At 38.2% G+C, this 72089-nt stretch overlaps 1 protein-coding gene across 4 annotated transcripts; it reads left to right on the forward strand.

Annotated features, from left to right (window-relative positions):
- The first annotated feature begins 5052 nt into the window (after positions 1-5052).
- Positions 5053-20330, forward strand: IGSF11 (immunoglobulin superfamily member 11). Of its 4 annotated transcripts, none has more exons than XM_063113416.1 (6): positions 5053-5214; positions 6658-6865; positions 9113-9268; positions 17283-17405; positions 18190-18340; positions 19883-20330. In XM_063113416.1, exons 1-6 carry the CDS (start codon positions 5176-5178, stop codon positions 20328-20330), a joined length of 1125 nt encoding a protein of 374 aa, XP_062969486.1. In that variant the 5' UTR covers positions 5053-5175. The 4 variants fall into 4 exon arrangements, with proteins under 4 accessions (XP_062969486.1, XP_062969495.1, XP_062969490.1 ...); XM_063113425.1 differs by having other exon boundaries at positions 5059-5214; positions 18274-18340; XM_063113420.1 differs by having other exon boundaries at positions 5059-5214; positions 17283-17333.
- The last annotated feature ends 51759 nt before the right edge of the window (positions 20331-72089 follow it).

A 72089-nucleotide genomic window follows, 5' to 3' on the forward strand; every position in this document is an offset into this window, starting at 1 on the left:
GATATGAATAGATGGAGCAAGAGGATTTTTAGGGCAGTGAATCTATTCCATATGATACTGTAATGGTGAATCCATGACATTATCCCTTTGCTGAAACCCATAGAATTGTACAGCACAAAGAGCAAAGAGAGAACTCTAAAGTAAAATTTAATAATAATGTATTAATATTGGTTCATAATTATAACAAATGTACAACACTAATGTAAGATGTTAATAATAGGAGAAACTGGGGGTGGGCATGTGACCTCTGTACTTTCTGCTCAATTTTTCTGTAAATCAAAAACTGCTGTAAAAATAGTCTATTACTTTAAAAAAGGAAAAAATAAAGGTCGCTATTTCTTATATAAAATCTGATAATAAAAAAAGATAATAAAACGTTACATGTGAATTTTTTAAAAAAGATTTATCAGTTATATCTATTTCTCTCCTGTTAATTTGCATATAATAAATGCTGAATAAATATAATCTATAATAATCTAAAAATAAAGTGTATCAGATTTGATAATGGATTGGGTTTGGGAGATAATGAGAAAATAGAAAGATTTAAGAAAGATTTCTGAATTTCTGCCTTGTCCAGCTTGGTCTTGTTTGAGCCATTCACTACCATAGAAGATGTTGGAAAGGAGCCAGATGTACAGGAGAGGAGAACATGGAAAGGGAGCTTGACCTTGGACAAGTTGATTTGAGGTGCTTTGCGATTGCCACATGGAGATGTCTAGGAGGCAGTTGGATATGAAAGAGTTAGATAAATTTGGAAGCCATTAGCGTATGAGAAGTTAATTCCTGATAGTAGATGAGATTCTATAAGGAGAGAATTTAGAATAAGAAGTCAACGCAACCTTTTGAGGAATACCAACATTTAATAGCCATGTGAAGAAGGGTGAAATGATAAAAGAGACTGAGAAGTATACAGAGAGACAGGAAGAAAACCAGAAGTGAATTATATCACTGACGCTAAGGGAAAAGTTTCAAATAGGGAGGGAAGGGTCATCTCTGTTAGATGTTACTGAGAGTCCAAGAATGATTACAAGTTTCGTGCAGCCACAAGGAGTTCTTTGAAAAGCATGTGGAGAAGTATTTTTAAGAAATGTTGGGGACAGGAATGGAGTGAAGACAGAGTGAGAGGAGTCTATGGAGAGAGTGACTATAGACAGTTCTTTCACAAAGATTAATGTGAAGTATCTAAGAGAGTGCAGTCTCCAGAGAGGACTGTGGGCTGTAGGGTGGTGGGAATTTTGTTTTACATTGAAATACAGGAGGATGTTTAAATGCTATCAGAAAGTCTCCATTTGCAGAGGGAGGGGTTGAAAACTGCTGCAAGAAAGGGCGCAGTCTATGAAAAGGTTACTAAGGGGGCCAAGAGGATGGAATTCAAAGCTTACATGAGGGGTTGGCCCTAGATAAACTCCTCTAACCTAACAAGAGAGAGGGAGAAGAGGGTGAGGCAGACTGAAGTTGATTTGTAGGTTTAGAAGCAGGAAGTAGAGGGAGTTACCATCTAATGGATTTATGCAAAAGTCCATTCTAGTTAAAAATTTTGTGATCATAAAATATAGTAGTGAAAATAATAAGCATTTATGGAATGATTTCTATGTGATGAGTTATGTGCAGTATTTAAGTGTATGTTCTCATAGCAAACTGCCTGGGGTTTGAATCCAAACTTTACCACTTCATACCTATGTGACTGTGTGACCTTTAGCTGGTTTTTAATTCTCTCTGGGCCTCAATTTCTTCTGTAAAATAGGTATAATGTCAGTATATATCTTACAGATTAAATGAGTATATATATAGTGCTTAGTATGGGCTGGATATAGTCGGTGTGCCCTAAATGTTAGCCAGCAGTAGTACAGTAGTAGTGGTGGCAGTCATTTTCAGCATGTGATAGTGCCCTCATAATATCCTTTAGGTGATGTGATGATAGTATTTAGCCCTGTTTTACAGATGAAGCAACAGACTTGGAGATTAAGTGATTTGTTTGGGGCCACATAGCTAAGTAGGTCAAAGAGCCAGTTTTCAAACTAGATCTGCCAGCTTCAAACCCATACCGTTACAAGTTCTGAAAGCAGCTCATCTAGAATATTTCTTCTGTAGCTTTCTCAAAACTTGAAATTTCAGGGTTAACTTTGTGCACAAATGTGAAGTAAAGGAAGTTAGTCTTCTGCCCCAGAGGCTAGCTCTCTGCCAGCCCACCTGCTCTATTTCCCCAGCTCCCAGCCCTGTCCTGGGCATCGGCTCACCCTCTGCTTGCACTGTTCTGGTAGTTTTTCTCATCTACATCTTTCTCTTTCATTCTTAGTTTATACTGGTCATTTTTTTTTCTTTTTAAAGTTTGTATCAAAGTGTGAATTCAGCTTGAAATTAGTGACTTGAAGGTGGAGGGTATACGTCCTCATCCCGTGTGTAGTTTAAGGGGGCATATTCTCTTCATTTCTTCCTTGGAGGGTCGTCTGAAGAATGCAGTGATGGAGGTTCTGTCACCAGTTTGGCTTTCAGTTATTCTTAAAAGAATCTCTAGTGGCATTTATCATAGATCTGTCACATCTTTGTAACATATATATATTCCCTCAACCCACCTCTACCCTAGGAGGTAGTTTGTTCTTTTTTTCATTCCCTCTCTGCCTCTAACACCTGAGGTTCTTTCAATTTCCTTTTTAAAACTTAGAGTCTTCCACTAATGTTATTTAACTCAGAGACTTTTCCTGATGCTATCAAGTGCTTTATAATCTATCACAGATGGCTTATTTTATGAAACATTATATTCTGAAAATTTAGTTCCTGAGGAAGTCATCAGGCTATATGTGAAGAACATGAAGTTCTGTAGAAGAAAGGTGTTATGCACTTAAAAAAAAAACTAATCGTAATCAAAATAGTACATTACTGTGTGACTGTTTTGGGAGAACTTACATACTATCACTTAAAAATAAAACAGTTTGAGATACTGTCAACTTGGTATATTTTTCAAGAGAACTTTATGGTTCTCTATTTCATTTAGTTATGCTCTTCTTTTATCTACTAATTTGGGGATTGGACTATTGTCTTTTAAATTATTGAGTTGTAATAGTTCTTTATATATTCTTGATATAAGTCCTTTATCAGATATATGTTTTGTAAAGTTTTCTCCCAGGCTGTATCTTGACTTTTTTTTCCCCTTAAGTCTTTTGAAGCACAAAAGTTTTTTAATTTTAATGAAGTCCAGTTTATTAATTTGTTTTCTTTTATGATCATGATTTTGGTGACATTTTGGAGATCTCCTCAACTAGCCCAAGGTCATTAAAATTTTCTTCTACGTTTATTTGTAGAAGTTTTATAATTCTAGCTTTTTCATTTAGGTCTATGAACAGTTTAAGTTGATTTTTATGTATTCTGTAAGGTGAGGATCTGGATTCTTTTTTTTTTTTTTTTTTTGGCCTATTAATATCAAATTATTCTGGTTCCATTATTCTGGTTCCATTTGTTGAAAAAACTATTCTTTCCCCCATTTAGTTGTATTGTACCATTTTTGAAAAGCGTAATATAATGGTTTATTTTATACTCTCAGCCCTGTGCAATTTATCTGTATGTCTGTTTTTATGCTGGTACTATACAGTAGTCTCTCCTTATCTGCAGTTTTGCTTTCCATAGTTTCAGTTACTCATGGTCAACCATGGTCCAAAAATATTAAATGAAGAATTCCAGAAATAAATAATTTGTAAGTTTTAATTTGCATGCAGTTCTGAATAGTGTGATAAAACCTCCCACCATCCCTCTCTGTCTCACACCCAGGATATGAATCATCCCTTTGTCCAGCATATCCACACTGTCTATACTACCCACCCAGTAGGGACTTACTAGTCATCTCAGGGACTTATTAGTCATCTCAGTTATCAGATTGACTGTGGTAGCATAGCAGAGCTTGTGTTCCCCAAAGTGCAAGAGCAGCGATGCTGGCAATTTGGATATGCCAAAGAGAAGACATAAAATGCTTCCTTTAAGTGAAAAGGTGAAAGTTCTTGACTTAATAAGGAAAGGGGGGAAAAAAATCATATGCCGAGGTTGTTAAAATCTATAGTAAGAAAGAATCCTTTATCTGTGAAATTGTGAAGAAGGAAAAAGAAATTTTTGCTGGTTTTGCTGTCACACCTCAGACTGCAAACGTTGCAGCCACAGAGTGTGATAAGTGCTTAGTTAAAATGGAAAAGAAATTAAATCTGTAGATGGAAGACGTGAACAGAAACGTGTTTCTATCAACTGCGATCAGGTTTGGTACTATCTGAGGTTTCAAGCATCCACTGGGGGTCTTAGAATGTATCCCTTGTGGATAAGGGGAGATTACTATACTGTTTTGGTTACTAGAGTTATATAGCAAATTTCAAAATCAGATAGTGTGAATTCTCCATCTTCATTCCTTTTCAGTATTCTTTTAGCTATTCTAGTTTTTTGCCTTTTTATATGTTTTAGGAATAGTTTGTCAATATCTACAAAAAGCCTACTGGGATTTTCATTGGAGTTGTTCTGAATCTATAGATCAATTTGGGAAGAATTGGCATCTCAACAAGATTGAATCTTCCAATTCATGATCATTGTGTATCTCTCCATTTATTTAGTTTTACTTATTTCTTTCCTCAGTATTGTACAGATTTCAGGATATAAATGCTACACATATTTTGTTAGATTTATATATAAGCATTTAATTTTGCAGTGTGCTATTGTGGTGACATTTTTAAAAATTTGGTTTATTTTTCGTCTTTCATCACCATTGCAAGTTTCACTTAATCATTATCAGTTAATTTTCTCATGTTGTATTTTAATCTGGCCAAATACCAAATAGTGTCTGGCAAAAGAGAGTAAGTAGCCTCTAGCATTTTCAATTGTAGTTTCTAAGAGGTAAAAGGATGAACGATTTTTATTATTTAGACTCAGTTACTGGTCAGCAGCTGCTTAGTAAGACTGTCATGTCAGTCTGCTCTCTTTATCAGTAATAATGTGATAATGTAAAACACAAACCTTTCTGAAGGGGTTTGGACTCTCAGGAAAGGGCAAACACATAACCTTCCTTTTCCTTCTTCTGTAGGTGTTGCAGCATCCCTGGAAGTGTCAGAGAGCCCTGGGAGTATCCAGGTGGCCCGGGGTCAGACAGCAGTCCTGCCTTGCACTTTCACTACCAGTGCTGCCCTCATTAACCTCAATGTCATTTGGATGGTCATTCCTCTCTCCAATGCTAACCAACCTGAACAGGTACATCTCTTCCATACTGTGCTACCTCTAAAATATTAATCTTTTCAGAAGAGGTGGGTGGGGAAGCATCCTGAATATATGTTTGATTTCTAGAATAAGGTAGCATTTTCAGTGTGCCTGTCTAAATCCTACCCTTCTATGTTATTCATCAACTATCAGAAGAGGCTATCTATCCTCTTTTTAAGAGACTGTTTTTTTTTCTAATTAACAAATGTTAAGGGAGATCCTTCTGAGAGTTTTATGTAGGGACCTGGAATTTTACCAGAAACATTGCTGACAGGAAATTACCGAGACAGAAAAAGCAAAGTATATTTTGACAGGAAAGGTCTGGCATTAACACAAGTGGATGAGAGCAGACTTTTTGAAGTTCAGAATAACAGTAAAGAAGTAACATTAGATAGTAGTGCTTGATTTATTTAATTTCACAAGTATTTAAAAATAAACATAACTAGGCATACTAGCTAAATAATCTCATGTAAATTAGAGTGTGTACATGAATGAATGTACCTGAAAAGGGGAGCTACTCCCCAATAAGTCGTACCAATTACAGGAAGAAGACCCATAATTTGTAATACCCACTGCAGATATAATGCTCAGAAAATTAATGAATCGTGATAATGCTACACCTTTATTTATAAAGATAATTTTTTTTTGTATAAAGCTTTTCTGCTTCAATAAACATGTTACTACCTAAAAATATCTGATAATCTAAATTTTCTGATATGAAATTCAATAGAAGCTGCTTTGGTTTCTTCAAACCATGGAATTTTTGTAGTTAGACTGAGCCTTTGAGATCATTTTGTTCAATCTCATCATTTTAGGAGTCGATGGAGTCAAATAGGTAAAGAAAGAACTTGACTACAGTTACTCAAAAATTTGCAGGTAGAGCTGGAATAGAACCAAGTCCCTCATAACTCAGTCCAAAGGGCTTTTTGCTGCACCATTCTGAGTTCTCTCCCATGAATAGTTAACTGTGATAATAGAAATCAATGTACAAACAGCAGTCACGGACTTGTAACTCTTTTCCCTTTTTATGACATTTATTTATATTCAGTCTATAACTATGATCTATCATTTCTGTGACCTACTAAGTATGATAATGGCAAAGATAATATTATTTTATCTTTTTGTTTTGTAATTAATCTTTTGAACTGGTGAAAATATTTATGGGCGAATATATAGGGTAGCATTAAAGACATTTTCTGTACTCTTATGAGTTAGGTAAGGAGAAAAATGCTACTCTGATTTGGTATGTGAGAATTTAGAACCCCAAGACACCTATGACAGGAGCTATAATAAAAAGTTGGTGACAACTCTCAGATTAGAAATAAAATTTTCCAGTATTCAGTGAGGCAATGTTTGGTACCGTCTATCTGATAGTTATTGTTATGCGTGTAGGCGGGGATACTGTAGCCAGTTTATCTATTTTGCTTTCTTTTGCAGGTCATTCTCTATCAAGGTGGACAGATGTTTGATGGTGCCCCCCGGTTCCATGGTAGGGTAGGATTTACAGGCACCATGCCAGCCACGAATGTCTCTATCTTCATTAATAACACGCAGCTATCAGATACAGGCACCTACCAGTGTTTGGTCAACAACCTTCCAGACAGAGGGGGCAGGAACATTGGGGTCACTGGTCTCACAGTGTTAGGTGAGTGACAAAAGTTCCAGGCACCATGGCTTTACTTATGAACCTACCTTCAAGCATATCTACTTTTGCCCTTGCACACTCTCAGTCTGCTTATATTTTTTCCCTGTCTGCATTCTCTCAGTTCTATCTCTATTCTGCTTCTCCATGCTTCTTACACATAGTCTTCCCACTCTTTTTTTCATTTCAGGTGGTCTCTAAAACTTCTTAAATGACTTTTTCTGAAGGTGGAGAAAGGTGGTATAAAATGCCATCGAAATTGACTTCTCACTTTTCTTACGCTTCTGCAGGATAGAACGTACTGTTGGGAGCAAACTAAAGCAGGAATTATTTGTTTTGAGTATGAAGCAGAAGTTTCAGCATGAGTGACAGTAGCACTATTACTTCACATCGATGTGACACTGGGGAGGATCACCACTGTTCTCGGCTTGCCCCTGTTGTCCTGGCATGATTTTAATAGTACCTCCTTTTACTCTCAGAAGTATCCTTGTTTGAGCAGTAAACGATATTATCACCTCAATACCGAGACCAAATAGATTTAGAGCCTTTTGCCAGGTTACACAGACAATGAACAGCAACAAAGTTCAGATGAGAATTGAAGTCTCCTTATTCACACTGTCACTCTTTCCATTATTCCATGCTGTTAGATTATCTCATACTAAATTATATCCATGCTAAACATGCTTTACTTCTCAATTCACCTGTCTCTAAAATAAAACACTGCCTTCTAAATGAATACTTGTTGTAGACATGGCTAAATTCAGTTCATTTGGGGAGATGGAGGAAGGACTTAGAGAAGGCTGATGATCTTGATTCTCCTTCATCCTGCTCAGGTCTCAGAATCTACCCCATAGTGCTCGTAAAACTCTCCCCTCTTTTCTTTTCCTTCTATTGTTGAATCACTTGAGGATACAGATACTTGGGATTCTTGCCATATTCCCTCTTCGAGCAAGAATATGTAACGCTTGGTGACTTTTTCTCCCAGTCTTCAAATGAAATTAGAAAACTAAGGACCAGGTTGGGGATTTCTATTCCCAAAACCTTATTCATTGTAATATATTAAAAATTGTATAGATTTTAAAACACTCTGAGTACTGAGTACAGGGTTCTAATGGAATTAAATATTATTATGATGCTTATACCTGTAAGTAAGATAACTGGCTTCCCAGATTACAAAAGCTATTATTATTTTTAAGGGAACAGAAAAGTGCCTTCATTTTATAGTTAAGGCTGCCCACAAAGAATTATTCTGGGTTTCCCTTTATAGCATCACAGTGGCAATGCCAAAGACAGTAAATTGAAGAGACTCGTTTACCCCATCACAGCAGTTAGGATTCTCTGACATTTTTACTTTTCTTACCTATAACCTCTCATTGTTTCCTCTTCCTCCACCCATTCTCCAGACTTCTCTGTACATTCTGCATTCATTTTCCATTCATTCATTTATACATCCATTCATTCATTCATTTTCGAAAGGGTGAACACAATTATTGAAAAGTCCTCAGCATTAGAGATACATCATCATTTGAACTTACACTCTACTGTGTGCATTCCCCAATATGAGACTTCAAGCCATGGGCTTAGTTTATATTTTTATTTGCTTGCTTTTTATTGTAAATCAGCACTTTCTTCCATTAGTAGTCTTTTTTGGTAGTTTTTTTGGTAATCTTTGTGACCTTATATGTCTTAATGATTGTAAAATCATTGCATATCAATTTCCTTCTTACTTGAACCTTACTCTTACTTTCCCCACCATAAAGCAGAATTTGGTATGAAGTGGGTCAGTCTGGTTTTTGTTTATGAAGTGAGAAAGAACCTTGTTAAGGTGTTCATAGCCAGAGAACAGCTGGCAGGGTGAATGTTGCTATTTTTTGAAATCTTCTCTAATAGTGGACTCTTTCAACGGTGTTTCTAAAGGCAACATGTTGATTTGAAGGATCTTAAGAATTCTTCTTTAAAAGCAGAGTGAAATCAAAACCATAAGATACCTTGAAAATATAATCCAAGGGTGTAGCTCCTTCTTACATGTTTGCTCACTCCCAATTGAAGTTGCATGTCTTGCACCTGTGTCCAAGCCCTGTGAACGAGTACAGGACCGTCCTCTAGCTTTCACCATGAGGTTGTCTCTTTAGCCATGAGGCTGTCTTCCAAAAACAATGTTATCTGAGGTGTACTGAATGTTGATGTCTCCTCCTTCATCACTTGGCTCACTGTAAATGTGTACTTTATTGCTTACTCTTCCTATTATAGTTCCCCCCTCTGCCCCACACTGCCAAATCCAAGGATCCCAGGATATTGGCAGCGATGTCATCCTGCTCTGTAGCTCAGAGGAAGGCATTCCTCGACCAACTTACCTTTGGGAGAAGTTAGACAATACCCTCAAACTACCTCCAACAGCCACTCAGGGTATGTATAGTGCTGCTTTACCCATTTTGTTAGTTATCATGGAAAATTCTGATTCTAAGATTCACAAAGTTATTAACTTAAAGAGATTTTGAAAAAATAACTCTCTGTAGTTGTAACTGCTAAAAAAAACCTTTCTGGATTATTTTGTGTTTTTAACTTTGAGGTGATAATGATGAACATACTGGTAATATTGATTTGATCATCACATACTGTACACAAATATTGATAGTCAGCCCTGTATCCCATAAGTATGCATAATCAAAAAAAAAAAAACTTTAAGGCGAATAAAACATTTTCTTTCTCTTCTCTCTGTTGCCTTTATAAAATGTATCTCATCCATTGGTATGGAAATTCTATTCCATTAGAATGCGATGTAAAATAGCTAAGCGGTGGCTTCTTGAGTTAACTCTAAGACAATTCTTGACATTTATGTCTGAGAATCTACTTCCTACTTGAGGCACAACTGCCTGTTTTAGTATAAGAAACACCAACATAGTCATGAGAGTGTTAATCCTCTTGTTTTCACCCTGAGGTCTAATTAGAGAAGGAAGATAGGAAAAAGAACAGGAAAGGATCCCGGAGATCCAGGAGATCTAGGAAATTACATCAGACAGGTAAAGATGGAGGGGGCACGAGTGTCACAGATGGTTTTTTTCTTGCAAATCCATCTATTTAAATTTGATTTTAAAGGAAACACCCTTGAAAAATTGAGAAAATTTTATTAAATAAAATAAGGAAAAATTATATATACAGATAGAATTATATATAAAAAATCTTCTGTTTGAAGAAAATTAAATTTAACAACCTTGAATGTTGTATCATCTCTAAAATAGAAAGTGTTTTTTTGCAGCATTCTCAGAGTGAATTTACAAATCTTAATTTACATATAAAGAGTTAACAGTTAATAGAGAGGCCCCAAATAACCTTAATTATGTCTAATATGTTTGAATCATATTGATGGTACAAGCCTGTCAGGGGACAGGAAAGTCCTAAGTTGTAAAGTGAAGTTAGACATATTAAAGAACCAGGGCCACAGCCTCTAAAGAGCCTGGGAGACTCCTTTTAGAATCCCAGCAGTAATAGTAATGGGTCTTCCCATCATCTTTTAATCTCGCCCCAAATTCGTTATTTAGAAAAACTTCTTTCAACATAATAACTTTTGGGTTTCCTTAATAATGACTACTGTAATGCTATTGTTTTCTACTGATTTTCATTGCTTAATATTTCTGCTACACTGTAGGTTAAATACTTTTTTTTGTGGACTGATTTGCTAATCTCACCATTGTAAGTGGCATGCTTAAAATAGCTCTTGTCTTGAAATACTGAAAACTGTATTCAAATTCCAGACTTTCCAGTAACTATTTCTGTAACAGTTCACCTCAATGGGCCTGTGTTGCTTTTCTGTAAAAGAAGGGTGTTGACAATATTGTATTAAAGGTCCTCTGTAGCAGGAATAAGATTCCATGATTTATATTTACAATGTTTCTGTGGAATACTGAATGGAGTTTGGAATTCTGAATGAATAAGTGATAGTGTTTGATAGAATTTGGATGTGTTGTCCCTGCCAAAACTCATACAGAAATCTGATCCCCAATATGATAGTGTTAGAATCTGTTTGAGTCATAGGGGCGGATCCCTCATGAATGGATTAATGCTCTCTGTAGGTCGGGTAATTAATAAGTGAAATCTCACTCTGTTAGTTCCTGTGAGAGCTGGTTGTTTAATAGACCCTGGCACCTCCCCTCTTTCTCTCTCTTGCTTCCTCTCTCCATGTGATCTGCTTGTACCCGCCGGCTGCCTGCTACTTTCCACCATGAGCAGAAGCAGCCAGATGCAGCTGTCCCAGAATCGTAAGCCAAATAAACCTCCGTTCCTTATAAATTACCCAGTCTCAGGTATTTGTTATAGCAACACAAATGGACTAATAGAGTGGTTTTTTGTATGTAGACTGAGAAATACCTGAAAAAGAACCTTCTATACCTCTTTATTTCTGGATGGAGTACAAAGATATTTCAGAAAGTTCATGGAAAAATAGAATTAAAAGATAAATGAATCTTTCCATGAACGTTTTGAAGACTCCTCATATACATACATATATATATATATAAATAAAATTATTCTCTAACACTTAAAAGAATATATTGTAATTTATGTTGTTTCCTATTATTGGATATTTAAGTTTCTTTGGAATTGTAACTTCAATTTTAACTCAATATATTTAATTTAACTTAATTAATTTATTTTTGGTGGCTGGTTGGTATGGCCAGTGTATTTTAAGAGATGGTTTTACAGGTTCTATAAATGGTAACAGGTTTTAATTTTTTTTTTTTTAATATTTGGTCTATACTTTTTTTTTTACCCAATGTAATCCATTTTGAAATAATATTTTTTTTGTATAGACGTCACCAGAGTATAATTTGCAGTTACATAGTCTAACATATGCCCTCATTGTGCATTAAAATCACCTAGAGGAGTTTTTAAAATGTCCATTTCCATGCCCCTCCTCCAGACATTCTGATTTAATTTGTCTGGGGTAGAGGCCAGCATTTATATTTTTTTTAAAAAGTATTTCTAATGTGCAGCTAGGGTTGAGAATCAATGGGATAATGTATTAATACACCAAGAAGGATCATGTTAAGCCATGGAGGGTGATTCCCTTCTAGAATAATCCCCGTTGTCCAAATTGTGCAGCCTCTTGGCAACCAAGGATTGAGGTAAGTATAGTCGCTCCTCACAGTGGTTCAGTAAAGCTTGAACTCTGCAAGAAAAGCTGAGTGTTATAATTAGGAAAAAACTTTTTGAGTTAAAGAGGGAGAATAACCCTCATACTTTGAAGAAACACAGAGAACCTTAAAATGGGTTTTTAAAAATTAGTGAAAATAATGGCAATTTATTTTCCATCTTTCCTTTTACCTTGGTAAATATAAAGTATAATATTATACTTGATTTTAGAAAGTTTTTTTGAAAAGATACATTTTTTATTTATATATATATTTTATTGATTTTATATACTCATGGGTCACAGAGCTGACTGTCAGCTCCTGTGCCCAAGGTGTGATGATCAGATCAATACTATCAGCGTGTCCACCCACAAATCGCAGCTACTCCCCGTGTCCCCCCCCAACTTCTCCTCAACACCACATGTCCCCAGCAACCCTAGGTCTGTTCTCTCCCTCTTTATTACTAATAGTTAACAGTTTCTAAAACTAAATTGTACATTTTTCCATCATGCTTTTTAAGAAATCCTCTGTTGTCCTCACCCTTTTGTAATTTAATACGGTGAAGAGAGATGATACTCTCCTGCCTAAGAACTCTGTGCAGAAATCCATCTGGAGATCACAGCTGGAGCAGGAGAGTATTTTAAATACTCTCATGTTCTAAGGGAGAAGGCTGAGGCCCAGAGAGGATACCAGGTGTCCCCAAAGTCTGCAGACAGAAAGAACTGCCATTCTTTTGCCATGCTTGGAAGACGCAGGATTCTTGATTATCCTTCTTGAACTGCCACTGCTGCTTTCCATCCCAGTGAGAGCATTTGCATAATCTTCTAATGGGGAGCAGAAAAGTTTTCACCCATTTAACTTGCTGAATAAATGGTTACTTATATCTGCTTCAAGACGTTATTCTGGCCGAAGACAAGTTTTTTCCCCTACGTTTTTGCCCTCTGACCTAAAGAAGCAAGTCCCATGTGATGTTCAGCACTCCTTTAAAAAATCGAACGCTAGCAATTATCAGAACTATATTCATTTGTTCCTACATTAATTTATTCTTTAAATATATATGTGTTTGTGTATGTATGTGTGAACAACCCTTATTCTGTGCAACTACTTCAAGGTAGACTCTTGAAGGAGATGGAGAAATACAAATATAAAAAGACATATCTCTATCCTAGAGCTCATTTTATAATGGAGGAGACAGATATAAGGAGATAATAATAATACTGCATGCTTAATGCTATAAAAACATATATAGTGCTATGAAATTTAAAAGATAGGAATATTAATTCTCCATGAGCAGTTCAGGAAGAACTTTGTAGGGAAAGAGATTCCTGAGCAGAAAAGGATCTTAAGCAATGAATAGAATTTCACCAGGTGAAAGGAAGTGTTATAAATAGAGGAAACCATGCATGTAAAATCTTGCAAGTGTAAAAGCTTGGCATTTTTTAAGCGAGAGGATCTATGAAGCTGACATAAAGGTTTACGGGGGGTTTGGCCAGAGAGGAGCTTGGTAAGGTCCAGCCTAGATTGTGAAAGGCATTATATAACATGCAAGGAGTTTGGTTGTTATCTTCGAGACTGTGGGTATTTACTGATGTTTATAAAGCATGCGAAGATAGCCAGGTGTGCATTTTAGAATCAGCATCAGCAATCAGGAGGAAAGATTGGCAGTCAGACTGTAAATGGATCTGATGATAAAAGGCTTCAATAATTGCTCCATCAAGAATGAAGAGTTCCTGAACTAAGCCCCTAGTGATGGGGATGGGGAAGAGACAGGTGGAAGTGTAGGATTCAAGAGAGACTGAGGGCAAAGGTCAGGAAGATATGGGGCTTGATTAGATGTTGGGATTCAGAGGAGAGTCAGTTACTGAATGAACAGTGGCCACATTAACTCAGAGAAGGACTTCTTAGGGGGTTTGCTTGAGAAAAGTAGTGAGTAAGTTAGTGGTCCCCTGGGACCTCTACATGGGGATTGAAGTAATGATAATGGTAACGTTTTTTGTGCACTAAGTGCCATTCTCCTTTGAGAATTAAAGCTTAACAATCAACATAGTGACATATTTATTCAGAAGAATCTACTGATGTCAACTTAAAAGCAAGAGCAGAGTCGACATTTCTGGAAACCTGGACAGAAGTGTGTAGAAGAGAAGCAGTCAAGATCTAATCAGTTAGTCTTGCTTTTAGCTGTTGCCATGTTATAAGTGTGTGTTCATTGCCTTGTCTGTTGCTAATGGTGAATCATTCTTGCAAATAAATATTAATGTTTATATACATAGTGTATTTTATACAAATGCCATGAGTGGTATTTCAAGAAATAACAAGTTTTGGAAGGAAAATAAGTCCTTAACTTGGTAACTTTGCTGTGTGATCCTATGTAATGTTTTTACAAAAATTTACTTTTAAAATTTAATTGAAACGTATTGATTGTACATATTTATGATGCACAGAATTATATTTCAATACTATGTAATATTGTTAATACCAGGGGCTGTGAACATTATTCAGATATTTCTCAGTAATGTTCGTTGGTATGTTTCATTGTTTGACTTTGCTGCAGACTTCAGTTCTTTGTGAATACTTTAATGGCAGAAATGCAAAGAGAAGATAGGAATGTTGCTGTGGAATGTACTAGCATGAAATCAGAAATGAACTGGCAAAAGCAATATCTATTTCAATGGCAAAACCAAAATCAGGCAAGCAGACAAAATATTTTCATCACTGAATAAAGGAAATGAGCTAATAATATGAGGCAGCATGTATCCTAACATCCATCTGGAAGGTGCTTTTGGACATTCTCTTAATGGGGACAGATTCTTCCTCTGTCTCTTCTCCATGTCCATCGTAACTCAACCAACATCAACACAAAAATGAAATAAAATTTTCTATGTCTAGAAAATTTGGTGTGAAACAGAGGTCAAGGTTATTGGATAGTCTAATGTTGTATAGTGTTTTAAATTCTGTTTAAGAGTGATGGAGTTTAAATAGTATAGTATAGTATTTGTGGTTATCTTTAAGTCTTTAAATAGGTTTTTATTGGCACTTAATTTGTATGTTTCCTTTTTTACAATTTTTTTATTATCAAATATTTGTTTTAGGTGGAGATCATTTTTACATATTATTGAAATATAAAATTTTGTCAGAACATATTGGTTCAAATAACAATAAACCATGCATTTATTATTATCTTTTTTTACAGAATCCTTGTGAAAATTTTATATAATAAATGATTCACTGTTTATTGTTATAGTCACTCATTTTTAAAATATGTAAATCATGTGAAAAATACAGAATTAATTATGATTTAGGAATTCTCTTCAAATCCTGAAGATTAATATCTATTGGGAATTTGCAGGCACTAGACATTTTCCAAATTTCTTGACTGATTTAGAAAAATATACAAATTTCCCAAGAAATGCCGGGAAGGAATTCCCACAGGGAAACGTTACCAGGGACTGTACTAAGTTCCTTACATGCATTACCTCATTTAGTCTTCACAGTCACCTGCAATGTGTAGGTACTTTGGTAGCTCCATATTGCAGATGAGGAAGCTGAAATATAGCTGATAAAGAACAGGTAACACACTCAAGACCACATAACTAGTAGGAGGTAGAGTAGATTCAAACCCAGGCTGTCTGGCTCTGGAAATGTGCTGTTAGCCAACACACCACCTACTATGTAGCAAGAGGTGGGTTTCTGGAACTAAAGAGAAGGAATGGAACTGAAAATATATGCTTAAATTTGTTTCTCTCTAATTCTGAAGGGCAGTCTAGGCCAGGTGCATAGCTTGTGTGGGATACAAGGTTGCTGTGAACTAAATCAGGAGTGTGGTTTGATCTCCTTTGAACTTTCCAAATTATGTAGTCCCACACAACAATTAAACTTTCCCTATTCTTTAAAAGAAAGAAGATCAAAGGAACATTTATTCTTCAACTTCATTTCAGTAAATTACTTCTCTGCTGGAGCAGGCCAAGTGAAGCCCTGCTAGTTTCAGGAAGGGCTATGTAATGTCCTTTGTGGCTGCAAACAGTCTGGTGTTTGATAAAAAGTTTCTCCCATCTGCACTCTTGCCTTGTCTACATAAACAGCTCTGTTTTTTTTAGGTTAATTCTCTATCAATATGTTTTTCTCATTCCCTGATTACATTCTGAGTTGGCTCTACCATGGTATGTTAACACCATTTAATAATACATTCTAGAAAGTAATAATACTTTCTAATAGCAACATGCTAGTGTCTGTATCTATAGATACAAAGAGAACAACAGTGACTTCATCTTTTAAAAATAACTTTTTAAAGCAATAATCTTTAGTTTACCTCTTTCTATATGCCAGAATGCTGCTTAGAGCAGCTGTTTAAAATTTCCCAAATTGTCTCTTATAGAAATGTCAACAAAATTAGTGGTTTGATGTGAGCTGATAAAATTCCTAGAATTTCAGGGCTTAGAGAAAAAAACAAAAACAAAAACAGCAACATGGTATGTAGAATTGTGGGGTTCATTGCCCAGAGATGATTTTCTTTCGTGATGACAGGAGAACATGTGTTGAAGAGGGAGTTAGGCAGCTGGCTTAGTTTGTACTATAATACTAACAGCATCGGAACATTGCATGATTAGGAAATAATCCTGTAGATGCACCCTATAGAATAATGTGATTTTAAATGCCTTACTGGAAAGCCAAGTGTATGTATGGTGAATTATAAGCTTTGAATTTGGGCAGACCTAATTTTATAGACTGCTGCGGCTCATGTGCTCTGTGATCTTGGACAAATTACATAGCTTCTCTGAACTTTCTCATCTTTGAAAAGTAAGGACTATAGAGCCTAAGCTTGTTAAGAAGACTAAAGAGGCATATTTAAAGCTCTCAGTAGGTATAAGCAGTATACAACAGACACTAAAGAGAAGGCAGCTCTTTTATGCATTTGTTGATCCTCTTTATTTATTGAGCACCTTTCTGCTTGCGGGGTAACCTCTGAGGATGATGATACAGTGATGAACAAGACAGTACCTTAATGAGACAAGCAGGCAAGCAATTACACTAAACGTGGTAAGTGCCAGTGGGGCTAGAGAATACAGAGTGCTGGAGGAGCTTGTAGGAAGGACATCTAATAAGGGCTGGAAAATCACACAGAGCACAGGGAAAGAGAAAGCAATTGCCTTGAGACTGGCCCAAATAACTGAGCGAATTCACTGAAAGCCTCCCTGACCCCACACACATCGATAGCCCTCAAGAGTGTTTTGTTTTTGTTTTGCTAATTTCTCATTCTTTTCACCAAATCCTTACTTGATTATTATTTTTTGTGACAGACCAGGTTCAAGGAACGGTCACCATCCGGAACATCAGCACTCTGTCTTCAGGTTTGTACCAGTGCGTTGCTTCTAATGCCATTGGAACCAGCACCTGTCTTTTGGATCTCCAGGTTACTTCACGTAAGTATATGAAATTCTGATGTCAACTCTGGGTCTGAAACTCTTAAGATCTTTGTTAAATCAGTAAACGAAGGGTTCTGCTTAATTGTTTTGAGGTTATCTGAAGATTAAATAGAAATATTTTTGGTTTTAACCATTATTGGAAATGCTTTGTAAATGTTTTAGTATACTTTTCAGCCTCAGCAGTATGGTAATCTTTATGATAAAATATCTGTTTTCAGGATCATTAGAATGAAACCAATTCTTATTGTATAATGCGATAGACATAAAAATTTGTAATGATTTATGGCTATGGCAAGACCTTCTTGAGTTTTTTCCTAATTCTTTATATCTGCTTAATTGTTGGGTGTCTAGGTTATAAATATGCAGTGTAGAAAATCTCTCTTTAGTTGAGAATTCTAGTTGCAAAAGGGAGTGATCTGGCTGGGATGAGATAATAAGGCATCCTGCTGATTGCCAGGGTTCATTTGGGGCAGATCAGACAAGTTAGATAGGTGCCATCTGTTTCCTGCTGTGCTTTAGGTGTTGCTCTCCTAGAGCTGTTCGAGTTGTCTAATTGTTCATTTATTCAATAGATGTCGAGCCCCTACTATAGGTTAGTCCTAGCCACTGGGGCTATAGACAGTTAATTGACGTTTAACTTTATATGGATGCAATACTTTAGCAGTTTTGTACATTTTAAGCAGATTATTTAGTAAACTTAATTTTTAATACAGTTTCATGGGTATATGTTATCTCTTTCTCTCTCTTTTTTCTTTAAATATATCTTAAATATATTTTGCAGCTCAGCCCAGGAGCATTGGACTAATAGCTGGAACCATTGGCACTGGTGCAGTTATTATCATTTTTTGCATTGCACTAATTTTAGGGGCATTCTTTTACTGGAAAAACAAAAATAAAGAGGAGGAGGAAGAAGAAATTCCTAATGAAATAAGGTTTGTATGTCAGATCACTTGTCTTACATAGCCAATGTGTATTTTATTCATTCTGGCAGTTAAGATTTCTTTGCTCATCTAGTAACTCCTATGGCCAAGACAGCTAAAGTGGCCGAATATGTTCTTATATGTTATGTCACTTTTCCTTGTAGTACTACTTAGCTTTACTGACTGGGCCATGAAAGGGGGACAGATCCAGTGTGTGCCTAACTAGGAGGAGGCAAGCAGCTTCCCGGCTCCTCCATACCTGCAGGGCAGGTGGGGTTAGATGGCTGCCACAATAGAAAAGTCAGTTTAAAACATGTGTTTCACACTGGCATTTATAATAGATGAGGGCATAGATCAAGAAGGAACACCTTAAGCGCATACCAGTTCCTGTACACAGATAGGCCACAGCTCTATGGCCTGGTGTGAAAGACAGTCAAGGCAAAAGAGTATGAACGTTTTAAGAAAATAGTGCCAAAATGATCTTTACAGAAAAGAGACTCAGCATATTGTGGAGATTTGAGGGTTCAGGCTTAGTCTCAGATTTCAGCCTGGCATATCCTTGTTGAAAATGCTTCAATGACTCGTCTCCTTAGCATGACAGACACAGCCTTTCAGGACCTGCCCTCACCTGCTTATCTTACTCACCACTTCCCAGTTCACTCTGGGTTCCGTCTCTTCTGCATTTCCTGTGCTTCAGGGCCTTTATTCCAACCTCTGCTGTCTTCCTGCTCCTCCCCCTTTCGTCCATTCTCTTCACTAAACTCCTTCGTCTGATTCAGGACTACTCCAGACCTCACCTCCTCATATAACTTGTCTTCAGCCCTGTGCTTCCCAGGTGTAGGACCCGTGTCTTTTTTTTTTTTTTTTTTAACTAGAAATGTCTAGTAGAATATACTTAATAAATGTAAAATAGTTAACATTGTAATTAAATTAATGACTTCTCTTAACCTCTTGTAGTTCTTAAGGGTTTGGGCTGTATACAGGGATAGATTCCATCCTAGCATAAGATTACTGAGGAAAACCTTTCATCCGCACATCACAGTGATTTCTCAGACACAGAAGAGCAATAGAATCAGGCCAATTCTAATCACTTGTTGAAGTTCTTCACACCCATATATTGGTTTCCTAGCTATTTTGTGGCAACTAGCTCAGTGGATTTCTTCATGGACTATTTTCCTATTTACAGTAAAGAAAAAAATAAATATTATGTAAATACATATATTTCCATTATATTGGAAGAGACATTCTTTGAGAGATTTGATATTTCCATTTTTCACTCTTGGAGACTAAGAAGCTCGGGAGAGATTTTCTTAACCATTGTCTCTGAGGGAAAGGGTGCCAGAGCCCTGGCTCTCTTTGCAAAAACGAGAAAAGCAAAAACGCTTTTGAGAGCAAAAAACGCTGTGTTTGCTTTCACCATACAGTGGTCTCACCAGAGGATTTGTGTGTCAAACATATTAGCCTTAACATTAAAAGTAAGAAGAGTCCTACGTAGGAGAGTAGGATAAACTTCAAGTAAATCCTAATGACGACTTTATTTTTGTTCCTTTTCAGAGAGGATGATCTTCCACCTAAATGTTCTTTTTCTGCCAAAGCATTTCACACTGAAATATCCTCCTCGGAGAACAACACATTGACCACCTCTTCCAATACTTACAACAGCCGATACTGGAGCAACGATCCAAAAGTTCATAGAAATATGGAGTCATTCAACCACTTCAGTGACCTGCGCCAGTCTTTCTCCCTCCACTCAGGCAATGCCAACATTCCATCCATTTATGCTAACGGGAACCCCCTGGTCTCAGGTCCACATAAGACTGTGGTAGTGACAGCTAATAGAGAGTCATCTCCGCAGGTTGTATCCAGGAGCAATGGCTCAGTCAGCAGGAAGCCTCGGCCTCAGCACATACACTCCTACACTGTCAGCCAAGCAATGCTGGAGCGGATTGGTGCAGTCCCTGTCATGGTGCCTGCTCAGAGTCGGGCTGGGTCCCTGGTATAGGACATGAGGAGATGTTGTGTTCAGAAAAGAATAAATGGAATGCCCCCATACAAGGGGGAGGGTGGGGTGGGCATGTGCTGGGGAAGAAACACTTTCCTTATGATTATATTAGTAAAAAGCACAAAGAAGGCGGCAATGCTGTTACCTGGCCACTAAGATGTGTAAAATGGACTGGAGTGCTCTATCATGAAGACTTGTTTCCCCACCACAGATGTCCTGGGATTCTGTTTAAACAGCTGGATCTTAAAGATGTGCCAAGCTAAGGAAAAAGATATAAGAAAAGAATAGCACTTAAAACCCAAACTGTAGTCCAGATGGGCTTGTACTTTAATTCATGCCTAACGTAATAATTTTTCAAGAGACTGAAGTGCCAGATGGAGTTTAAATATTGAAATTATTTTAAAAAATAGGTTTCTTTAAAAAAATAATGAGCAACCCTGTGGTTATATTCTGCCTGTCCTCATTCCCTCGTTATCTAGAGGGCATAATGGCATAATGATGTAAATGGTTAATATTGGTCCCAACAGGGCTGGCTCTTTTATCATAGAATCAAAACTTTTTACACAAAATTCAGTAAGAAATGGGGGAAAACAAAGGATACTTCTTTGAGAAGCCCCTCCATATTTATTTATTTATCTCTCTCTTCCTGAACCATGAATTTCATATTTGGAATATTGCTATATTGACAGATTCTTGCCTGTCTACATTAATCTAGGATCTGTTACAGATCTATGGCCATAACTGTTCATTATTTCCTGGAAAAAGTATTTTTTTAAAAGAAAACTTGTTATTTTTTTTTTAAATATGTGGGAGGCATCAGGCAGGGAAAGAAATGACTGTTGTTTAACACCTTGTTCAGTGTGTTACCAGCAGGAGGGTTGTCAGCTCATGTCATGAAAGAGCGAGGTTGTGTGGGCAGCACAGAAGCAGGAAGGTGGGTCTCAGGGACTTTAGCCTTGCCGGAAGCCTCTCAGAGCAAGGCTGTCCACGTCTCCATGCTGTCACAGTAGGTCACTCTTAATGAGAACAGCACTTGGTAACTTTTGTGCTGAGGTAGATAACTTTCTCCTTGTTTGACAAGGAGAGGTTACTAGGTTGTTAGAGGACAGGAGTTGTTTTTAGTTTTGTGTTTTTTCAAAATAATTATTTTTACAAAAGTGATGAGACAAAAGGGGTGTCTTCTGATGTGTTCCTGGGAGGGTCGCCCTATAATCTGTGATAGCTCAGGGTTGCAGTTTTGCCCAAATACATTTTACACCACTGTAAAGAGATTTCTTTTGTGATTAATTAGTTGGTTTGGCTGGCCTTGCAGCTCACCAGACTAATTTACAAATTCCCCACTCTATTTTGTGCTATGTAGATCTGGCTGTACTTGTATTGGTGACTATCTCGCCTTAATCACATTTTAAGCGACCCACCAACGATTTCTTCCCAGATTTATTTCATAAATTATTTATGATACTGACCCCATGATTGAATAAGAGCGTCTTTTCTTCCTCCAATGTGTGCTCTCCCTTCCTACTGTGCTTTTTGTCCTCTTTTCCTGCAAGCATAGTCTTCACAGGGAGTGGCTTTCTGACTTTTTTTCAGAGTTATTTGAATGAATAGAAACCAACAGCTGTTGCGTGCACTATTTTTCCAGGAGGGCTATGCTTGGAGCCTAAACATTGCAACCATTTCAGTATTAATGAAAAGCTGAATTTACTTTAGTGTTTACTTATGTTTTCCATTTGTGGTTCTTGACTTTGTAAAAATTTAAATAAATGAATGTCTGTATACTTTTTATAAAGAAAAGTGAAAATACCATGACACAGAAAAGATGATTCTATGAGATGCTGTTTAGAAAGCATTTATCTTGTATTTCTTTATTCTTTCTAATTATCTAAAATTCAATAAAAGTTTATTCATATAAAATAAGTTGTCATTAATTATCATGGTACTGATGAATATATGATTTTTTATTTATTGTTCTCATTAATTTTATAAGCATTTCAATTTTATGAATATTTATAATCATTTTAATGAGTATATAATATTTCCCAAAATTATTTAACCTTTCCCTTGTTAGAAATTCAAGGTGACTCCATTTCTCACACCATATGACTGAAGATGTAATGACCCTCTTCCTACACTGAGCTATTTTCCTATTTCCTACTCTGCAAGTTTGTGAAGACAGGCTACGTCACTGAATCTCCATCATGCCTCGTGGGGCGTTGAGTAGGTAAATGATGATTTCTGACCTGGAATTGCCAAGTCATGAGTGTGATTGTAGCTCCTGGTATATAATGGATCATTCCTTTAACTTGTTGGGATAATTGCCCATTTACATGCAGTTGTGAGAAATAATAAAGATACCATGTTCCCTCCAGCTAATTTCTCTCAGTGGTAACATCTGGCATGACTTTTGTACAGTCTCACAAATTGACGTGGATACAACCTATCAACCTTACGCAGATTTCAGCACTTGCGCATGCGCTCATTTGTGTGTCTCTATGTATTTAGTTATATGCAGTTTTATGACATGTAGATTCATGTGACCGCAGTCAAAATGTAGGATTTCTTGTGCTACCCTCTGACAGTGACAGCCACTTCCCTCCTCCCCACGTCCCTGATCCCTGCCAATCACTAATCTGTTCTTCATCTCGGTGATTCTGTCATTTCACGAATGCTATATAAATGGAATACAGTACGTAACCTTTGAGGACTGGCTTTATTTATTTTTTGATCAGAATAATTTCCTTGTGACCCATCCAAGGTGTTGCATGTGTTTATAATCCATTCCTTTTTATTTCTGAGTAGTATTCCATGGCATGGATGTTTCAGTTTGTTTAACCATATGCCCATGGAAGGATATGAAGGGTATTTGGGTGGTTTCCAGTTTTTGCCTATTATGAATAAAGCTGCTATAAACATTCGTGTATAGGTTTTTGTGTGAGCATAAGTTTTCCTTTCTTGGGGATAAATGCCTAGGAGTGCAGTTGCTGGGTTGCATGTGGTTAGTACATGTTTAGTTTTGAAAGAAAATGATGCACTCTTTTCCAGAGTGGCCATACAACTTTACATTTCTTGCAGCGAAATATGAGTGATTTAGTTTCTCTGTATCCTCAACAGCCCTTGGCATTATCAGTGTTTTTTTTATTTTAGCCATTTGGATAGGTGCGTAGTGATATCTCATTGTGGTTTTAATTTCCCTAAAGGCTAATGATGGTGAATATCTTTTCATGTAATTATTTGTCATCTCTATCCTACCCAGTGAAATGTCTGTTTGTGTCCTTTGACCATTTTCTAGATTGATTGATTGCTTTTACTGTTGAGTTTTGAGAGTTCTTTATATGTTGATATGAGTCCTTTGTTGAATATATGTTGTTTGCAAATATTTTCTCCCCGTTTATCGCTTGCCTTTTCATTCTCTCCACAGAGTCTTTCACAGAGCAAAAATTTAAAATAGTGATAAGGTCAGATTTATCAATTTTTTTCTTTTCTGGATTGTGCTTTTGATGTCGAGTCTAAACTCTTCACCTAGACCTAGGTCCTGAAGATTTTCACCTTCTCCCCAAAGTTTTATAGCTTTAAATTTAATTCTGTGATTCATTTTCAGTTATTTTTTAAGGTAATTAGTGAGGCTTAGGTCAAGGGTCATTTTTTTGCCTATGGATGTCCAGTTGCTCTAGCACCATTTGTTGAAGTTTGTCCTTCCTCCAGTGAATTTCTTTTGCATCTTTGTAAATAATTTAGTCACATTTTTGAGAGTCTCTATCTGAGTACTGTAGCTATTCCATTGATCTTTCTGTGTCTGTCTCTCCAGCAATACCAGGTTGACCACTGTAGCTATTTAATAAGCTTTAACATTTGGTAAAGTGGGTTCTCCCATTTGATTCTTCCTTTTCAAACTTGTGTTAACTATTCTAGGTCCTGTGCCTTTCTCTATAAATTTTAGAAGTAAGGCAGTCTATTTCCACAAAACATCTTGCTGTTTTCTTAGGAGTTACATTGAACCTATAATAACATCAGTTTGGGAAGAATTGACATCTTTACTATGTTGAGTCTTCCAGTCTATGAACATGATATGTCTTTCTATTCATTTAGATCTTCTTTGGTTTATTTCATCAGCATTTCATAATTTTGGGGATACAGAGACTATACATGTTTTATTGGATTTATACCTAAGTATTTCATTTTTTGAAGCAATTGTAAATGTTACTGTTTTTTTAAATTTTAGTTTCTGCATTATTTGTTGTTAGTAAATTTAAATGTCATTGGATTTTGTGTGTTGATTTCATATCCTGCTGAATTCATTCTGAGACTTCTTTTTTCTTTTTTATAGATTTCTTGGGATTTTCTGCATAAATAATCATGTCATCTGCAAATAGTGACAATTTTTTATTTCTTCCTATTCAATCTGTATGCCTTTTATTTCTTTGTCTTGCCTATTGTAATGGCTAGAACATACAGTAGTATTTTAAGAGTCTCATGCTCTACCGACTGAGCTAGCCGGGCGCTACAGTAGTATTTTAAATAAAAGTGGTGAATGTGATATCCATTCCTTGTTCCCAATCTTAGAGGGAAAGCATTCTTTCTTTTACCGTTAAATATGATGTTAGCTGTAGGTTTTTGTAGATGCTGTGTATCAGTTGAGGAAGCTTTATTACTAGTTGGCTGAGAGTTTTTTTTATGAATGGGTGTTAGATTTTTCTAAATGTTTTTTCTGCACTGTTGATACAATCATATGACTTTTCTTCTTTAGCCTGCTGATAATCATGCTGGATTGATTTTCAATGTTGAGGCAGCCTTGCATACCTGGAATAAATCCCAATTGGTCATGGTATATGAGAGTACTTAAAAATTTTTGTGGAAAGATTCATATTATCTTTTAATTCTATTTTTCCACGAACTTTTTGAGTACCCTCTTTTTAAACATCACTAGATTTGTTTCTCTCTCTCTCTCTCTTTTCTTTCTCTCTCTCTTTGGAGGCTGGCCAGTATAGGAGTTTGAGCTCTTGACCTTGGTGTTAACCAAGACCATGCTCTAACCAAGTGAGCTAATCAGCCAGCTCGTAAACATTGCTGGATTTGATTTGCCAGTATTCTGTTGAGGATTTTTGTGTGTTAAGTTCATAGAATTCTCTATTGAAATCATCTGGGCCTGGAGATTTCTCTTTCAGCTTTTCAATTACTAACTCAATTTCTTTAACGGGTATAGGATGATTAAAGTTGGCTGTTTCATCTTGATTTACTTTTGATAGTTTGTGGTTTTCAAGATACTGATCCATTTTTTTCTAGGTTGTCAATGTTATCAGCATGAAAGTTGTTCATATTATTTTATTATTATCCTTCTAATGGGAACAGGATGTATAGTAATATCCCGTTTCACTTCCAATGTTGGTGATTTGTGTCTTTTACTTTTTTTATTTTTGTCAGTCTTACTAGCAGTTTGTTAAATTTTATTGATTTTTTTTCAAAGAAATAGCTTTTTGTTTTCTTAATTTTGTTTGTTTTTAGTTTCATTGATTTCTGTCTTTATTATTTTGTTCCTTCAGATTGCTTCAGGTTTATTTTTCTCTTAGTTTCTTGAGGTGGGAACATAGATTATTGATTTGAGACTTCTCCTCTCTTGTATATAAGCATTTAAGGCTATAATTTCCTTCTCAGCACTGCTTTAGCTGCATCATGTATATTTTGACATGTACCTTCATTTTCATTCAGCTCTATGAATTTTTTTTAGTTTTGTGTATTTTTCAGTTTCATGTGAGACTTCCTTTTCAACCCAAGGATTATTTAGAAATGTGTTGTTTAATGTCCAAGTTATTGGAAGTTTTCTTATTGTCTTTCTGAAGTCTACCTATCTGACATTAGTTTACCCATTTTCAAAATTAATGTGTGCATAGTATGTCTCTTTCATTCTCTTAATTTCAACATTCCTGTGCCATCATATTGGAAGTGAGTTTCTAGCACTCAGCGTTGTGTTGTGTCATATTTCTGTATCCAGTCTGCTAACATCTAGTATATGGTATTTAGACCATTTACATTTACGGTAGCTATTAATATGTTAGGGCTTAAATCTACCATTTTATTTTTTGTTTTCTGTTTTTCCCCATCAGTTTCTCCTTATCTATTTCTCTTTCCTTACTTTCTTTTGGGCTACTTGAACAATTTTTATTCTTCCATCTTGGTTTACTTATAGTGTTTTTCAGTATGTTGCTTTGTATGGTTTTTAATATTTGCTCTAGGTATTAAGATATGCATATGCAAAATATTATAGTCTATTTGTATCAACGTTATACCACTTTGAGTGAAGTGTGGAAACTTAATACCATTTATGTTCCTTTTTGTTCCCCACTTTTAAATATCTTTTTCTTGAGTGTAAGATGTTGTCTAGTTTTTGTTTCAGTCATCAAATATGACTTATAAAACTCATGAGGAGAAGTCCATTGTGTGCGCCCATACTTCTGCTTTTTTGCTATTTCTTCCTTCCTGATGGTCTGAGATTCATTATTTTATTGTTTCCTTTCTGTTTGAAGAACTCCCTTTAGGCAGTCTTTAAGGGTAGATGTGCTAGCAACAAATTCTATTAGTTTTCCTTTGTCTGAGAATGTCTTTGTTTCCCCTTTATCCCTCATTGGATATTATATTTATGGTTGACAATTCTTTTCTTTCAGCAGTTGAAAAATTTGGCAAGTGCTCAGCTGTTATCTTGTAAAACGCTTTTTTAGCCTCACTCTCTTTCTCATACCCTTCTGGGACTCTGATGATGGATATTTTGTTACTGTCCCTGTTCATTTTTAAAGTCTATTTTCTCTCTGTTGTTCAGATTGGTCAAGTTCTATAGATCTGTCCTCAAGTTTACTGCTTCTGTCTTCCGTCATTACTACTCTACTATTGAGCACATCTAGCAAGGTTTTATTTCAGTTACTGTACTTTTTTAGTTTGATAACCCCCTTTTTAAAATAAAATTTAATTATTTAAATTATACTGATAAAATTTGCATACTATGAAGTTCACTCATATAAAGTACACACTTCAATAGTTTTTAGTATGTTTACAGAGTTCCACAAATATCACCATAATCTAATTTTAGAGCATTTTTGTTACACCAAAAAGAAACCTATACCCACTAACAGTTACTCTTCATTCCACACCACCTTTAGTTCCAGGCGAGCACTAATCTACTCTTTGTATAGATTTGGTTATTCTGGACATTTCATATAAATGGCATAATGTGTGTGTGTGTATGTATGGCTTATTTCACTCGGCATAATGTTTTTTAAGCTCATCCATGTAGCATATATTATTACTTCATTTCTACTTCTTTACTAAGATTTTCTATTTTTTCAGTTAAAGAGAATTTGTAATTGCTTGTTGAAGCATTTTTATTATGGCTGCTTTAAAAATCCTGTCAGATAATTCCAATATCTGATTCATCTTGATGTTGGCAAATATTGATTGTCTTTTCTCACTCAGGTTGTGATTTTCTTGGTTCTTGTGGTCATGAGTGACATGTTGAATATTATATGATGAAACTCTGGATCCTTTCTTAGTGTGTGTGTGTGTGTGTGTGTGTGTGTGTGTTTGGCAGCAGGCATTCCCCTTTTGAAGTATAGCACTGGAGCCACATGTATATATGTTTTGTTTCTTGCTGGTCCCCTGACAGCACCCCATCAAAGGTGGAGTTTTTACGTTGCCTCATTGCAGATGAGTGGAGTAGAAGGATGGCTCCCCTTGAGCTCTGTGTACACCTTCAGGGTGAAAGTGGTACACCAACTTGCACCACAGTTTGCCTCTAGGTAGGGGTGTAAGTTGGGTCCTGGTAACACCCAGGATGGAGAAAGAAGAAGACTTATTCACAGAACCTGTTGCTACAAGGTGAGGGTAGAAACTCAATTTCTTGCTGCCCTGTGAAGGGTAAGGAGGGAAATAGAATGCCACCTCATTTGGTCTTGTCGATGGGAGGTGGGGACAGAGGCTCATCTCCCCACTGGCTGAAACCAAGGGAAGGGGGAAGCAGAGCGTCAACCCCCTCTTTCCACCTTGTTGATGCCCAGTATGAGTGGAGGCTGAGCTCTGCACTGGGAGTAAACCAAGTTTCCTAGGAAGTCTGCCTTCTTTCCACTGTTCAGGGTCTTGTTATGTTTATTTGTTGTGTTATGTCTAGTTTTGTTTTTTAATTGTAAAGGGGAAGACTGTCTTACAATAGAGCTTGTAATGGGGCTACACCATCTTGACTTGAATCAAAAATTCTGGATCATTACTTTTTAAAATAATCATCAGTTAAACAAATCTTACAGTATTCTACCATTTGGAAGCTTTATGATTCTCAGTTGTGTGTTAAATAAAATTCTTTCTCTTTGGCTTGACTCAGTTTCTTCCACGGATGGTCTGCTGTCTTTCTATTCTCAGCTTCCCCTACTCCTCTACATGCAAACTTTGCTCCTTGAACTGACACTATTTTTTCTTTTTCTCTTTTTCTTCTGACACCTTGCACCTATCATTTCCACCCGAGTCTTCCTGTACCACAAGTCCAATCCAAATACTCTGTCCTCCTTAAATTCTCTATTTTTCAGTCTAGTGAGAAATGGCTCCTCCCTCTCATGAGCTGTAGTATTTACTGCCTCTGAGTAAATTATCACAGTTTGTATTATATTCCTGTATTTGTATACATGATTGATCTCTAGTACCAGACTGTAAACAGGTATTCCACAGTCTTATTATTTTTTTTTTTGGTATTTTTTTAAATTAAATTTTATTTATATTTGTGGGGTACAGTGTGTTGTTTCAATACATGCATATCATGCACAATGATTTGGTGAGGGTGGATAGCATAGTTTTGTTCCCCATTAGTTCACCCCCACCCCTCCCAGCCTCTGCTAATCATTATTCTATTCTCTACTTTAAAAAAAACAACAACACACAATGTTTAATGTCCTTATTGCAAAAATAACTCTTAAAAATGAATTAGAAAAATCTAAGCCGAAATATGGTGAAGGACATGAGTTGATGAGACACTCACCCAAAGAAACACACATGATAAGTATCTTCCAGGGTCTGGTTGCAGGAAGGGGTGGGGCCGTTCCAGCCACCTTCTCTCAGGATCCTGCATGTTGGGCTTGCTTGTTGCTCGCCTGGATGTGCAGTGGCAGTGGGAGTGGAGCTAGGGTATATGGCCCCCATCTCCCAGGGCCCCTTGGGCATCGGGCTGGCTTCCACTGCTGGCCTGGATGTCCACAATCATTTTTGATTCCTCAATATATGCTAAACACTGTTCTGAGTATTAGAGATAAAAACACAGTATTAGCCACAGTCCTGTTGTCAAGGAGCTCATATCACAGGAAGGATACAGACCTGTAAGCAGGTAGTTCCAAGCAGTATAAGTATATGAGTAGATATTTATACAAGTTCAAGCAGGTGGGACTGTCTTCTGTATCTTGGTTATAGCACATTACTTAGCACATTGCTTCATTCAGAGAAATTTCTTGAAGGGTGAGCTAAATTCATGAAACTGAAACTGTATTATTGGTCTTTTAATCTCAGTGCTAAAACTAGCAGTCAGATATGAGAAAATTCCCAAAGCAAGGCTACATCAGTCGTTACCCATGTGGCAAATGATTGTACCAATTCTCCGGCTGGTGTTCGTTGTATAATATATGCAGTATTCTCTAGAAAAGCTGTAGATACTAAATGCAGTGGTTTGGAAGAATACTATGTTAAGTTAGTCATGAAGTGTTTTGCGAAAAATAATGTCTATTGTTTTGTGCTTACTACATGGCATGTACTTTTAAAAATTCATTTTAAGTATTCATTTACTCACAGTATTACGTGGAAGACAGCATCACTTATATTTTACAAGTCCAGAAACTGAGGCTAAGTGTGACTAAACAATTTGCCCAAACTAGTAAGTAAGCTTTCAGTTGTTTTAATCAGCAGTGTCTGAAAAGAATGATTAGGGGTCCTAGTTGTTTTGGCTTCTAATAGCCCTCTTTTGGACAAGTCATTTAACTTGTGTTAGGTAAAGTAATATTCAACTGCACAGAAAAATGTTGAGAAGATAGATGCAATGCAGAGAAAAGGTGACTTGTAAATTCCACGTGTATATAGTTATTTATAGTTTTTCCTCATAGCTCTCTTGTGAAGAAGGTATTATTTCTCTATTTTTAGGTAAAGGCAGGGCACAAAATTCTGACTTAATCATAAGACACTAACGATAGAGATAAAATCATTAGACAAAGCAATAAGTGTAGATGCCTAATACTGTGTATTTAACACCATGATTTCTATTACTGTTTGATTAATTTTGTCATGTCACATAACTAGAGTAGATAATTTAGACTATAATGATTTACACTGAAGCCACATTTCTATATGTGGTTTTGATCAATTGTTACCCAAATTCATCAGATTTATAGCAGTTTTGCACTTGAGGCTTAGACAAAATTGCATGGTTATGGACAAGTTTCAATTGTCCATTACATTGAACAAGTTACAAAATTTTCTAAGGCTCAATTTCATCTACAAAATAGAGACAATAATGGCTACCTTTGAGGTTGTGAGGACTAAATGAAATAATGTACATAAAATGAATATCATGGTGTCTGTTATAGTAAACACTCAATATTTGTCATTTATAGTTCAGAAGCTTTAAATTTCTAGGCAATACCTAAGTCATTTACACGTACTCAGTATTCCAACTCTTCTTGCCAGAGGTACTATTTGAGTGCTACTGCATATAAAATAGCACTTTGGGACTCTTTAAGAGAAAGGAGAAGACTTGGTAATTATTGTCTGTCTGCCCAAATAGTTCCCTGTTTTCTTTTTACTCACATTTCAGTCCAAAATAGCACGTTTATGTTCTGATTACCATCAATTTTAAATCACTGAGGAGGATTTAAAAGGGTGGGGAAACATCAGCATTTACAGAGCACCTACTGTGTGCTGCCAGCATGCTAATCACTTTGTGCGTATCCCATTTAATCCTGACTACACACTTCCAAGTTCAGTGTTACGGGAATTTTACAGATGAGGAAACTGAGGCTTACATGCATTAAGTACCTTGCTGAAGGTCACACAGCTATTAAGTTGTAGAGCCGAGGCTGTTGCTCATCTGTTGCCATACGCTGTCCCTCCATTAAGGTAGCTAATAAATATTACAAGTCTTGGTACTGCCTCAAATTTGGCATGGCAGACAGAACTCTTGACTCCTTCTAGTCATTCTTTGCCCATTTTTTTTTTTTCAGTATTGAAGAAAATTTCCATCTCTGACTTCTAGTCCGTTAAAATCATTTTCTCTATGCAGTCAAGCTTTTTAGTCTTCCTTTTCAATTCCTACACATTAGGGAGTCTCACAGACTTAATTCTTTCTCATCAGTTTCCCAGGGCATTTGCAATTTGCATAAAACACTAGTTCCCTCATTGCCTTTAGCTCTATAGTCAGAGGTGTTGCCAGAGGAGGGTGGATTTGAGGATATAGGCAAGAAGTTTTGAGGGAGACAAAAAGGTCTCTGAAGGCATGTGTGAATTTGGAGGATACCACTAGGTGGAAGAAAGCTCTGTCTTACCTGGACCCTGAACTTCAGGGCTCCCTCACTTCCTGTTTGAGTGTAGGCAAGCTGTTTAGTCTCTCTGAGGCTATGAAATGGAGATCAGAATTCCTACACCATAGTTCTGAGGATTTAATTAGATAATGTATGTAAAATAGCATAGTTCCTGATAAATTGTAGCTGTTCTCGGTTTACGTTAGAAGTCATGTATTTGAATTTTATAAGGAGAAAAAAAAGTTCCCTTGGAGAGAATAGAGAAGATCTGAGTCTCATGTACACCCAGCCCATAATCCTCTCTCTTCTTCACATGCCTTCTCCTAGTCATCCAGAGTTCAAGGCCTTGTTCACAGCTCCAGTGTTACAGTGCCAAATCCTGTACTACGATGTGAGCATAAGCTGTGATCTTCTGAGCCCCCATTCCTTTAGGATAGGGATCATGACCTCAGATGCCTGGAGAGGTTAAGTAGATGAGGCAATGGGCCAGAGGGGGAGGATGTGACCCGGAGACTTATGCTCTGCCCAAAGAGTTTAAAAGCAGCTGCCCAACTCCCACCAAGAGCTGCCAGGAGAATTCTCAGTCCAGGATGGCAGATCTCTCAAATCATCAAGAGAAGCCAGAAGTGCTGATTTGTATATCTCTTGGATTGTATAAGTTGGAAACAAATTAAAAAAAAAAAAGTTAAACCTCGTTTGGGTTAACTATATATACATGTCTGTGGACCTTACTTGGCCTGTGGTCCAGTATTTACTCTTATTATTTATTTATATTTATTATTTATTATCTCTGCTACAGAACAGACCCCTTTCTAGCAGCTCCATGGGGTGATCCAGCCTGGAACTCTCCTGAATAGTATCTACCTGTGGGCACTGTTCTAAGCACTTTACATCTATTAACTCTTTTTAACCCTTGCGACTACTCTAAGAAGCAGGTACAATTATGATTCCATTTTATAGATGAGGACACTGAGGTACAGTGTCCCTTTAGTGCTGAATTCTACCAAACTTTTAAAGAAAAATTAGCACAAATTTTTGATTGAGTAACTAGCCCAGTGTTATTATAGTAGTGGCAGAGCTGGGACCTGGATCCAAGTGTAGGCAACCTGGCTCTTAATTGCCATGGAGTGTTTTCTGATGTTCGTGCTTCCAGAACAAAAAAGGTGCATTTCTGATAATTTTAAAATTTAGAGGAAGATCTAAATAATTTAGATTAGTACACCCCTCTCTCTAGTTCTCTTCAAAGCAATCTGGGCTTGCAGTTGGAAAGGAGGGGACAAACTCTTGTTCTCTCATCTGGCCTCTTCCAGCTGAAAGCCCCCATTGTGTGAGATCCAGACCGCCCCTCACCCCAGCAAGAAGTCATGAGCAAGTCTTGAGTCTCCACATAACCCTAGAAGCCTATAGAGGAAAACTCTTCATTAACAATGCATTGATTTGTGACTGCACTTTTATAAAAAGAACAGCTTTAATAGAGGCCTCGGCAGCCTTTTTTTTTTTTTTTTTTTTTTTTTTAAGTGTGTTTTTGGTTACTTGCAAAGCACTGAAGAGGAATTAACTTTTAGATGGGTACAAGGACTCCTCAAATGTGTTGCTGCTAGCACTTTTTTCCTCCTATTGAGTCTAAGGGTTAAAAGAATGTTAAATTTCAGGGAGAATTATCAGGAAAGAGAGTTTCTTCTCAGTTGATGGAACACACCCTGAAGGGGAAAATCTTTCACCTGGCTCTGACTTTAATTATTCCATATGATGAAAAAAATCCCATTTTGTCTGGGGAAAAAAAGTGAAACCTGAAACCTTGTCATTTAGATCTTGCACAAGGAAACTTGATTAAGAGAGGAAAACAGAGCTGGGTGGAAATTTTTGCTTAGCCAAGGGGAGGGCTCGGGCTTTAGTCACTCCCATCCAGGAAAAGGAAGTGAGTTATCGAAGCCTACCATGTGCCAGACACAGTCCATACGTTATTTATTGTCACCTCAACTCCATGAGGTAAGTGTTATTTTCCCGAGGTGTTGGATGTGCAGTCATCTTTAATTCCCCTCCACCTCCATGTCCCCCTCTCTATCCCCAGACACTAGTTATGGCTTCAGAAAGAGGAGCTGCTTAGAGGTGGCAAGGTGGACAGGGTAGAGGAAGGGAAGGTGGAAGACTTTTTCAATGATTCTTTCAGCATAGCAAATATCTGTTTTTATTTTCCCTGTTTATTTAGGAGGGCTGCAGGAGATTACGGGAGGACTAGACCTCACACCACCCAACCAGCCCTCTGCCGCCCCACTGCCTCCATGTCAAGTCCAGACTGTGGACTTGACATTTTCATATCCTTCCTGCCCTTTCCATCCCAACTCCATTTCCTCTAGCCTGTGTTTTTGCCCTTATTCACTTGGACTATCATGATGGTCTCTTGAGCTGGACTTCATGGCGTCAGTCTCACCCACTTCCAATCCAGTCTCCACACTGTTGCTGATTGAAAATGTGGTATCACACCTCTGCTTATGGCATTTCTTAAATGGCCCCTCATTGTCTACAGAAAGAGCTTGAGTAGAAAATAAAAAATGGTAGTTCTCCCCAAAGGCCAACTAATCAGTATTACTGAGAGTTAGCCAGCTACCTGCAGTTTTTAAAGCCACACAAGTGACGGGAATTCTTGTTAAGAATTAGTGGCTGAGGAGCTGGCCGGTTAGCTCAGTTGGTTAGAGAGCAATGCTATAACACCAAGTTCAAGGGTGCAGATTCCCATACCAGCCAGCTGCGAAAAAAAAAAAAAAAAAAAGAAATTTCAGTAAAATGAGTGTTACTGGAATCTGAGTGTCCAGGCTCCTTGGCACGGCACACACGGCCCTCCATGATCCTGCCTGTGGGCTCACTCCTCAGCCCGTCACTACCTTACCACATGCTCCAGTTGAAACAATATGCCTGCTGTGCCCTGAATTCACCGTGCAGGTTCACCTTTCCCCGCCCCTGCACCTTAATGCCCCATCCTTCTACCTGGAATGCTTTTCTTTTCTTCCTTGACTTCCTTGTGTGAACTCCTCTTTACTCTCAGTTCAGTCATCACCTCTCAGTAGAAATCAGCACTCTCTTTTGAAATCAGCACTGTATACCTTATGCACATCATCTGCAACACTAGTGCAGTGATTTGTTGAAATGTCTGCCTTCCCATGATAAACTTGGAGCACATTTGCCTTTTGAGTACTGAGCACATAATGTTTATACTTAATAAATGTTTATTAATTAAATAAATACATTTTACAATTAACACAAGAGCACACAGGACTCCAGGACTGTCTGAATCCCATGCTCTTCTGTTATGCTCCCTGCAAGAAACTAAACCATAGAAATATCAGGCAAACTGTGGACATACTTAAGTACCCTATCTCTTAGTGATGGCCCAAGACAAACATCTCTGCACACATACTTTAAAAATATTAAAATCAGGCTTATAGACAATTGGTACCTTGCTTTTTATCAATTAATGTTCTATTAATACATTCTTACGTGATCAAATGTTATTTAAGAAATATTTATGTAGCCAAATAATATTCATTATATTGTTGCCATGTTTTTAATCTAGGGTTTTTCAATTTGTGGCTCACAACCCATTGATAGATAGGTTAAGGGGGTTGCAATCACCTTCTTTTAATGAAGGACTTAGATGCATTATGCATAGTAAAGATTTGTATTATCTCATGAAGCTTTTATTTCAGATCTGTGTCTCTCTCCCTATATACACACACACACAAATGTATGTTTGATGTGTAAATATAAATAGATGGTGTAATTGGATTATATTATACTTGGTATTTGTTATTGAAGATCATATTTTAAAACATTCAAAAACTACTGTTTTAAACATTCTTTGGCAGGAGGACATTTAGTTTATGTATATTTTTTACTATTACAACTAATGTTGCAATGGATTTCTCTGTGGATAATTTCTTGAGTTCGTTTTCCTAGGAAAGATACATATAGCAAAATATTGGGCCAAAGAGTATGGTTTATGGCCTCCTGATATCTATTGCCAAATTATTGTCTAGGAAGGTTATAACAAGTTATACCACCAGCAACACCATATGGGGCACTCAGGTATTTTTTAGAATTGGCCCTGACTGATGAACATTCTCAGGCGTTAGAGGGAAGAAAGCACATTCCAGGAAGAGATAGCAGAAGAAAGGAGCTGAGGTGGGGTTGCTGGAAGTGCCTATTATTTTGAGAAACAGTAGGTAGTGTTGTGCATGGGTTGTTGTTGAAAAAGAGCAGGAATATATAAAATAGTTTTGGGCCAGAGTTCAAGGGTTTCATGCACTGCTATGTTTTTGGTCTTTGTTCTTTGGAAACTGGAGCACCATAAGGTTTGAAAGCAGAAGGTGAAGTGGTGAGATGTGACCTATATCATAGAAAGACAAAATGGAGAAACTAAGCTTTAGAAACCAGTTAGGAGACTATTTCAATAATTCAGGTAAGAAATGCTGAAAAACAGAACTAGAGTCAGGGAAGTAGGGATAGAAAATGGTACCAGTTAGAGATGTCTCTCACATAGAGTGAGAAGGACTTGGTGACTCTTTGGGTTGGGGGTGAGGAAGGAGTCAAAGAAGGCTTGGGGGGTTATAGTTAGATGATTTATAAGTAGTCAGTAAAGAAATGGGTCTTGGTTTGTTTGAGGAGAGTGTATGGTAATATTAATATCCTAGCCCACCAGGCAGGTGCTGTGGAATCCAGTCTTGCCTTCCAATGGAGAAATCATAGGACAAACTATAGGACAAACTATGAGATCCTAGAGCGCTCAACTGGCCACCAGCCCTGATGCAGTGTTTAAACCCCTTGGGACCTGAGATTGGTTGTGATTCTGGAACAATTTGATAATGGGATGGGATGGGACATAATCCAAACATAGGGCCATTGAAAAACATACTTGTTTTTTCATCCTACATTCTTATCAAAACCCAGAAAGCCATTTCTGTTAGACAAAACTTGGAAACCAATAACTCTGGGGGAGAAACATTCCTTTGACTTTGTATACAACATCCTGATTTGGAGAAAGATGGTGAACAACTTAAATATTTGAAGATGGCATTTATAAATACTGGGGAAATAACAAGTGCTCTGCTCAGGGAACAGGTTGCCTACTGCTGTGTGTCTCACTTTCTTGTACTGTAGGTGTCTATTGAATAGACTGAGATCTAAGAGGGAAGATATTTACCTTCATATATTCGGTGCTCAAGGCGAACCTAGAAAGCAGAATTGTGCAATAGCACAGTGCCCACATCTTCACTCTCGTTTCCTCCCTCTTTGCTTTTCTGAAGATTTCATTCATCATTTTTTTCAGCAATTATTGTTAAGCACTTACTACATCCCAGGGACTGTTCTAGGTTCTGGAGATGCAGCAGCAAACAAGACAAAGTTTCTTCCCTCAAAGAAACTTACATTGTAGAAATTCTAACATAAATCAGGATTAGGAAAGCCACCACAGCAGTATCAAATCACAGATATATGTAGCACTCTCAACCAGAAAGTTCTTTTCTTTACTATTGTAGATTCTGGATAAATGGGAAATTATGGTTTTGTGGCTATTGAGACTATTGAGGCTGATTATCCTCTTTCAGTCAAAATCTACCTAGGATGGCACATGCATAAGTTATGCTAACATATGTATATAGGGCTCTCGTTTCTCTTTAACAATAGCAGAATGCATCTAGGCTTGGCTTTAGGAGATGTAGTACTTTCTTCAGCTGACCAGCTGCGTAACCTCGGCCAATTGATTTAATCTCTCTAGCCTAGTTCCACTTTTTAAAAATGAGTACAGTAATACCTGTACTACTCATTGCACAACACGAGGTAGTTTTAAGTTTTAAATGAGATTATATTTTGAAATCACAAGAGGTAAAACAGATATAAAGTTATTGGTATCCCCCATGTTCTTAAACAGGCCTAAAACTTGTCTGGACGTAAGAACAGTCAGGTTCAGTATGACTTGATTGTGGGGATGGGCAAAGAAGATAGGGAGACGGTAGTGTGCTATAAGAGGCAGCATTACACGGAGAGGATCCTGATTCTGAGTGATAGTCACAGGACTGGAGGGATATCAAAACAGAACAGAACCAGGAACACTTCTGAAAATTCTACTGCCACTCCTCAGCAATCAGCACATAGCTGTTATCCCAAAGACTCTTCTTGACTGATGGGTAGTCAAGGAGATAAATATTCTGCTAAACAGCTGCTATCTGCAAAGTAATATGAATGATGCAATAGTTTTTCTTTTTGTTTGCTAGCATTTTATTCTGGTTATGTCATGCATCATGTGATGCATATTACACTGTTTCTCTTTCTTGATAACTTTTAGATCTCAGGCATTGATTGTTCAGCAGCTCTAGGGTGACACTTGCTGCATATTGTAGGAAACTGCATCCCTTAAAAATTCAACATTTGGGTTTCCATAGGCGTATGAGGTGTGATGGGTTAGTAATGACACTGATCCCACAAGCTTCCCTTGAAAACAGGTTTCACTATGCCACAGAATACTCATTCCTGTTTAATTGACGTTTGCCTGTAAACTGAAAGCCAGTCGATAGATATCACTGTGTGCCCGCACTGTGCACTGTACTGCCACCGTGTGGTGAAGAGGCAGTGTGGCAAAATGGGCTGCCCTGGACTTGGAATGAATCAGGTGACCAGCAATGGAGTTGCAGCTCTGTCACTTACTAGCTCTGCAACTCTTCTGTGGGTCATAAAACCTATTTTGCCTATGCCACTGGTTGTTATGTGGGTTAAATAACATGTATGTGAAAACTTTGTAAACTCTGTGTATAAAGTGGTTTTACTAAGGTATCCTCAGAGACCTTACACTCTAATGGAATGTAATATAAGCAATAAATGATAACCGCATAAGACTCATACACAATGTTGGTAGCGGTGATAATAATAATAGCTGACACTTTGTGGTAGTTTTATACTGTGACAACTTAGCTAAGATGGGACTATATTTTCCAGAATTCCTTCCTTGTGTGGTTACAGGTTAGGGTTGGCCACAAGAGAAGTTCATGCGGGATTTGGAAGACCGAAGTGAGGCAGCAGCCCCTTGTGCTCAGGAAGTTGGTGCAGGGCTCCGGGGCCATGGCAGTTCACACTGTTGTCATTGATCTGCTCTAACTTTGTTGGAGTTGAGCAGCAACTGGACTGGCTCCTCCTGCCCTCATCCAATCTCCTTTAGCTTCTGAAGGTTCTGGTCCAGGCATGCTGTAGCTCTGTGGAGGGCACCAGCATTTTTTCATATTACCAGTAATGTGTGGGTTAAATGCTGTGAGAGATAGTCATGGTTCCAGTTTCCCTTGCTTTCTTCTGCTTTGGTCCAGCATTTCTTTCCCCACCAACCACTCTTCCAACCTAGCACTTCAGGCCACCAGTAGATGCAGAGGTAAGTGTCCTTGATTAACTCCCCTTTTGGCTTTGATTAGTGACTTTTCTCTGATCCTCCAACTTTCCCCTTGCAGACTTTTACTTTCCCCACAATTAAAACCCCTTATTCCATATCAGTCATAGTGGGTCTGCTTTCATGATATACACTTATAGAGATGCTTCTAAGCATTTTACATATATTTCTATATCTAATTTACACCATGAGCTTGGTAAATAGGCCCTATTTTATCTACATTTTGAAGATGAGGGAATTGAGGCACGGAAAGCTTAAGTCATTAGCTCAACACCACAAAGCGTGAAGTGTCTGCAGAACTGGGATCTGAACCCCAGCTTCAGTATGGCTCCAGAGTCTGTGTTCTTATTCTCTAGACTGTACAGTTACTTCTGGTTATTTATTATTATTATTATTATTATTATTATTATTATTATTATTATTATTGCAATTGCTATTGGAGTTCAGTATCTAGAGAGAGCCATGAGGACTGAAGTTGCCTCTCAAAGGCAACTATAGTTGCATGGAAGAGCTGAGCCTGAGAGCAGTGGTCCTGAGCTTCAGAGGAAATGTGAGCTCCACACTGAGACAACAATCCACAAGGAAGAGAGGATAGGGCAAATGGTCAAAATTAAATACAAGGTCCAAGGGGCTTGATGAAGAAACAGGGTTCGACCCTCGGAGGAATCTCACAAGGCAGGTGGCTAGCATGGGAGAGATCTGGCCATAGGCATTGAGAAGCCGGTTAAAAGGACCTGCAGATTCAGGAGTGGGAATCCAGTGGGAATTTCACTTCTGCAACACAGCGATTATGGGGCAAGTAGAAAAGAGGAACTGGTTGTCAAGGTCTGACTAGATGGGCAGCTATTAATACCAACCTTCCTAGTCTCCCTTGCCTTTGGATTGCACAGAATCTAGGGGCTGTTTAAACCTGCAAGTGGTAGTTAATAGACGCATGTAATTTTTTCCACATGCCTTCCTTTGAGGACTCATCTTCCTTGATTCTATGTGGCTCAGATGGGGCCGAGTAGCCCCCTCACTCCACCCCCAGGTCCAGTGAGGAACATGTGGCCAGGTCTGGGCAGTCAGTGCCACGTTTGCCAGAGCTATTAGAGACAATGTTTATTGAAGTTGGATCCATTTTCTAGGGCTCAGTGATTGATTTATAGATGATCATGTGATGTCAGCAGGGCCAGTCAGTGCTATTGGAATAATGTCTTTTCCTCTGTGACTGTGAGCTATAAGAACAACATAAACTGGAATTACTTGTGGGCCATGTTTCCTGACCAAATGAAGGTATGTTTCTTTTTGGAGAGGATGAGCCCGATGTATGAAGAAAAGCAAAACCCAAACCACATTATTTGAGTTCCGGGATCCAGCCCTCTGTGAAGGATCTGACTTTAGATCAGTGCTGAGATAGCTGCACCAGCACAGGTGGCTACTGAGCATTTGAAATATGGCTAGTCCAAATTGAGATGTCCTGAAAAGGTAAAATACACACCCGATTTTGAACACAGGATAAAAAAGAGTAAAATGTCTCATGATAATGTTAACATTCTGATTACATATTGAAAGTAGAATAATTTTGGATATATCGGATTAAATAAAATATATGCTTAAAATTAATTTCACCTTGATCTTTTAAGTTTTAAAAATGTACCTACTAACAATTTTTAAATTACATATGTGTCTCACACTATAATTCTATTGGTTAGTGCTTCTCTAGACTTCAGATACAAGAGCCAATGAGTTCTTTTTTTACTGATTCTAATTTGAGTTTTTGTCTCTTGAAAATGACAGCACAGGCATATACTGGGTCCCAGCTTGGGAGATTAGGAGGACACAGGGGTGGGAAGCAGAGTCCTGAAAAATCATCAGGCGGAGACCACAGAACATTAGGCTCTCAGGTATGTGGCTTCTGTGACCTTCCAAAGTACACCGCTTTTCCTCATTTCTCTTCTGCGCTCTAGGCACAAATTTCCGAATATCAGCTAGATATTTTTCTGTTTAGCCATTTCACCACCACAAAGTCAATGTGTTTATGAACAAGGCTCCAGGTCCCTCTGCTCGACCATACTCAACGATCCGGTCATCCTTGACCTCCCAATGCTCCCCGCCCGCCCCCCCCCCCCCTTGATTTCCAATCAAATCAAACAGACCTTTGAGCCAGGACGAACTTTAAGGTACTCTAGTTGGGGGGTAAATTCATTTCACAGATATGAAAACTAATTAGTCAGGAAGACTTTTGAATTATTCTCCACGCTCTGCCTGTCCCAGCGCTTCCCCAGTGAGACAGGCAAGCAGTTTGTGTGTCTGCCCCTACCTTTCTCTGCCGCCTGATGCCTTTTGTAACCACTTGGGTCCAAGGATCCGCTTGATTGCACCGCCCCCTTGTGGCATTAACAAGTGTTGGTTAGTGCTGAGCCAAGGGACCCAGGAAACAGAGTAGTCAAGGATTGGAGAACTTCATTGCTTGTTTGTTTTCATACAAGAAGAGGCATATAACTTTTGACTCGTTCATTTATCAGATTAGTATCAGAGAACAAACCATATTCAGTAATTTAAACATAACTTAAAAGTGTACTTCAATGTTAAGGGTGAAAGAGAGGAAAGAAGCAGGAAAGGGAGTGACAAAGAGTGAGAGACTAGGACAGACTCAAGAGAGAGGCAGAGAAAGAAAAACAAGAGGATATTTTAGAAAGAGAGAGACAAGGAAAGATACAGTGAGAAGCACAGAGACACAAGAAAACAGATCTTTGAATGAAAAAAGCAATCATTACCGAGCAAGGTTTCTGCAGAGACCGATGTTACCTTCCGGAGAAGGATTCCTAGCAGGTCAAGACAAGGGGTCCCTTCTGGGTGGTGACTAAATAAATGGGCCTTTTGCGGAAAACAGTGAAGAGGCATTTGGAGTGTCACAGCCAAGACTCTGGACAAGGTTGGGAGGGCAGGGCAGGGTGGACGGTTTCGAGCACCATGCCCGATTCTCTTTCTCATAAATGCCTCAGACCTAGCTCCAAGGGGTATCTCTTAACTTCCTGTGCAAGGCGCAGCAAGGCACTGAGGATAGAGGACCACATGCGTAAAGCTTAGTGCGCTAGGAGCAAATGGCAAACAAGTCTATCCTGTTCGCTTGGGCTGCCATGACAAAATACCACAGACTGGGTGGCCTAAATGACGGAAATTTATCTTCTCAGTTCTAGAGGCTAGAGGTCCAAGATCAGACTTGGTTTCTGATGAGGTCTCTCTTCCTGGATTGCAGGCGGCCACCTTCTCCCTGTGTCATCACATGGCCTATCCATTGTGTGCAGAGAGAGAGAGAGAGAGAGAGGTCTCTGGTGTTTCTTCCTCTTTTTCTAAGGTCCTATCAGATTAGAGCCTCACATTTATGACCCCATTTATTTATTTTCTTTCTTTTTTTAAAATTGAAACATAATTGATTGTACATATCTGTGGGGTACCATGTTGAATATTAACACCTCTGTGCAATACATGATGCTCAAATGAGGATAATTAGTATATTCAACATTACACAATGTAATCATTTTTAAGGTCCTTTACCAGTTTCTCACTAAACCACCCCCTGCCCCTTGTAACCTCAGTTCTGTTCTCTCCTTTTGATAATTCAATGTATTATTGTGATTGTTGTATCTTTCTTTCTTTTTTAAAATTTTATTTTATTTCTAGCTCCCACTTTATAAGTGAGGATGGTATTATATATAATATATATATATATATTATATATAATATGCGGTATTTCTCTGTCTGTGCCTGGCTTATTTCAGTTAACATAGTTTTCTCTAAATTCATCCATGTTGCTGCCAATGGCAGAATTTCATTCTTTTCTATGGTAGAGTAGTATTCTGTTGTGTATATAAACCACATTTTCCTTATCCAGTCAGATATGACTGCATTTGACCTTAATTACCTTCTTAGAGTCCCCATCTCCAAATATAATCACATTGGGGCTTAGGGCTTCAACATATGAATTTTTTGGGGGGGCGAAATTCAGTCCATAACAGGAACCAAGTTAGAATGTTGGAACATTTGTGGTGATAAAGCCCCTCCCACCTCAGCAGTGTGGTAGGCATGGGAAAGGGCAGCAAGGCCCCAGGGAATAGGGATGGTGGCTGTGGTAGGGCTGGAGGGGATGGCCAGCGGGGGTGAGATCTGCCTGCATCAGTGATGGTCAGGTCCTCACAGCATCTGCACAGCCCTGAGGGGATCAGAGATGAAATTTTCTCCATGACTGCAAAATCATAAGGAACGTACCTATTTTTCTTTTTGTTTTTATGTGGTTTCACTTAATTTTTATTATTATTATTATTTTTGAAGTCTCTGATCTATTTGAAATTACCTTGGTCAATAATGTGAGAATGTATTAAATTTATTTTATTTTCCAAATAGCTATTTAGTTATCTCAACATCAGTTATTAAAAAGTCAAGTCATCTTTTCCCGTAATTTGGGATGCCATTTTTTATATCAAATTCTCTCATGCACTTGGGTCTATTTCTAGATATTCTGCATATCTACTCATGTATGAACATCATACTGTTTTCACTTTAAAGGATTGTAATATGCTTTAATGTCTTATAGGCTAGCCTCTCCCCCTTTGCTCTTCTTTTATCAGGACTTTCTGGCTGTTTTTTCTTGTTTGTTCTTCCAAATAAACTTTATAATTAACTTGTTTAGCTGTAGCAAATAATTCTATTGGTAATTTGTTAGGGTTGCATTAAATTTATGAATTAACACTTGTAGTGGGTTGAATTATGTCCCCCCAAAACTATTGAACCTTGAATTGTGTCCTCCAATTTTTATGTATTAGAAACTTAGCCCCCACTGTGACTGTTAAGAGGGTGGAAAATCCTATTATGGTAATTGAAAGGTGGAGCCCTGAAGAGGTGATTGGATTGTAGGACCATGCCATAGTGAATGGATTAATAATGGTGGTCAGGGGTGTGATTCTGAGGTCTTTAAAAGAAGAGGAGAGTCTTCCTTTTGCTCTCTCTGCTCTCTCTGCTTTCACCATCTTGCAATGTGAGACCCTGGGTCACTGTCACCACCACCAGATGGACTTTGGACTTCCCAGCATCAGAAACTGTAAGCAATAAATTTCATTTTCTTTATAAATTACCCAATCTCAGGTATTCTGTTATAGCAACACAAAACGGACTAATACAACACTGAATTAAGATTTTTATAATGTTGAGTTCTCTTATTCAAGTATGTGGCATATCTTTTGATTTGTTCACATCTACTTAAACATTTCATGAATATTTAAAATTTTTGTTTCCCTTCAGTTCAAAGAATATCCTTAAAAATTTCTTATTGGACAGGTCTGTTGGTGATGAGTTGTCTAAGTTTTTGTTTATCTAAAAATGCCTTTATTTCATTTAAAAAGAATATTTTCACCAAGTATAGAATTCTGTGTTGACAATACTCATTTTTTCTTTTTAGCATTTTAAATATGTTATTCCATTAAGCTTCTGGTTTACATTGTTTCTAATGAGAGGCCAGTGATAATTCTTAGAAGTTTTTTTTTTTTTTCAGCAATTTAACTATCGTGAGCTTAGGTGTTGTTTTACTTATGTTTATCCTGGTTGTGGTATGTTGAGCTTCTTTAATCTGTGGGTTGATAATTTTCATCAAATTTAGACAATCGTCAGTCATTTTTTCTTCAAATATATATATATATATATATATATATATATATATATATATATATGTTTAAAACTTCAAAACCTCTTCCATTGGCAATCCAATCACATTTTTTTTTTACTGTTAGTTGTAATGTTTATTATAGCTAGCAGATGAGTTTTAGACAAAATGTGACACAAAGTTGTATTTTATAGCATTTTATATTTATAATGTTCACTTTAAAATGTAATTTTTAGATAGGCACTTTGGCCCAATCACATATTTATTAAAGTGCTTAATATTACTCATAGTCATTGAGTTTCTATTCATTTTTCCAGCCCTCATTCCCACTCCTGTGCTTCAATTTGGAAAGTTTTCATTGTGCCATCTTTAGGTTCACTGATTTTTTCTTCTTCAGTGTCCAGTCTGCCAGTCTGCTGTTATGTTCATCTAGTGCATTTTTTCATTTCATATCAGTTATCAGTTTTCACTTATATAATTTCTATTTAGTTCTTTTATGTAGTTTCCACTTATCCCTTGATATTCCTTATCTCTTCATTCATTATGTACATTTTTTCTTTTAAAACATATTTATACTAGCTATTTAAAGTAGTTTGCTAATTGCAACATCTCTGTCATCTCTGGATCTGTTTCGATTAATTTGTTGTTATTGTTATTGTTATGGACACATTTTCTTATTTCTCATGTCTAGAAATTTTTGATTGTGTGCTGAACATTGTATATGCTACATTTTTTAGAAATAGTCTGGCTTTTGTTGTCTTCTTTTAAAGAGTGTTGGGTTCTGTTCTGGCAGGCAGTTAATTTAATGAAGGATAATTTTAAGGTATGTTAGGATAGCTCTATAGTAGACTTTACTCAATGGATAGAAAAAGGCAAGTCTTACTTGACTTTCCTGAGGCTTCAGTTGAATTCTTGGAGTGTGCAAGAAGTGGAAGCTTCTTTCCATTGGCCCCTTTGTAGGTTTTCTTGTTTCTCCCTCTGTGAAGCTCCCTTCTTCCTCGTACAAGGCTCCACAAATTCCATCCTCTGGAGGTCCATATCTTCAAGCTTTGTCTCTCCAGGTAATAAACGCATTGTGTCTACATGAGCTTACCTCCCTGAATTATGGCTCAGAAATTGCTTCCATGCAGAAATCTAGAGTGATTGTAAGGTTCACCTCATTTGTGTCCCTTCCTTTTTATGTTCCCTATATTCCAACATTTGAAAGACATTTGCTCCTTAGATTTTGTCCAGTTTTACAGGTGATTCTTGTAGGAGTATTAGTCTGGCATCAGTTATTTTCATGGTTAGAAGCAAAAGTATAGTATGCATGTTTTTTTCCCCATCTTTGTTGCTTGCATGTTGTTCAGGAGGAAACGTTGTAGATAAAAGAAACAAACAAAAAACAAAACCAAAACCAAACAAACAGAAAACCCATCCTGCTTCCATTATCCTTCAGGATCCTGAAATCCTCTCCATGGAGTTGACTCCAAATATGTCCTTATCTCTATAGAAACTCTCCAAATCATTTTTGCCTTGGAGTTTTGGGAGTTTGTTACATTTGTTTTTGAGTTTGTTGCTATGTTGACTTTCAACTCTTGAGGGACTCTATCATGACCTGACTTCCCTCTGTTATCCTTAGGCCCTAACCCTAAAATTTGTGCCACAGCCATGACATTGCCTAGACTTTGTGTTTGTGTACATCATCAGCTGAGGCAGGATTCAGTTCTTTGCAGAATTAGATGAGAGAAGTAAGCATCACCAGTCTCTAGAGCTGCTGGAGGGTACAAAGATACTCCAGTTTATTTGAGCATGGCCTGAGAATTTAAACCAGCAACCTCTAGGGTTGTCGCTGCTGACAGCACACCCTGTGCAGCAAACCACAAAAGGATTAATAGTGACTTTGCCTCTGAAGCTTCTATCCTTTGCATCAATGAGGCTATAATTCCCTGGAATTACAGATTTGTACAGTTCAGCTGCTTAATTCCCACAGAGAACCAACATGGTTTCTCACTGTCATGTTGAGAAGCTCTTTCCAAAGGCTTTTTACAAAGATGGCATCCCCCTTCCCAGCCTTTACTTCTCCCCTGCCAGGAAGCCAGGTGAAAATATGCAACCATTCTAGCAAAGTAGCATAGGGATGCTGATTATTTTTATTTCTTTATCCTGGTCTGAAATCGTAGGATCATAGTGACATTCCATTAGGATATAATTTTGTCTTCTTTGACAAATTTATTTGTAGAAACCTACATATCAAAGAAGAGAGTAAGGGTGATTTGTATATTATTCATCTTTTAGCAAGAATCTGTCGATGTTACATGTGTTGCTCTCTCACTGCAGATATGCAGTCTCTCTTTTGCAAAGGACACAGAAAGACCCTACCACACCTTTCTTACAGATAAAAAAACACTGTCTATTAGTTATATTTAGTCCCATCAGGAGGAAAAATCCTTATGTAATGATGCCAGGAGATTTAGGCCCCATTTAGGACATTTTCTGGAGAATATCTGCTACGTTATTTAATATGAATGTGTTGTGACCTAATCCAGAACCATTTTACAAAAAGATCTTGGGCACTTAATTTCATTGACCATTCATATTGTTGGTTTATTTCTTCCCCTTCAGCACTCTAAGAATTAAGGAGATTTCTGATAGAAAAATTAATTAGAGATTTAATTTGGAAACAACACGCAACAAACTTTAATTTCATATAGAAGCCAAAATATTTTGTGTGGCTGACTGTGATGTTCTTTCCCTCATCCATGTGGCTGAAGCCTCTGGGCATATTTCCTTGGCCTCAGTGAGGGGCATCATTGAAGTCCTCTGGCATTCACTCTTTCCCCCAATGCTACTGCCAAAAGCACATCTTCAGTTGTCATTTGTCCCAAGGTAATGTAGAAACCCACTCCTTACATCACATGATCTTTTATAAAGGACTTAAAAGAGAAAGGAACTGCAGTTCCTTTTCTCCATCTGACACTATCTTTGATTCTTTTTGCCTTTTTCCAGTTGTTTTCTTCCACCCTTCTGCTATGGTGTTTCCTTTACTGACCAGCCTGCTCCTGCTGGTCTTTAACCGAGATTTTTTCCCAGTCAATTATTTAGCCTCTGCCCCTCTTTTTGGTGCATTCCTATATTGTAGCCACATTGCATTATTAACCATTTTTATGATAAACAATTCAGAGCAACATTCAAAATTAAAAACATTCATCCTGACACAAATAGGATCTCTAGTTTACTGAAATGTGCCTTAACAATATCCTGATGTTCCTCAGGAAGAGGGTTCTTGAATTCCAATCTGAGTTGCTGGGTGGTAGATCTTTTGTTAGGATGACACTGCCCGGTTACCCTCTCTGAATTTGCCCCTGGTTCTCAGAAATTTGCTTCTTGCTTAAACTGTGAGCTGCTTTTCTTACCAGAGCTGCTTTTCTACGGGAAAGTTTGTTCCGTCCGACTTTTCTCTCTCCCCGCACCTCGCTGAGAACCAGGAGCCAGGCTGCTTCCTCCACCACTCACGACTACGTTGCAGTATTGTATCAATTGAGATGTGCGCTTATGGTAACACACCAAGCTCAGCATCAAGTACATAAACAGACTTTACAATTCTATTTTTGGAAGAATTTTCCTTACCTTATTAAACCTTGAGACACTCTCTAGGATAATCTCGAATTCTTCCTCTGTGCGTAAGTAAATCGCATTGCCTTAAAAGAGCTGTATTTCCCATCTGCCCAAACCTACCTTTAAAGAGACAGAACTGCAAAAGTCATGGATGCATTGCTTCCAGTGTCCTTCAAGACTTCACAGCACATATCCAGCACCTCAGTTTCTCAAGTGAAAAGGCAGAGGATAATCATATCCAGTCTTTAAGATTACTGTGAAAACACAATGAGTTAGCAGAAGTGAAACACTTAGAACATTCATGAAACTTTATTCAATAAGTGCTAGCCACTATCACTATTATTTTTAAGAACTCATTGTTAGAAATATATATTTTATAATGTGTACTAAGTCAACACTGGATTTAAGACTATTTTGTTCCCCCAGTGCCCTAGTACCACTAATTGGATTTGTGATTTAGCTCTTTCCAGGCAGAACCAGAACTCTAGGCCATGAGTGGGCTATACCACATTTCAACAAACTATCTAGATATTAGATTTCTGAGCCGCCTTGCTGAGTCTCACCTATACTATATTTCTTTTCAATGTTCTCTGCCTACCAGCTGAGATAGTCTCTGTTTTTGCCTTTGCTCCCTCTTTTCTTCCTCTCTCCCCTGCCACTGGTGGATATTTATATGGGCTAATATTGGAGAATGCTACAGATCAGGAAGCTCTGTTGTCATTTGTGCTGGTCAGTTTCCCCAGTTCCTGTCCCCTCTACCTGGACAAGGTGCTTTTCTGGCCCCTTTCCTCTGGTCACATCTTGTTGTAACATCACATTCAGCTGTGATCCTAGTCTCAATGTTTTAGTTTTTGCTGCTATAACAACATACAACAGACTGGCTATCTTATAAACAATAGAAATTTATCTCCCACAGTTCTGGAAGCTGGGAAGTCTAAGGTCCAGGTGATGAATCAGGTGTCTTGTGAGGGCCTTCTTGCTATATCCTCACATGGCAGAAGGGGAGAATGCTGTTTCCTCACAAGGTGGAAGAGACAAAAGAGCAAAAAGGGACTAGCTAGTTCTCTCCAGCCCCACTATAAGGCACTAATCCATTCATGAGGGCAGAACCCACATGACTTAATCACTTCTCCAAAGTCCCCACCTCTTAATACCACCACAATAAGGATTAAGTGTCAGCATGTAAATTTTGGAGAAATTCAGATATAGCACTCACTATTAAAAAGTTGCTTAATTTCAAGGCCAAAAATTAATCTCAAGTTTCAGAGGGTATTATTCAAAATCTCTCAAAAGAAGTTTAACCTTAACATAATGTCGGAAGACCAATGGTCATGACAAGGTATTTTGTTAGGGTTATTACTATTTACTAGATGACTGGAAATGTGACCTTGCACTAGTGTGATTCTATTACTAGTTCCCCCAGGTTAGTCTCAGTTTATATCTATAGCCTAGGAATTATTAATAGTGACTCTCCATCACTTTCAGAAGCATCTAAGTTTGGGCAATAAATTATAAGTTCACCCTATCTTGAACTGTGGTCTTGTAATTACCTTCCAAATTGTTTTATGCCAGAAGTTCACAATCTAGCATTAATTTTCCATAGATCGCCACCTCTTCATTACAGTTTGATGGTCTCTTTAATCACCTCTATTTTAATAATTCTGATACAAAGCTTCCAGGATAGTTATGTTGCTTACGTTAGAAACCTAATGTTTGTGGTGAAAGGATATGATGAAAATAAGACACCAATCCGCACCACGCTAGAACAGAAAGATCTCATCTCAGGTGATACCTCTTCCTGAAGCCGTCCTTGACTGCCCAAGACAGGCAAAGAAATCTTCTGTGCTTGTATAAGATGCCCTGTACTTATATCTATTTTAGGACTTGCCATATTATATTCAAATTAATTTTTTACTGTGACTATGCTCCTTGAAGGCAGGAACTATTTTGTAATTATTTTTGCTTTCTTAGGGCCTCACACAGTGCCTGGCACATAGTAGGTGATGGAGTTTGTATGTGTTGTCCCCTCCAAAACTCATGTGGAAATTTGATTTCCAATGTGGCAGTGTTGGAAACTGATTGAATCATGGGGGCGGATCCCTCATGAATGGATTAATTCTCTACCTGGGGGAGGAGGAATAAATGAGTGAGTTCTCGCTCTATTAGTTCCCGTGAGAGCTCGTTGCTTAAAAAGACCCTGGCACCTCCTCTCTCTCTCTTCCTCTCGCCATGTGATCTGTTTGTACACACCAGCTGCCTGCTACTTTCCACCATGAGTAGAAGCAGCCTGAGGCCCATGCCAGATGCAGCTGTCCGAGAATCGTAAACCAAATAAACCTCTTTTCCTTATAAATTACCCAGTCTCAGGTGTTTTCTGTTATAGCAACACAAAACGAACTAGAACAGAAAATTGGTACCAAGGAGTGAGCTGTAGCTAAACACATACCTGAAAATGTGGATGCAGCTTTGGTACTGGGTAATGGGCAAAGGTTGGAGGAGTTTGGAGGACTTAGGAGAAGAGAAAGAGACGAGGGAAAGTTTGGAATGTCTTAGAGACTTATGTGGTGGTGAGCAGAATGCTGATAGAAATGTGGACAGTAAAGGCCATGCAGATGATGAGGTCTCAGATAGAAATGAGGAACTTATTGGGAATTGGACAAAAGATCACACTTGCTACACCATAGCAAGGAATTTGGCTGCATTGTGTCCGTGCCCTTGGATTTTGTGGAAGGTGGGACTTAAGAGTTGTGAACCAGAGTATCTGGTGGAAGAAATGTCTAAGCAGCAAAGCATTAAGGACGTTGCATGGTTATTTCTAACAGCCTACACTGAGTTATGGCAGAAAAGGCATGATGTGAAGCCAGAATTTAAAAAGGGAGTAGAGTGTAAAGATTTGGAAAATTTGCAGCATGGCCATGTGGTAAAAAAGCAGAGAGCATGCAATGGTACAGCCCAGGGACCATTAGCTAAGAAGATTAGTACAAAGGAAAGGGATTATCAAGAGAAGGAGAAAAAGGCCCTGAAGGCATTGCAGAAGCCTCTGGGGCCAACCCTTCCATTTCAGGCCCAAAGGCCTAGGGAGAAAGAATGGTCTTGGGGAACAGGCCCGAGGCACCCTCCATGGGCTCACTGCCCAGGGCCACCTCGAGAAGCTGCTTCCAGCACCAGCAGCCCAGCTGCTTTGGCTGCTCCAGCCGTGGCTAAATAGGCCCCAGGTGTGGCTGGACCGGCAGCTTTGGATGCCTTGGTGGCATCCACGTGGTGTTAGGTCTGCAGGCTTGCAGAATGCTAGAGCTATGGAAACTTGGGAGCCTCCACTCCAATTTCAAAGGATGTATGGAAAACTCTGGGGGCCCAGGAAGAGATCTGTCCCAGGGGTGAAGTCACCACAGACAACCTTTGCTAGAGCAATGCCAGGTGGAAATGTGGGGTTGGAGCTGCAGCAGAGAAACCCCATCAGTGCCATGCCTAGTGGAGCCGTGAGAGCAGGACAGCCATGGAGACCCCAGACCTGTGGAGCTACCAGTGTGCCTGAGAGATCTAAAGCATCACCTGAGACCAGGAAAGCCGTAGGAAGAGAGCTGCCCAAGAACTTGGGGACCCAACCCCCATACCAGCATGCAGAGGACATCGAACATGGAGTCAAAGTACATGATTCATCAGCTTTGAGATTTAATGCCTACCCTGCTGGGTTGCAGACTTGCTTAGACCTGTTTCTCCTTTCTTCTGGTCTATTCCTCCCATTTGGAATGGGAATGTATACCCAATGTCTGTTCCACTATTGTATCTAGGTAGTACATAAATTTGGTTTTGGTTTTTGCAGGTTCACAGCTGGAAGGACTTTTGCCTTTGGTCTCAGAGGAGACTTTGGACTTTTAAGTTGGTGCTGGAGCAAGCTAAGACTTTTGGGACTCTTGGGATAGAATGATTATATTTTGTATATGAGAGGAACATGAGTTTTGGGGGGCCAGGGGTAGAATGATGGAGTTTGCATGTGTTGTCCCCTCCAAAACTCATGTGGAAATTTGATTTCCAATGTGGCAGTGTGGAAACTGATTGAGTCATGGGGGCGGATCCCTCATGAATGGATTAATTCTCTACCTGGGGGAGGAGGAATAAATGAGTGAGTTCTCGCCCTATTAGTTACTGTGAGAGCTCATTGCTTAAAAAGACCCTGGCACCTCCTCTCTCTCTTCCTCTCTCTATGTGATCTGTTTTTACCCGCTGGCTCCCTGCCACTTTCCGCCATGAGCAGAAGCAGCCTGAGGCCCATGCCAGATGCAGCTGTCCCAGAATCGTAAGCCAAATAAACCTCTTTTCCTTATAAATTACCCAGTCTCAGGTGTTTTCTGTTATAGCAACACAAAATGGACTAAAACAGTAGGTGCTGAAAAAAATGTTTGTTTATCTAAATATTTGTCATGCTCAGTTGAACTCAAGGCTATTTTTATCAATTCTTCTATTGGTCAAAGTTAGTTAGGAAGTACTAGAGATTGCTGCCCACCTACATTATAAAGTGAATTAATTGGACATATCATCAGTCATGCAGGCCACCCACCCAGTCTTTGCTTCAAGCCTTCCGTGTCTGAGACGTTCTCTTCCTTCTACTACACATGGTGGCAGGTGAACCTCTTTCCCTTCTCCCTACTGTCAGTAAGTCTGATGACATCCCACGCTCCTGGTCATCTTGTTCCAAGGAAACACCTACCACAGCCAGGAATTTCTTAGTCACATCCAGCTAGGGACTGTAGTCAATCTGAGAGAGACCTCTCCACAAGGCTCAAAAGCAGAGTCAATGACTCGGAGGAGAAAGACGCCGAAGGTTACCCTGGCCAGAGTCTGAAGTCCGGAGTCTGAGAGAGGAGTTGGTTTTGCTGAAAGAGACTGATCGAATAAAGAGAAACCAATTAAAATTTGTTCTTAGAATAATTCTCATTTTCTGCCTGTAATTCTGGTAAAACATTGGAAATTAGTGGCTCACATATGGTGTTTAGACTCTGTGGATTTGAATGACCCAAGCTATTCTTATCTTGCTTTACAATGAATAATTGAGATTTAGACATGTAGCAGAAAGAGAAAAAAATTGTTTCAAAATCCAAAGTGACTAGCAGTTTTTGCCATTTAAGTTGGGTGGAGGTGACATATTTCATGTCAGAGGAAGAAGATATGCCTGTACGCTTCCTTCTACTCATAGAGAGCAGAAGGCGAGAAAGAAGGGAAAGCATGAAACTTCAAAGTCCCTGCAAGTTTTTCTAGGGTAACAAAGGTTGAGCACAAAAGTAGATACATTTTATCAAAGGACATGAATGAGTTTTTTATATATACAAAAGTGAGCACAGAGGCAGGTTGAAGGTGGAGAATTAAATTACTCTGCGTAATAAAAGGAGAGAAATTGAGATGTGAGATTTGAGGGAAAGAGGTAGTCAAGTAACAGGGCAACATGGACCAGAGACTTTTCAGTAGAGGAGTGACTAACATTCAATGATAAAGCATGAGCATTGCTTCCCATGCAAACCTTTCCACAGCCCCACATCTGTGATAAAATCTGTTATTCCCACCATGCTTTTCTCGGGAAACCAAGGAGGGACTGAGTTCTATATCTACATTGTCTGCATTGAGTATAGCAGAGCTGCTCAAACTTTACCACACATGGAAGTCACTGAGGATTTTGTTAAACTTGCAGATTTTGATCTAGTAGGTCTGAGGTGGGGCCTGAGATTCTGCACTACTAACAGGCTCCAGGTGTTACCTATATCCCTGGTCCCCAGACCACACTTTGAGTGTCAAGGAGAGACGCAAGAGAACCATAGGAAAGAAATGCAGGTGAAATGTCATGGTCAGCAGTTTGAGAAACAGAGAATCAGAAAAACCTTGAGAACATAAACCCTAGACATTCTCAGACATCTTGGGGGAGAGCTTTAGATTGCTCACAGAGCACAGAAAAGAAGGGTGGAGCCAGTTTTATTAAATCTCAAATGACAGGGAAAAGGCAGCTGACACTTGAGTTATAGGTACCTCAACTACTTTTTGTGTTTTAGTATTGAAATCTCCCTGATTTGCTTTTCATGGTCCTCTTTCCTCCACCCACAATCCTCTGCTGTGCCTTCATTTCTTATTCTGATCTGCATTTTGCTCACATCCAATGCACAGTCTCAATTAGAATACGAGGAAGAAAAGTCAAATTTGCCCTGAAAGCGTCACCCCTAATTAATATCCTAGGAGGCCGCCCTTTCATTAGTATTCAGACCTGGTTTCAGCCCAGATCATTAATGGACTCTTTTCTCTGAGCATGATAATTATGTGTGACGCTGATGTTCCCTGCCAGTCTAGGGATATGAAGAGCTTTATCACTGTAGTGGGCTCATTGGAGAGTTAAATGAAAGCCGTTCTACCAAGAAAACATCTTCTGACATTGTAAGCAAAGTTTCAGCCGTCACCAAACCTGATGTTGCTGCATATCCTCATGTGAGTTCATATAATTTCTGACAGCATGAGACCACTAGATCTACCATTTGCTCAGGTAGCATCTGATATCAGTAAACACATTCTGTCACCTATTCTCCAATCTCTCATTTTATAGCTTTGTGTATATTGAAGAATTTATGCATATATTCCTATTTGATGCATATGCCGTATCCCTTTTTAATTCTCTTTTATTGCTTCATTACCTCCCCAGTGGAAAATTACTTGTCACTAGCCCTGGCACATAGACACAGGTCAGTGTGTTCCACAAGCATTTCCTTCGCTCTTGCTGATATCTCTGAGAGCTGTGGCTAAGTCTGACACACTGGGGTGTGGGCAGCAGTTCTTCTTATGGAGCAGGGAGTGATTAAGGAGGCACTTGTAAAGTAGAGCCTGGAGTGAGGACCAGGCCACAGCATAGGTAAGGAACCAGGCAGGCAAACCCACTGTAAAGCAAGTGGTCTGCCATCCAGGGAGACGGTCAGAAGTTGTAGTTCTGCAGAAGCTGAAGGGGTAGAGAAAAGCAAATGAGAAAACCAAGGGTTATAAGCTAACAGCTGCAAAATGGTGCTATTTAGCGAAGCCACCTTCAGTCCCAGAAGCTTACAGATGCTCCTTGCTAAGGCCAAGTCTGTTCCCTGGAGTGGCTGCCTCTTGGACCTGCAGGCAGAGGTGAATGAAATAACTATCTGAAGAGTAGAGTGAGGTAGGAATCAAAGGCACAAAGAGAAGGCCAGTTCTTGAAGTGTATGCTATTGTTCTGTTCACACATATAATTTTGTATACTTCCTGTATCTAAAATTGCAGGACAATCCAGCAGAAGTATTGCTGTCTGGAAGGGACAGTACCAATCATAATGCAATTTAGATTTTAGAAACATTTTTACAGAGCCAGTATGAACTCTACTACCAGCACAAATCCTCGTACCCAATGCACAGTAGGAACTTAATGTTTGTTCAATTGAGCTGAACCAAGAGTGAGAAGGCTGGACTGGACCAACTGGAAGTCTTGCATGTGTGAGTCAGGTAGGAGGGAATTAATATGAGTTTGAAAGGGCAGAAATATTAAGCAAATGGAACAAAGAAATTAAAGGAGGAATGTATATTAGGAGAGGGGAAAGATTATAAAGTATAAAAGGGCACAGTGTGAGAAATCCAGAGGTGGGGCATTCCCAAGGTAGGTTAGTTCAGTAGCTTGCAAATGGCCAGCTAATTTCTGTTCTCCATCCTCAGTGGGATGCTTTATCTTCAGGATTGCCCCTCCTATGATGAGATCTTTGCTGCTATTCCAGAGTCACACACAGACACAACAACAAACAGAGAGTTGTGAGCACTAGCTCTTCCTGTTTCTGCTTCTTCATAGAGAGGTCCCAGTAGACCTCTCCTCATATCTCTTTGGCAAGAACTATGTTCCTGTTTACTCCTAAATAAATCAATGATAAGCGAAATGAGATTTCCATGATTGGCACATATCGTGTGAGCAGAATGTAATCCTGGGACTGGGAGACTAAGGATGGAGCTAGCTTCTCTTTAAACAGTACATAGAATAGGGTGGATGGGTAAGGGAATTTGAGTAGGTAGCCTTACAATCTAGATCTGTAATAATAGAATTTAGGGGGTTTGGGAAGCTCTTGGAATCTTGTGGTCTCTGTGAATGCCAAGGTGTAGTGTCTGGTGTGCATGCCACATTGATCTCACCTCTGATAGAACACGTGTGTGTGTTCAGTCACCAAAGTGGGGTTGTGCTGGAAATCACACATATGAGAGGGTAATAAGGGGATGGAAGAGGAGAGGCTGCATCCCCAAGTCATGGATTTTGGAAGCGAAACCCAACTGTTCTCTTTGATGTTGTTGGCATGTGTCAGAGAAGCCTTCTTTGGAGGAATTGTCCTTAGCCTGGTTCATTATGTAGCTGTTCTGATGACCCACAAGAGAAGTTGTCTGCCTTGGTCCAGTGACTATTCTGTATGGTCTTAAAGACTAGCAATGTGGATACTCATTCCTCAGACCCCAAATCCCTCTCTCTCTCTATTAACTAGATGTCTTGCCACAGCTCTCTCTGCCCTGCCAGCACAAGCTCGTGTACTTTCCAAGGTCACCTTCAAACCGATAGGGAAGATGCATTTTTGTCAGTGACTTTCAGCCAATGTTGTGGGAATCTTAGTAGTAAGACACTTCTTTCACTACACCCTTAGTCTTGCTAGATAACTGTTTTGTTTAATCTACCTTCTCCTAATGCCCATTCTTCTAGGTGTATTTTAAGTTCAAAGAGGCCAAAGAGAATGGTGCTTCCTTCCCAACTAACTTTTAATCATGCTTCCCACTTACTATTGAGGTGGTTACAACATTCCTGAGATTATATAATTTTAGATTTGGAAAGGTGCCTCATTCCTAAATTCCTTGGCTAAACTCAATTGAAAAATGAGATTTCCTTTGTCTTGTCCTCAATTTCTTCATGTAAGAAAATCACAAAGGCACTTTTTATGTTCTTTCTCCCGAGGTTTGAATGCTAATCTAACCTCTTCTACCCTTGACACATTGTCCCAAGATGGTTTGACAATGCAGACATTTTAGATGCCATATGATATTTCATAACTTTAAATATTTTATAACAATTAAATGTTAATTATATGCTGGCCAGAGAAGAAAATCACTGAAGTATTTAATTAACATTTAATTTATTAGTCATCAAATATTTAAGTAACTCCTGTCTGAGGGACTTTTACTCCTCATTAGTTGCAAGTTAGTAACAAGTCATCATTGTTAGTTGCTACAGCTCCTACTATTCCAGGTATGTACATACATCTTTTGTAGGTTTCTTTAAAAAGACCTTTGTATACATGTACAGGCAGACCCCATTATATGAAGAATATATTACTAAAGCACTTTTTTCTAAAATCTTTCTGTGAGTCCAATTGATTACTATTTGGATGTATTTTCTCACAAAACCCCCATGTTTTTATGGTACTTTATAATTTAAAAAATGTTGTAATCTCTGTGATCTCAGTTGGCCTTTATCATTGGTGATAATGTTCATGAAATTTGTAGGATGGGTAGAATCACTCCTATTTTACAGGAGTGGGAATCTTAGATGGGTTGCGTGACTACCCCAATATTACACAGCCAGGAATTTGAGGTGAATTTGATCCCATATTTTCTGTAAGTTTCACATTGTGTCGTCATCAATGTCAGGTGGCATTTTGGCTTCAGAAAAGTCCTGATGGTACCTTAGCAAGCCACTTTTATGTTTTGTTTCTAATTTATTATGAGTGGAAAATGTACCCTGTAAACTATTTTCTTGAATGAAGTGTTATCTAAATAAAGTACAGGATCAATTTTTGTAAATTTTCCATGGACATAAGACAAAAAAATGTATTCTCTATTAGGAGCCATTTGGTTCTCCATATATCTAATATAGTAATTGACTGTATTACTCAATTTATTAATTGTATTAGTCAGTTCTTCTAGGTGTTTGCTTATTTTTGTCTACTAGGTATACCCATTTATGAAAGAGGTGTATTGAATCTTTTTACTATATTTGTATTTTTATTAAATTATCTTTGCATTTCTAATGTTCTTGCCTTATATATTTTGCTGCTGTGCTATTTGGTAACCACTGTATCTTCTTTATAAATTGCGCAAACTTATTATTGCAAAATATCTTTGTCCTGTTCTATTTTTTATAACATTGTCTGATTTTAACATGCTCCATCCAACTTTCCTTTTATTCATATTTTTCCAGTATTACTTTGTATATCTCTTTATTTTCAATCTTTTACTATCACTTTAAATGTTTCTTGTAAGCTTAGAGTCTTTTTTTAAAATAAAAAAGTCTGATTTTTGTCTTTTGCCTTTTGGTGGAAGAATTCAGTCATGAACAGTATAAGGACTGATATACTGGATGTTATTCCATCTCTCTTCCCTTATATTTGTAGTCATTACATGGTTGAGTCCTCTTTTTATCCCAAGTTTATTGAGATATATATAATTGAAACACATGAAATGTACATGAATGGAACTGTAAAGAATCAGTGAACTTGAAGACAGAACATATGAAATTACCCAATCAGAGGAGTGAAAAAAAGAAGTAAAAGGAAAAAGAAACAGAAACACAGCAATTATGGGACTCCCTCAAGCAAAATAACCTCTGCATAATTGGCATACCCAAAGGAAACACAATTAATTATCAATTGTTAAAAAGAAAATTATTAAAAACCAAAGACAAAGAAATACTACTGAAAGCAACAAGAAACACAGAACATTTAGTGGAGCTCCATAGTGTCTCTCAGAATATTTCTCAGTAGAAATCCTACAGGCCAGAAGATAATAAAAGGATGTATTCAAGTGCTGAAGGGAAAAAAACTATCAACCAAGAATTCTGTATCCAGCAAAACTAACCTTCAAATATGAAGGAGAAACAAAGACTTTCTCAGACAAACAAAAGCTAAGGGAAATCATCAATACTAGATCTCCCTTACAAGAAATGCTAAAGGGAGTTCTTCAGTCTGAAAGAAGGTGATGCTAAAGAATAGCAAAAAAAAAAAATTGAAGGTACATAACTCACTAGTAAAATAAGTATACAGACAGCCTTGGAATACTCCAATGTTGTAAGGGTACTGAGTAAACAACCTACATCCATAGTATGAAGACTAAAGGGCAAACCTAACAAGACAATTACAAATACGAAAACCATATAAAATATAGGCCATATTAAAAGATGTAACTTGAAACAACCAAAGTCAAAAAGTAGGGGGTGGGGGGATGATATCAAAGCATAGATTTAGCTTAGATTTTTTTCTCTTATATGTCAAAGTTAAGTTGCTATTAGTTTAAAACAATCTGTTATAACTACAACCTGTTTTTTGTAAGCCTCATTGTAACCATAACACAAAAACTTATAACAGTCTAAAAATAAATAGTAAGAAATCAAAATATACTGCTAGAAAAAAACACTCAATCACAAAGGAAGGCAATAAGACCAGAAAAAAGGAAAAAAAAAACTACTAACAACTAGAAAAAAGTAACAAAATGGTAATAACAACCCTACATATCAATAATAACTCTAAATGTAAGTGGATTAAATCCCCCAATTAAATGACACAGAGTGGCTAAATGGATTATAAAATTATAAATTATAAAACAAGAACCAACAATTTGCTGCCTATAAGAAACTCACTTCACCTAGAAAGACACACATCACCTGAAAATGAGGGATGGAAAAAGATATTTCATGCAAATGGAAACCAAAAACAAAACAAAACAAAACAAAACAGGAGCAGCTATACTTATATCAGACAAAATAGACCTCAGGCCAAGAAATGTAGCAAAAGATAAAAATGGTCATTATATAATAATAAAGGGATCAATTCTACAAGAAGATATAACAATTCTAAACATACATGCACCCAACACTAGATCAACCAGATATATAAAGCAATTACTATTGGACCTAATGGGACAGATAGTCTAAACACAATAATAGTTGGGGACATTAATATACCATTTTTAGCAAAGAAAAGATCATTCAGACAGAAAATTAGCCAGGAAACATCAGAATTAATCTCTACTAATAAACATCTATAGAACATTGTTTCCAATAACTAGAGAATACATTCTTCTCAGGAGCACTTAGAACATTCTCTAGAATAGACCATATGTTAGGTTGTGAAACAAGTCTCAACAAATTTTAAAAAATTGTAATCTACAATAAAAAGTATAAAACACTGGTGAAAGAAATTGAAGAGGTCACAATTAAATGGAAAGACATCCCATATTCATGGGTTGGAAGAATTAACATAATCAAAATGGCCATATTACCTAAAGCAGTCTATACATTCAATACAATCTCTATCAAAATACCAATGACATTCTTCACAGAAATGGAAAAAATGATCTTAAAATTTGTGTAGAATCACAAAAGTCCCCAAATAGCTAAAGGAATCTTGAACAAAAAGAACAAAGTTGAAGGCATCTCACTACCTGACTTCGAAATATAATATAAAACTATAGTAACCAAGACAGTATGATACAGGTATAAAATAGAAAAGTAGATCAATGGAACAGAATAGAGAGCCCAGAAATAAACACACACACCTGCATCCAACTGATTTTTGACAAAGGTGCCAAAAAAAAAAAAAAAATGCCAGGGAAAGGACAGCCTCTTCTATAAATGGTGCTGGGAAAAACTTCATATCCACATGCAGAAGATTGAAACTAGATCCCTGTCAATCACCATACACAAAAGTAAACTCAGAATAGATTAAAGGCCTAAATGTAGAACCTGAAACTATGAACTACCAGAAGAAAACATAGGGAAAATGCTACATGAAATGGGAGTGGGCAGCACTTTTTTGGACAAGACTACAAAGGCACAGGAAACTAAAGCAAACATAGACAAATGGTACTTATCAAACTAAAAAGCTCTGCACAGCAAGGGACACAATCAGCACAGTGAAGAGACAACCTACAGAATGGAAGAAAATGTTTATAAACAACACAGGGGGCTAATATCATGAATATATAAGGAAGTCAACAATTCAACAGCAAAACAAAAACAAAAAACAAAACCCACAAACAATTCAATTTAAAAAATGGGCAAAGGATCTGAGCAGACATTTCTCAAAAGAACACATACAAATGGCCAACAGGCTCATGAAAAAATGCTCAACATCACTAATCATCAGGGAAATGCAAACTAAAACCATAATGAGATATTATCTCACTCCAGTTAGGTTGACTATTATCAAAAAGACAGAGAATAACAAATGCTGACAAGGATGTGGAGAAAAAGGAACTCTCCTACCTTGTTGGTAGGAATGTAAATTGGTACAGCCATTGTGGAAAACAATATGGAGGTCTGTCAGAAAACTAAAAATAGATCTTCCTTGTGTCCTACCTATTCCACTGCACAAAGGGAGTGAAATCAATATATTGAAAAGATACCTGCACTCCCTTCTTCATTGCAACACTATTCACAATAGCCAAGAGATGGAGCTAACCTAAATGTCAGTCATTAAATAACTGGATAAAAAACTGTGGCATATATACACAATGGAATACTATTCAGATATAAAAAATATAAATATTATTTACAGCAACATGGATGGAAATGGAAACCACCCAATAAGTATGGTAAACCAGGCACAAAAAGACAAATACTGCATGATCTCACTCATATGTGGAGTCTAACAACAACAACAAAAGATTATATAGAGGTAGAAAGTAGAATAATGGTAACCAGAGGCTAGGAAGGGAGAAAGAACAGGGAGGAAGAGAAATGGTGGACTAATGGGTACAAAACTATACTGTCTACTCTAAGTGAATCATTGTGCAGTATATGCATGTATTGAAACAACACAGTGTACCCCACAAATATGTATAAGTAAATATTAAAATAAAATTAAATAAAAAAGAAATAATCGTCAAAACTTCTCAAATTTCCAAAATCTGGAAAAAAAAAATCCTTCTAAATTTACATTCAGAAAGCTCAGTGAAACTTAAATAAGACAAACTCAAAGAACTGTACCTAGATACATCATAGTCAAACTTATGAAACTAAAATTAATGAAAAAAAAGTATTGAAAGCACCTAGAGAAAAGTGACATTATATACAGGGAAGCAATGATTAGGATGAATGTAGATTTCTCATAGAAGCCATGGAGGCCAGAAGAGAGTGCAATGAAAACTGTAAGTGCTGAAAAAGATGAACTGTCAATCCAAAATTCTACCCAGTGAAAATATCCATCAGAAATAAAGGCAGCATAAAGATTTTTCTTCAGATGAAGGAAAGCTAAGAAAATCATCATGGGCAGACCTGCTGCAGAAGAAATTCCAAAGGAAAATTTTCAGGATGAAAGGATCATTCAGGATGGGAGAAATGAACAAATAACAACTGAAAGGGCAAATCTCTTGGTGAATAAAAAAGCCTATTCTTTCTCTTAAAGTCTTTAAAGTCTGTATGACAAAAAAAAAAAAAACTCATAGGATTTTCAACATATGAAGATGAAATACATATGACATTTATAACATAGAAGTTGGTGGGGAGAACTATATGTTTCAAATGCTTCTACCTCTTAGAAATGGTAAAATATTTGCATTATTAAAATTTCCACTGCAGGTTATCCCTTATATTTTAATAATCTTTATTTAGTGCACTCATCACTCATTCATATTAGTATCCATTGATAGTTCTCTGTCTCTGTGTCTGTGTCTGTCTGTCTCACCCACACACACATGCACGTGCACGCACACACACAAACACACACACACTGCAAAGCTTGATGTTCACCACTGTTTCCTCACCCCTTCATTATGTTAGATACTGAGTTCTCTGTTCTGATCATTTGTTGCTTGGTTAGAATCCTTTCTTGAGCATTTTTTTCTGGTGAGGGGTGGAGGACATGCATATCTGCAAATAATTTTTTTCCTCCCGACAGTTAAATAATATTGGGATTGGATATAGAATTCTTGGGTTGCAATCCTTCCCTCTCAGTAGTTTGTAGATAATACTAGAACATCTTTTAGTTCTTAGATAAGAATACGAGTTCTTAGTCGGTAACTTATTCTTCCTGTTAGAAACTCATAATATTTTTATTATCCTTGGAATTCAGAAATTTTTTTTTTAATTGTTTTTTTAAAAGATGACTGGTAACGGGATCTTAACCCTTGACTTGGTGTTGTCAGCACCACGCTCTCCCAGTGAACTAACCAGCCATCCCTATATGGGATCCGAACCTGTGGCCTTGGTGTTATCAGCACCACACTCTCCTAAGGGAGCCATGGGCCGGCCCTGGAGTTCAGGAATTTTAAGATGTGCTCAGGAATATATCTTTTCAGTCAAGTTTTCCTAGAACTAGTAGATACTTTTAACCTAAAAACTTGTATTTTCCTTCATCTCAGAAAGTTCTCTTTTTTTTTTTTTGTGACCGGTAAGGGGATCGCAACCCTTGGCTTGGTGTCATCCGCACCCCGCTCAGCCAGTGAGCGCACCGGCCATCCCTATATAGGATCCGAACCCGTGGCGGGAGCATCGCCACGCTCCCAGCGCCGCACTCTCCCGAGTGAGCCACAGGGTCAGCCCTAGAAAGTTCTCTTTTATTGTTTGTTTATTTTAATTATTTCCTCTCATTCTTGTATTTCATTTGTGATTTCTAGAACTTACTATTAGCATTTCTGTTCTGATGAATCTATGCTCCAAGTTATTTACTTTCCCCTCAATTTCTTTTTCTGTACTTTGTGACTGTTCTCTAATTGGTGTTCCTGAGTATTAATTTGGGTCTCACTGTTGACCACTTCTCTGTCAATTAATTTACTGAGATATTTAGTTTGAAAATCAAAGTTTTCAGTTCTCAATGATGTTCTCTGTGTGCATGTGTACTGTGCTTGAATGTCATGAAGTGGTACTGATAGATTCTTGGTCAATTTTCATTTGTCTCCCCTAGAAGTACTACTTTGCTGAGTGCCTATTTTGGTTGGCCTTGTCCTCTCTGGAACCATCGGATGTGTTGTTATTTTCCTTCATTTGTCATTGAGACTCAGATCTGGTTATTGGAGTATCCTAAGTGGCAGCAGTCCTGATGGTAGTGAAAGCTAAGGTCAGCACTACCTTGTGGGATGGCCCAGTGGAAACAACAGTCTGGAATCCCTGGAGAAAGTTACCATCTCCCCAAATTCCACACACTCTCCTCATATGAGGGTCATGGAGACCTCAGCCCCATACGTCAGCATATCTCACCTTTTCGGGGACCTGGGAGATCTCTCACAAGAGGCCAATGTCGACCTTACCCTTAGGGGAATGAAAATCTCCAGGGATCAAGCTCCTCCAAGTTATTCAATTGTTACCCCAGCTCTTTGACCCTGGTCTTCAGGTGTCCCATTACACATGGATTGGACCTTAATACTTTTCTGGCACTCTACTGCCTATCAGCCTTAGCAACTTATTGGGGCAGGAACAGCAGATCATGTGGATTTGAGAGGAGAAGGGAGAAATGTATCAGGTTGCCATGATCCCCCTTTTTGTGGAAGCTTTAAAGAGCCCAACCTGATTTTGTGAAAAAGTAGTAAGGGAAATGGGAATAGAACTGTAAGCAAAATAAATGAAAAGAAAATGTATGCACACAATTCAGATGTGAACTTACCTATGGGGACAAAGGGAAGAACTTCATCTTAGAGGCTGGTGGCAAGTTTGGGACATTTTATATTTCTAGTGTTGCATTAAATGGACTATTACCTAGTGCTAATTTATTAATGATTTCTAGTGATCTAGTATGGAAAATGTGGTCAATAGAGTGAGTGACTTCAGTCTTTGCTATGGTTTGGAAACTTAATCCCCAATGAAACAGTGTTGGGAGGTAATGCCTAATGAGAAGCTCCATCCTCGTGAATGGATTAAGGCCGTTAGCATAGGAGAGAGTTTCTTATAAAAGAACTTGCTCTCTCTCACCCTCTTGCTCTCTTTCACCCTTTCTTTATCCTTATGCCATGGGATAACACAGCAAGAGGGCCCTTGCAAGATGCTGACCCCTTAAGCTTCAACTTCCCAGCCTCCAGAAGAGTGAGCCAATAAATTTCTGTTCATTGTAAATTATCCAGTCTGTGGTTTTCTGTGATAGCAGCACAAAGTGGACTAATACAACCTTATATAAAATGTATCTTTGGGGTCAACTTAATATCTTATTTTGACCCATCTTATATATTTCTGGAGTTAGCACTGTTTTGAGGAGCTAAATGGCTCATCTCTTAGATTTTAAGTGGATTTCTAGGATCAGGAACGAGCGTGGGAAAGATGGCTCCATGAAGGCTTGCCCTGAGTTTTTCAGATATGCTACTGAAATAGTCCTTTGAGCAGAGATAGCCATATCAATATTAGAGGAAAGAAGAACAGTCAGGGTACTTTTAGGCTATGGGAAGCTCATGACTCATCTTGAAACCATTTTTCCTTCCCTCACTTTGCGTTCAAGCATGAAGAGAGAGCCAAGTCTGAGAGCATGTGTTGGCCCATGTTACAAGGAGCTGGGCCTTGCTGGGAGGACTAAAGGTAAGTCTGTGTCATTGTTCTTTCTTCCTCCTGGGAGAAGCTGCCCTGCCTTGAGGTGTCTTGGATGGTAGGAAGAAGCTCTATTTCCCTCCCTTTGCTTGGTGTGCTTTTATCTGGAATTGCTTTTTCTCTCAGTTAGCATGGTAATACCCAGAGCATTGAGATGTGTGTGTGTGTGAGCTTAGAGGAAAGGGGCCCTGGATGCCTCTCAGCCTGCTATGTTTATATGCCTCTTAGGCAAAAGGAGTCTCCTGTGTGGTGCAGTCTGGTCACCAAGCTGCACTGGGATTTGAAGTAAACAACACGTGGTAGTAAGGAGCATGCATTTTCTTGGCTTTCTTCACTTATATCTTAGGGACTTTGGTGGAGCAGTGGTAATGGTCACAGTACACAATATTTAGGTGTTTGCAGATATTAGAGACCTGGCCATTTCTCTGAGTTGCACTCAGTTCCTATCACCTAGGAACTGAGGTAAATTTGGTCTGGGCAGTTTTAGGAGGTCCTTTAAGCCTTTCATATCCTTGGGATCCCTGCCTTCCTTAGGGACTGAGGGTGTCCTTTAAGATAGAGAAAGGCATAGTGGGTGTCCCTGACACCTCCAGTGATTTCCCAGTGTGGTAAAGACCTGGTCAAGGAAGAGGATAGGAGCCTTGTGTCAGTCTCTAAGCTTTTGTCTCTCACCTCTCAAAGCCACCCCTCTATGCCATCAGCCCTCTGCATATGTGCATTCTGAATCCACAGATTCAACCCATCCAGGATCAAAAATGTTTAACAATACAACAATTAGAAATAATGCAAATAATACCAATAAAAAGCAATACAGTATAACAACTACTTACATAGAATTTACATTATATTAGGTATCATAGATAATCTAGAGATGATTTAAAATATATGGAGGGATGTGTGTAGGTTATATGCAAACACTACGTCATTTTATATAAGGGACTTGAGCATCTGTGGATTTTGGTATCCGCGGGAGGTCCTGAAACCAATTTCCCGTGGATACAGAGGGACTACTGTACTCTGTTTTGTGATACTCTGCCAATCAAATTTATACTTTGCCAGCTGGTTTCCTATTAAGATTGTCAGTAGGGGGTACTAAGAGAGACCGAGAGGCTAGAGAAAGGAGATGGAACTTAAATCCTTTCTCTTTTGTTTTTGTTCCTTTGAGTGTCACCCAGTAAAGCTTCTTTACTCTAACAGCAGCAATTGCTTCCTATAGCAGCAGCTGAATTTGGTTTGCAGTTTTTCCAATGCCTGGAGGATCAGTTTCATTGTACCCCCTCAGAGATACCAGCATTAGTCAGCTGGCATCACCTCTGTAGAGGTTAGTGTCCCTCCCATAAATTGTTTTTCTTTTTTTATGTTTTAATAATTACAAACTCTTCCTTTTGTTCCTCCAGCCCTGCGTGATAGTTGTTTCCTGCAGTTGCTGCCTCTGTGATACCTTAACATTCTTTCCATCTTTTAGTTTCCCTGGTTGATAGCTTCCTACAATTCTTCATCTTAAATTCCCTCTATTCAAATTTCTTCTGTGCTTTCTGTCTCCTGACTGTACCTTAACTGATGTAAGATCTTATGTGAGCTTGTACCTGTAGTAAGGATTTTTAAACAAGGCCAATATAGGAACCCTTGAGACTCATAGTGTTTTCAGAATATAAAAAAAAAAAGACATGAGCATTCTCACTTTTGCAGTTCCCCAGACCCTCTGTGAAAAAGGAGCACAAAGATCCTGCCTTATACAGTGACTGAAGCCACTTCTTCCCCAGGATGCTGGTTTGAGGCACCAGGAGTTACATACTCCTAGGGCAGGCAAGACAACCTGGGCCAGTGCCTGGGAACCCACGAAACAAGGCAGTGATGTAGAGGCAGGATCTTTAGCCCTACTGAGACTCTGCAAATCCAGCTAAGAAGGATTGGGCCTGCAAGGGGAAGAGTTAGCACTGAAGAACTCTCTGGAGTCTGTGGACAGACCATTTAGGAAAGATTGATGGTAATTGCTGCTCCAGTAACTGCCAAGGTCAGATTATCAGAGTTTATGGGAAACCAGGGGAGGCTCGATCTACAAATAAGAAACTGGACAAAGTTTTGGATGATGGTTGGCATATGGTTAATAATACTATCTTCAATTTATTGGACATTTACTATATCTTAAATACTTTACATGTATTATCTTATCTAATCCTTACAACAACCCACTTTGTAGATGAGGAAATAATTTTAAAGAGGTATGGCAACTTGTCCAGTCATATAGTCATGTAGATCGTAGATGCTGGGAATGGGCTTTGGATCCAGGTCTATCTGTCTTGAATCCAGGACTCCTAGGCACTATTCCTGGGCCTCTCATTATGCAGATGTTTTGACAGGTACAAAGTCAATATTCCAAGTGGGAAGAAGAACACAAGCCCTTCTTTGGTTATAACTGTCTAGTTCCTGGTCCTCCCTATCAATCTGAAATTAATTTTAATAAAATAATAAATGATGTCTGTTTTATCTCTAGGCAGTTTGATTTTTTTTTCTCCTTTGGTTCAAGTTGCGTTTACTTCTTTGGTAACCCAGATATCACTTCAGAGAACGAAGCACTTTTCTTTATTCTGTCTGTACCCTCTATATCTTTCCTGCCTGAACCCACTTTCATATAAACGATTGATCTTTAAGCAAAGCTGGGTACTTTCTGCTGTGACTGTAGAAAGATTCCTGATCCACCCACGATGATTTAGCACATACAAACATAGAATTAATCTCACGTCAAGACTGTGAGAGAGGAGAATAGTTGGGAGAACAAGTGGCAGAGGGAGGGACGATCACTATTTCCTCTCCTCCCAACAGATAGCAAACTCTTGGCACACAGAAGCTATGTTTAAGATTCTACACTGCCTAACCAATGCTGTTAATTGGTGTTAAAAAAACTGACCTAGGACTTCTGTTTTAGTGTATTTTATAGCCTGTCCAATAAGAACAACATATGTAGCCATTTACACATATCTTTGCCAGCCTGTCTTCATGCTTGATACTGTTGGTGGTGATATAAATGGATCTGTTTGATGGGTTTACTGCCCAATCCACAAGTAGCTCTTTGCTATAAAAAACATTGCTACTCTTTAACAGGCATTTTTTTTTTGAGCCAACACTCAAATTTTTATTTTAATTGCATAATGCCAGAATATTTAAATTCAAACTTACTGGTAATCATTAACCTAAAAAAAGGTTTTTTCCAGGACCACATCCTGGAGATGCCATGTGACAAGGGAAAGAGCACTGGACTTGGAGTCAGAGGACTTGAATCTGAGCCTTGGTTTCATCAATTACTAGCTGTGTGCTCCTGTGTCACATAAGGTTTTAGAACTTCAATCTTATCTCTAAAACGGAGATAGAATTCCAGACCAAATCACCTCACCTAGTGGCTATGTCAGTTAGGGTCAGATAAGTTGCAAGTAACAGAAAATCCGAATCAAATTGGCTTAAGTAATAAAGAGAATTTATTGGCTCATGTAATCGGAAGTCTAGAACTAGGGGGGGCTTCAGGGTTGGTGTGATTCAGACCACAATGTCATCATGTTTCTTTTCCTCCATGTCCCTTTTTGCCTTCCTGGTTCCAGCCTCATCCTGAGGATAGCTCCCCATTGCTGTCCAGCTCGAGGACCATGTGCTTCCTTGTCCACATTTGGAGTGTGGATATTTGGGAATGCCCGGGGAGTCTTTCAGAAGACAGAGAATGCTTCTTTCCTATAGATTCCTAGAAAACTCCAGTGTACAGTCTCCTTGGCCCAAAATGTGTCCTATTTCTCCCTGTGAACCAATAACTGATTTCTGGGGTCAGGATAACACTTTTTCCCTTACATGCCCGATGTATAGAACCAGGTGTGGCTTGAGCTTCTGAAGCACTTGAGCTAGTCAGCAGGGTGTGGTTTTCAGAATGAAAATCTTTTTTTTTTTTTTTTTTTTTTAATTTAGAATTGTGCCTTTTTTATTTTTATTTTTATTTTTATTATTTTTTTTTTAATTTTATTTTGTCGATATACATTGTAGCTGATTAATGCTCCCCATCACCAAAACCTCCCTCCCTTCTCCCTCCCCCCCCTCCCCCCCAACAATGTCCTTTCTGTTTGCTTGTTGTATCAACTTCAAGTAATTGTGGTTGTTATATCTTCTTCCCTCCCCCCCCCGATTTGTGTGTGTGTGTGTGTATGTGTGTGTGTGAATTTATATATTAATGTTTAGCTCCCTCCAATAAGTGAGAACATGTGGTATTTCTCTTTCTGTGCCTGACTTGTTTCACTTAATATAATTCTCTCGAGGTCCATCCATGTTGTTGCAAATGGCAGTATTTCATTCGTTTTTATAGCTGAGTAGTATTCCATTGTGTAGATGTACCACATTTTCCGTATCCACTCATCTGATGATGGGCATTTGGGCTGGTTCCAACTCTTGGCTATTGTAAAGAGTGCTGCGATGAACATTGGGGAACAGGTATACCTTCGACTTGATGATTTCCATTCCTCTGGGTATATTCCCAACAGTGGGATGGCTGGGTCGTATGGTAGATCTATTTGCAATTGTTTAAGGAACCTCCATACCATTTTCCATAGAGGCTGCACCATTTTGCAGTCCCACCAACAATGTATGAGAGTTCCTTTTTCTCCGCAGCCTCGCCAGCATTTATCGTTCATAGTCTTTTGGATTTTAGCCATCCTAACTGGGGTTAGATGGTATCTCAATGTGGTTTTGATTTGCATTTCCCGGATGCTGAGTGATGTTGAGCATTTTTTCATATGTCTGTTGGCCATTTGGATATCTTCCTTAGAGAAATGCCTACTTAGCTCTTTTGCCCATTTTTTAATTGGGTTGCTTGTTTTCTTCTTGTAAAGTTGTTTGAGTTCCTTATATATTCTGGATATTAATCCTTTGTCAGATGTATATTTTGCAAATATTTTCTCCCACTCTGTTGGTTGTCTTTTAACTCTTTTAATTGTTTCTTTTGCTGTGCAGAAGCTTTTTAGTTTGATATAATCCCATTTGTTTATTTTTCCTTTGGTTGCCCGTGCTTTTGGGGTCGTATTCATGAAGTCTGTGCCCAGTCCTATTTCCTGAAGTGTTTCCCCTATGTTTTCTTTAAGAAGTTTTATTGTCTCAGGGTGTATATTTAAATCCTTAATCCATTTTGAGTTGATTTTAGTATACGGTGAGAGGTATGGATCTAGTTTCATTCTCCTGCATATCGATATCCAGTTATCCCAACACCACTTGCTGAAGAGGCAGTCCCTTCCCCAGTGAATAGGCTTGGTGCCTTTGTCAAAGATCAGATGGCAGTAAGTGTGTGGGTTGATTTCTGGATTCTCTATTCTATTCCATTGGTCAGTGTGTCTGTTTTTATGCCAGTACCATACTGTTTTGGTTATTATAGCTTTGTAGTATAGCTTAAAGTCAGGTAGTGTTATGCCTCCAGCTTTATTTTTTTTGCTGAGCATTGCTTTGGCTATTCGTGGTCTTTTATTGTTCCATATAAATGTCTGAATAGTTTTTTCCATTTCTGAGAAAAATGTCTTTGGAATTTTGATGGGGATTGCATTGAATTTGTATATCACTTTGGGTAGTATGGACATTTTCACTATGTTGATTCTTCCAATCCAAGAGCATGGAATATCTTTCCATCTTCTTGTATCCTCTCTAATTTCTCTCAGCAGTGGTTTGTAGTTCTCATTATAGAGATTTTTCACCTCCTTGGTTAACTCAATTCCTAAGTATTTTATTTTTTTGGTGGCTATTGTAAATGGGCAGGCTTTCTTGATTTCTCCTTCTGCATGTTCACTATTGGAGAAAAGAAATGCTACTGATTTTTGTGTGTTGATTTTGTATCCTGCTACTGTGCTGAAATCATTTATCAATTCCAACAGTTTTTTTTGTAGAGGTTTTAGGCTGTTCGATATATAGGATCATGTCATCTGCAAACAGGGACAGTTTGACTTCATCTTTTCCAATCTGGATGCCCTTTATTTCCTTCTCTTCTCTGATTGCTCTGGCTAGTACTTCCAACACTATGTTGAATAGGAGTGGTGAGAGTGGGCATCCTTGTCTAGTGC

This window comes from Cynocephalus volans, chromosome 1 (genome assembly GCF_027409185.1).
Source record: "Cynocephalus volans isolate mCynVol1 chromosome 1, mCynVol1.pri, whole genome shotgun sequence".
Taxonomy (NCBI): Eukaryota; Metazoa; Chordata; class Mammalia; order Dermoptera; family Cynocephalidae; genus Cynocephalus; species Cynocephalus volans.

Bases quoted from the DNA above. Each gene is read 5' to 3' on its own strand.
- IGSF11 (XM_063113416.1), top strand. From the start codon at position 5,176: ATGGTCATTCCTCTCTCCAATGCTAACCAACCTGAACAG. The intron at 5,215-6,657 runs GTACATCTCTTC...TTTCTTTTGCAG, and splicing joins ATGCTAACCAACCTGAACAG to GTCATTCTCTATCAAGGTGG. The intron at 18,341-19,882 runs GTTTGTATGTCA...GTTCCTTTTCAG, and splicing joins GAAATTCCTAATGAAATAAG to AGAGGATGATCTTCCACCTA.